The sequence below is a fragment of the Salvelinus namaycush genome, chromosome 28, assembly GCF_016432855.1.
Source record: "Salvelinus namaycush isolate Seneca chromosome 28, SaNama_1.0, whole genome shotgun sequence".
In the NCBI taxonomy this organism is placed as follows: domain Eukaryota; kingdom Metazoa; phylum Chordata; class Actinopteri; order Salmoniformes; family Salmonidae; genus Salvelinus; species Salvelinus namaycush.
The window spans coordinates 36,955,503-37,027,591 of record NC_052334.1 but is presented as its reverse complement, the minus strand read 5'-3'; the positions used below and the strand labels follow the sequence as shown (position 1 = coordinate 37,027,591).

Sequence of the window (72,089 nt, the reverse complement as noted above, 5' to 3'; positions counted from 1 at the left end):
TATCCAGAGCGTTGGTGACTGTAACTGTGCTGCTTTGCCGGTTTACTGACACTGGCCATATTCCAGGGGTGTTGAGCATTCATAAATTCATCAGTTATTCTGCGCTCTGGCACACTCAGACTAGAGTCGTTTGTTATTAAGACATGTAGCTAACTAGCTAGGTAAACAATGAACCATAATCCCAACTCATGACGCTACTACCCTCCATGAATCTAACCAACCAGGTTCAATGTTAGCTAGCTAACATTAGGCTATAACTAATCAAGCAAATGGGTCTGAGATACAAATAAAAAGATCAAACACGTAAGCTTAGCTAGAGAGCCAGCTAACTTTAGCGCGCTAGCTAACAGTACACTTTACCTTGAAATGAAAAGACTTTGTCAAAATTAGAAACGTGTAATATCTTAAAATGTAGCTAGCTAGACTATCTTACCCGTGGTCTGAAATCAGAGTAGATAGCCAGAGTGAATTATTCCAGCTAGTAAGTCTAGCAACAGTTGTTGCAGTGTAATTCTATTGAAATGGATACTTGCATAGTGGAGTCTTTTGTTAAGGCATGTCTGAGATATGAATAATAAGATCATACACGTAACGTTAGCTAGCAAACCAGCCAGCTAACGTTAACTACAGTAACAGTACACTTTAACTTCTGTCAAAATTAGAAAAGTGTAATATCTGAAAATGTAGCTAACTATACCTGTACTCAATTCCCAAAGTTTCCACACTGAAAAAAAGTTATGCAGACTTTAGTCGACAGCACGGTATATGCCATCCTGAAGGGTCGACATGACTGATATGCAAATAAAAGAATGATCATCAGAAAGCTATCTGTCGTGCTGCTTGAATCACATGCAAGCTTGCTGGGTTAATTGGTCACAGGCCTGCGAGGTCAATGGAGTTTGATTGGGACACGGTCTGGTCCTTCTGTTTTCCAGAGAGCTGAGTGCTCTCACTTGCTCCTCCTTATTTTGCATTCTTCTTTTTTCTCCCTCTCATTTTTTTCTCTCAAACCTTTCTCTCCTCTCTCCCCTTCTTTCTAACTCTCCCTCTCTCCTACCTCCCTCCCTTTCTTTCAATCTTGCCCCATCTCCCTCTCTTTCCCCTCCATCCTTCTTTCACCCTCCTCATCCCCCCTCTCTCCCTGTCCTCTCTTTGGCCTCTGCCTAGGGGCCCTCTGCTTGTTGAAAGGTAACAGAATCTGCTAGAATGACCTGCTGAAAAACGTGGAGTTGATTCACTGAAGTCCTATCAGGGAGAAGCAGAGGATAGGCCTGTGTTTCCTTCCCATGCTGAAGGTGTCCATTACTGACTCCAGTGCCTGTAAAATGGGCAGAGAGGCAGTGAGCCAGAGAGGCCTGTCTTATAAAGGAAGAGACGGAAGAGGGATGAGAATTGTTCAATATTCAAACATTTCCAGACAGGCAGAAGAGTTAGCAAAAACCAAGGCACCTGCTCCTCGTGCTCATCAGCCAAAACATATGGCTTTGTTGGAAAGAAACGGTGCCAAAATACTTGAATTTACAAGTTCAGATGCTGCGCTGTAACTTTTAACACTTCTCAGTGAAATCAAAGGATTAGCGTTCCTCATCTGAGTAACTCGGTTCCCCTCCGTTTCCCTTCCAAGGTGAAAGATGTGAGCCTGAATTCCGTCTCAGAACAGAAACGAGAATGGCAAAATACCTGCAGCAGGTTTCTCACCGGAAAGATCTTTCATCTAAGTGTTTTGGCACTGTGGTGGGGGAACCACATTGTTTGACCATAACTTAGGTATGCATAATCCTCTTTCATCTACACACTATCAAACAAAAGGAGCATCTGTCCAAGTCGAGGGGGAGAGTTGGAGACTTTGCCGACATAAAAGGATGATGGCGGAGCGGTGCATGTCTGTACTAACATTTGTCACCGTCCGTATTATCCATAGCTTCGAGTCAAAAAAAAAACAGCTTTCCTGAGAAGGGTTGCTGTGCACGGCACGCTGCCCTCCACTGTTGTTCTACTGTTGAAGCCAGGCAGGCGTGCTGTTCAGACGGCCCTCCTCCTCTCTCTCTCTTTCTATAGGGGCTTTCACACTTTTACTGGGCTCGCCAGCACTCATCCATCCCCCTGTAAAAGGAAGGAGTTTGGTGCTGGTACCCCTCTCTCTTTCTCCCTCGCTCTCTCTTTCTTTCTTTCTAGGTTTCTCTCTCTTTCACTCTATCTCACTCGGTGCAGCGGGTTTGAGTGCTTCCAGCTGCTGACATCGAATACTGCCTCCCACACACACACACTCTGAGAAACATGCATGCGTGCAAGTCGCACACACACACACACACACACACACACACACACACACACACACACACACACACACACACACACACACACACACACACACACACACAAACACCCACACACGGTTGGACATACATTAATGGAAGCAGCGAGACACGCACACACACAGTCACAGACACAGGCACAGTAGGATACGTGCATATACACACACACACTTCCCTCAGTGAAATGCCTGCCAGTTGTTCCTTTCTGCCTCTATGGGCCCCTCGCCCATCCCTCCTATACCCACCTCCACTCTCTTTTCCTCCAGACTGGAAGGATGTGGGTGATGATTTATAGAGCATGTCCAATTGGTTGTGTTTGTCAGAGCCTGGCATCCAGTTTTTCCCCCTCTCCCTCAGACGATGAGGGTCGCAGGCGCGTTTGGTAGGTAGCCGGCCAACGAAAACACCTCGCAGCATGCAGACCCCCGAAAATCGCCGGCTAAGCAAAACAGGGAGGAGGAATGCAGTCACTGTCAAAGAGCGGTTTATGCCATGGGCCAGGCTCTGTGTATTTCACTCTAATTAAAGTCTGGCTGCGTGTGGATATGGACCGGACCGGGCCTCGTGAAACACTAGAGCCTTCAGTCTTCAGTAGCAGCCAGCAGCATGGGCTGTCAGGTCTTTCATCATATTATGAAATCAAGAGGAAATGGCCAGAGCAGAGAGGACCTGTTGCTGGGTATAAGACTGAAGTAGCCTTGGGAAAAAATGGTAATGCGACGCAGGGGGGCAGTGGAGGGCAGTGGAGGGGAGTGGGGGTCCGGAGGGGTGTAACTATAGCTGCTAAACTTGCATTCAGGCCTTTTTGAGGACTCAGATAGGCTGTATGGCGGGGTACGGCGGCTACTTAGGGCTGGAGACAGAGAGGGCTTTAAGCCTCTTTGTCAAGCTCCTCAGATCTCAGTGGACTGCTGTGAAAGGAACAAGTCCTACAGCTGTCTAGCAACCAGAAACCCTGATACCCATGATACTGGGGATAGTGTTTGCTTTAGGTGTTTGTCTGTGTGTACAGTACACAAATACTGTTCCAGGTGGTGTTACATACACACGCTGTCTGCAAGCGTAGTGGATCTGTAAAAAAAAATATATATATATATACAGTATATTGTGATGGGAGCACTGACATGTTTTGCCAATAAGTCAAATCAAATCAAATTGTATATGTCACATACATGTGTTTAGCAGATGATAATGCGGGTGTAGTGAAATGCTTGTATTTCTAGCTCTAACAGTGCAGTAATATCTAACAGTAATATCTAACAATTTCACAACAATACACACAAATCTAAAGTAAAGGAATGCAATTAAAAATATATAAATATTGGGCGAGCAATGTCAGAGGGGCATAGACTTAGATACACTAGAATAGGATAGAATATAGTTTATACATATGAGATGAGTAATGCAAAATATGTAAACATTATTAAAGAGACTAGTGTTCCATTATTAAAGTGGACAGTGATTCCAAGTCTATGTATATAGGGCAGCAGCATCTAATGCGCTAGTGATGGCTATTTTACATAATTTAATTAAACAGTCTGATGGCCTGAGATAGAAGCTGTTTTTCAGTCTCTCGGTCCCAGCTTTGATGCACCTGTACTGACCTCGCCTTCTGGATGATAGCGGAGTGAACAGTCAGTGGCTCGGGTGGGTGTTGTCCTTGATGATCTTTTTGGCCTTCCTGTGATATCGGGTGCTGTATGTATCCTGGATGGCAGGTAGTTTGCACCACCCTCTGGAGAGCCCTGCAGTTGCGGGCGGTGCAGTACCAGGCAGTGATACAGCCCGACAGGACGCTCTCAATTGTGCATCTGTAAAAGTTTGTGAGGGTTTTAAGTGCCAAGCCAAACGAATTTTGCCTCCTGAGGATGAAGAGGCTCTGTTGCACCTTCTTCACCACACTGTATGTGTGAGTGGACCATATCAGTTTGTCAGTGATATGTACGCAGACAAACTTGAAGCTTTCCACCTTCTCCACTGCGGTCCCGTCAATGTGGATACGGGGGTGCTCGCTCTGCTGTTTTCTGAAGTCCACGATCAACCCCTATATTTTCTTGACGTTGGGTGAGAGGTTATTTTCCTGGCACCACACTCCCAGGCCCTCACCTCCTCCCTGGAGGCTGTCTCGTCATTGTTGGTAATCAGGCCTACTTCTGTTGTGTAGTCTGCAAACTGGATGATTGAGTTGGAGGCGTGCGAGGCCTCGCAGTCATGGGTGAACAGGGAGTACAGAAGGGGGCTGAGCATGCATCCTTGTGGGGCCCCAGTGTTGAGTATCAGCGAAGTGGAGGTGTTTTTTCCTACCTTCACCACCTGGAGATGGCCCGTCAGAAAGTCTAGGACCCAGTTGCACAGGGCGGGGTTCAGACCCAGGGCCTTAAGCTTAATGATGAGCTTGGAGGGTACTATGGTGTTGAATGCTGTGCTATAGTCAATGAACAGCATTCTTACGTAGGTATTCCTCTTGTCCAGATGGGATAAGGCAGTGTGCAGTCTGTGGATCTATTTGGGCAGTAAGCAAATTGAAGGTCTAGGGTGTCAGGTAAGGTAGAAGCGATATGATCCTTGACTAGTCTCTCAAAGCACTTCATGATGACAGAAGTGAGTGCTATGGGGCAATAGTCATTTATTTCAGTTCATATTTCCATATGTAGGGATATATATTGATAGAAAAGGATACACATAGACCACCACATTTGCCTACAAAACATCATCATTAATCACTCTGTGATTTCGCATAGAATGTGCACCAAAAATGTAACATTTGCACATTCCCTTCATCTGTCCCCATAGTGATACACCATCGTCTGTCTTTTAAGCCTCCGCATCACACGGGTACTCCAGACAGAGCTTCAGACACTCTAGACTCTGCCAAAGCACCATAGCTCTTTCTATGAAAGTCACACCTTAGCTGGAACGCTGCTGCGGCACAAGCCTGGAGACACAGAGGAGTTTTATGAACTCATCCCACACTGCCTCAAATGAGCCATGGTAAATTCCTCCATGCCAGTCAATCCCCGGGGAGGCAGTAAAAAAAACTACTATATTTCGGGACAGACACCGCTCAAACTGACAGCAACTGCTGCGACAGCAAAGTCAGAGAGCTGCCGAGAGAGAGAGAGAGAGGAAGAAAGACCATGTCCAAAAACCCATACTTGCGTCCTAGATAGTAGGTCGTATGTTAAAAAATTGTGACATTTAGAAAAAAAATCTATTATACTTTAAATGCCCAGATGTCATACTAATTTCGGCTTTGACAACAGCTGATCAATTAGATATGGGGATGCCCTACTGAAATCAACGAAAAAACACATTCGCGCATGATGCATTCTCGGTATGTGAAAAAAATGAAAGGGTTATAGTATGCCAGGATGTTATAGTCATCTAGTAGAATTCGCTGTACACTTCTCAGGAACTTCACAGCCTCAATGCATTGGAACAGGGGGACTGCAAGTCTTGATAGGTAGATCTCTTCAAGTAAACAACAAACCATCTTGGAAGATGGTGAATAGTGAAGCTTCTGTGATGGTATTCAAATGTAACTCGTTTTTGATCTCCTTAAAATGATCACCACTATTTCATCGTAATGTTACTTCTTTGAAAACAGATCTGCAGCCTGCTGCCTGCCGTGCCTTTTGCTAGCTATGTGCTTTAGGATGACTGGAAGTTAAAGCCGTTCGAACTGTAACGTTAGTCGCTCAACTTGCTTGCTGTTGAGCGAAAATGTCATATTTAACATTAGCCTAGTTAGCTAGATAGCTAGCTAGCTTCTTGTTGTGAATACAGGGCTTATGTTCAAACTGTTACAGGGTCTGATGACAATACCAGGTATTTAATTTAGTGTCAAATACAGCAGGAGAAATGCCGACAAAAAAAATGTTTTGAGTAAGTCTTGTGGCCATAGTTAGCGATCTTGCCACTGCTCTAAGCACTGCCGCTAGCTATAGCCTATGTTAGTAATGTGGTAGCCTACATTCCTATTTTCCACAGCGGTGCTGGTTCCAGCACTTCTCTTTCCTGATTTGTCCCGTTGGTTTATCTGTGTTAAACTGATTGTAATGTTCATGCTATGCAATATTAGTTTCTACCTGAACAGTTACAGCCTGATTGGGTCTAGCTAGTTTCATTGCACATAATCTGTTATGGTGAAAGTAATGGTAGTCTGCACTTGTTACTGTTTCACCTTGGCACTCCAATTTGATAAAGTATGTGGCAGTCTAGCTATCTACAGAAAGTTCACACAACTCTACTTTGCTCATGTTTTGGTCAACGTTGTACTTCATCCAATGTCTTTTCAGGATCTCCGTGAAGGAGTGTGAGCTGGAGGTGCAGCTGTCACCTGCATGGGTGAAAAATAAGTGGGAGAACCATAAGCAAAAATACAAGGTACACTACTGTATGTGAACTTGACATGTATTGCTTTTACATGTAATGTATGTTTGATGCTGAAAGCTGTCCTTTTCCATATTTTTCAGGAGTTGAAGGCTCCCCCCGGGGCTGCCACTCCATCACCCCAAAGGTCATCATCTCCTCCTCTCCCTCCCAAAAGGTCCAGGTGTGGAGGCAGGAGAAGTATGTGACTGTCAGGGAGGCATGCCTTATGGACATTTTAGAGGCCACGATTAAGAAGTAGTTTTAGGTATTTTGTATGTCATTTATCTATAGCTATTCATTTATTCATTTTCTACTGTTTTTGGTGAAGTCCTTTTTTTTAAACCGAAAGTGGATTTCTGTTCTCTCATTGAAAAGTTTGTACAATTTTTTTTATTTGATGCAGGTACATCTATGTAATGAGTACGATGGGAGACAGGGTTTCAAGTACAGGGCGCAGCAGGTGTTTATTAGTAAAGGACTACAGGAGGAGGCAGGTAGATGGGTCCAGGGGCAGGCAGAAGGTCATACACAGGGACTCCAAAAAGGTAACAGTACAGGCAGGGAAAATGCAAATAATGTAGTCCAGTAGATCAGGCAAGAGGTTGATGACAGGAAATCTGATAGGCAAAAGTACAGGCAGGGAATAGGCAAAAAGGCATCGCTAGTGAGGATTGCCAAAAACTACAATATACGGGAGGACTAAAACAGAAATGAACAGAGCTCCGAATAGAATGTGTATCAAAGCAAACAATACCTCACAACGATGGGGAAATAAATAGTGTGTGTAAATGACCTACAGGTGTGTGAACAGGTGATCAGTATTCAGGTGATTGGGATCTGGAGAGTAAGCTGCGTTCAGGGGATCTAGGTGTTTGACAGTGTGAGTTGGAAGCAGACATTACAATCTACTGTTGGTGTGTTTTACTTTAACCCATGTGTGGTGTTCGGGTCTGTGGGACCCATTTTCAATGTTTAAATAAAATAACAATTAATTATTTTTTCAACCTGAGACTCATTGGCCTTGGCTCATTTTCTGTGAAGAACATTTAAAAGAACACCTTTCATTGAGTGCACACTGTGCACCCCCTACACATATATATTACATATGTGGTGTTTGGGTCTCCTCCCTGGGCCTGCTGTTTCAACATAGCACCAAGAATCTCTTTGCCTGTCTCCCGCTTTTCTCGCACTCTTTACCCTTCGTAGTGTGTGAAACTATACAATGTCTTGCGGGAACCTGCACAATGTTATTATAATACATTATTTCGATACATTGTAAAAAATGCTGTATTTTACCACACTCTACCCCAGCCAGGTGCAAATTGGGGGAGGGATAAAACAAATAATTAGCTTTGCATGTGTGGCTCCTTACCACAGTCAATCAGTATGGCAAAAATAATCTCTGCTTAGAGGGCCTTTAAGTCATTTTTGCAGAGAGAGAAGCTAGTGTGGAAGGAGCGTCTTCCACTTTGGAAGATGAAGAATTTTCAGAATATGAGGATCATGACAATGAGTTGGAAGAAGAGGATGAGATTGACCCTCAGCCAGCCCCAGGACCAGCCCGTCAGCAGCCAGCTCATCAGCAGCCTGCAGGAGGAGAAATATGGATGTCAAAACATTGTGAAATTGCCCAAGGAATGAGCCACCCCTCATGGTTGCCAATGTGATAAGGATGCAACAAGGGCCGACGCAGATGGCGGTTACTCATGTGCAGGACATAAAGTCTTCTTTTGAACTGTTCATCACAGACACCATCCAGAAAATCATTCTGGACTGCACTAATTTGGAGGGAAGGCGTGTTTTTGGAGAGAGATGGAAGGAGATGGATCAAACTCATGCATACTTTGGGGTACTTATCCTGGCTGGTGTTTTCACACCAAATGGGGAATCCACAGAATTCCTGTGGGATGCAGAAACTGTCAGAGAACTTTTCCGTCCAACTATGTCTCTGGGAAACTTCCACATTATTTCCAGGATTATCCGCTTTGATAACCAAGACACCAGACCAACTTGGCGGCAGAGAGACAAGCAAGCTGCAATCAGGTCAGTGTGGGACAAGTGGTTGGACCGCCTTCCCCTGTTTTAATACCCTGGGCCCAACGTTACTGTTGACGAGCAGCTTATGCCATTTAGGGGCCGCTGCCCCTTCAGGCAGTAAATACTGTCTAAACCCACAAAATATGTAATCAAGATCTGGGCTGCCTTCATCATATGCGTGGAACTTGCAAGTGTATACGGGGAAGCCAGATGGAGGAACCCCTGAGAAGAACCAAGCGATGCGGGTTGACCTGGCCGTGACACAGGGACTCCGTGGCCACAAAATCACATGCAATGACTTTTTTACTTCTCACAAGCTGGGATAGGAGCTCCTCAAGAAGAAGCTGATGATGGTAGCAACAGTACGAAAAAAAGCCAGAGCTCCCACCTCAGCTGTTGAATACACGGAACATGCCTATCAATTTCCTCTAAGTTTGTGTTCACGGCCGACACGCCCCCAATGTCCTGAGTGCCAAAGAAAGGCAAAAATGTGGTACTCATGAGTACGCTGCATAGGGATGGGAGAATCTGTGACCAGGAACATCAAAAACCCGAAATCATAATGGATTACAATGCCACAAAACGAGTGGTGGACAATTTAGACAAGCTGGTAACAGGCTACAGCTGCAAAAGGAGGAACCCTACGCTGGCCACATGTGATATTCTTCAACATCTTGGACATCTCGGCGTACAACGCGTTTGTCATCTGGATGGCGTTGAACCCAGAATGGAAAAGAAGGAAGCTCCAGAGGAGACGGCTCTTTCTCGAGGAGCTGGGCAAGGCATTGGTAAGACCACACATCCAGAGGAGGCAACATATCCCAAGGACCCCAGCTTCTGCAGCCATCGTGAGGAGGATGCTGGTGCCCCATCCGCAGAACCAACAACTCCAATACCGTAAGTAAGTGTGAGTGATGCTGTTGCATGTGTGTGTGTGTCTGACTCTCCTATATCGGCCTGCTGTAACTATGTGAGTGAGTGAGTGACATGTTAGTAAAATTACTGAACTAAGTGTTTTCATCATCACTGTGATGCGTGTGGACCCAAGAAGGACACGAAGACACAGTACACATGCATCAAGTGCAATAAATACATTTGCAACACACACACACACAGTAAAAATATGTCCCTCATGTGGTGTGTAGACCGGTCTTAACTTGTGTTCAATGGGGCTCATTTATCATTTCCATAAAATACTGTATGTCAAATTTGTATCAATAGTGATGAAAACCTTGTTTCATTTATATTTCTTCAAGATAATCATGATTTATTCCACCCATGTCTTGGTTCTAATTGATTTTTGTTGACAAAAATCTAATTTTATCAACAACAAGAAAATGAATAGGGCTTTTATTGAAAAATGTGATCTAGCAGAGGTCAATGGCAAATATTAACCATGTATGCTGTTTATATTGCTTGGAATTGATATAAGTCAACATTAAGTGTGAAGTATTTTTATGTAAATTGTTATGACTTCATTGTTTTAAAAAAACAATAATGTTGTGGGTCCATCAGACCGGCGAACATTGGGTGAATAACAAAAACATGAACACCACATAAGGATTAAGGCAGTTATACAATTTTTAAAACATTACAATACTTTCACAACATACTGTGGACCCCTACTCCACCACTCCCACATATCTACAATGCAAAATCCATGTGTACGTGTGTGTATGTTATCATGTGTGTGTATGCATGTGTCTGTGCCTATGTTTGTGATGCTTCACAGTCCCTTCTGTTGTATTTGTATCTGTTTTTTAAATCAAATTTACTGCTTGCATCAGTTACTTGATATGGAATAGAGTTCCATGTAGTCATGGCTCTATGTACTGTGAAGAGACCTCTTGTGGCATCAAACAATCAATCAATCAAATGTATTTATAAAGCCATTCTTACATCAGCTGATGTCACAAAGTGCTGTACAGAAACCCAGCCTAAAACCCCAAACAGCAAGCAATGCAGGTGTAGAAGCACGGTGGCTGGGGAAAACTCCCTAGAAAGGCCAGAACCTAGGAAGAAACCTAGAGAGGAACCAGGCTATGAGGGGTGGCCAGTCTTCTTCTGGCTGTGCCGGGTGGAGATTATAACAGAACATGGCCAAGATGTTCAAATGTTCATAGATGACCAGCAGGGTCAAATAATAATAATCACAGTGGTTGTCGAGGGTGCAACAGGTCAGCACCTCAGGAGTAAATATAATTTGGCTTTTCATAGCCAAACATTCAGAGTATCTCTACCACTCCTGCTGTCTCTAGAAAGTTGAAAACAGCAGGCCTGGGACAGGTAGCACGTCCGGTGAACAGGTCAGGGTTCCATAGCCGCAGGCAGAACAGTTGAAACTGGCGCAGCAGCAGGGCCAGGTGGACTGGGGACAGCAAGGAGTCATCAGGCCAGGAAGTCGTGAGGCATGGTCCTAGGGCTCAGGTCCTTCGAGAGAGAGAAAGAAAGAAAGAAAGAAAGAGAGAGAAAAAGAGAAAAAGAGAATTAGAGAGAGCATACTTAAATTCACACAGGACACCGGATAAGACAAGATAAATACTCCAGATATAACAGACTGACCCTAGCCCCCCGACACATAAACTACTGCAGCATAAATATTGGAGGCTGAGACAGGAGGGGTCGGGAGACTGTGGCCTCGTCCGACGATACCCCCGGACAGGGCCAAACAGGCAGGATATAACTCCACCCACTTTGCCAAGCTCAGCCCCCACACCACTAGAGGGATACCTTCAACCACCAACCTACCATCCTGAGACAAGGCAGAGTATAGCTGTCACGACTTCCGCCGAAGTCGGCCCTTCTCCTTGTTCGGGTGGTGTTCGGCGGTCGACGTCACCGGCTTTCTAGTCACCACCGATCCATTTTTCAGTTTCGTTTTGTTTTGTCTGTATTACACACACCTGGTTTCAATTCCCCTATCATGTTCCCTATTTAACCCTCTGGCATTCATTTCTGTTCTGTCCGTGATTGTTTGATTCGTTAGTGGTTGTTGTTAGTGCTTGTGTGTTTGTTATATTCCCATTGAGGAATTTTTGCCTATATTTTGAGTAAACGCCGTTATTTTGCTCAACACCTGTGTCTTGCGCTTGACTCCGCTACATCTCTGCACACAACCCTGACAGAATCACGGACCTGTTCAAATGGAGTCAGCAGGTGCAGCCAGCCCTTCTCTCCCAGTAGAGGAGCAAGTCCAACAGCACGCGACCATGTTACACAGTCTAGGGACAGCCATGGATCGCGTGCTGCAAACAATGGACAGATGGGAGAGAGGAGGTCTCCCAGTCAATCATACCACATCACCTCCGCCCGCACCTCAACCTACACCGATGTCCACCCCTCCATCGTCAGGACCCAGTGGGATTCGGCTCTCGCTCCCAGGAGTGTATGACGGAACAGCAGCCGGGTGCCAGGGGTTCCTACTACAGCTGGAGCTCTACCTGGCGGCTGTTCATCCATCCCCTTCGGGACGCGAGAGGGTGGGCGCCCTCATCTCCTGCCTGACTGGTAAAGCCCTGGAGTGGGCCAACGCCATCTGGGGAAGGGAAGGCCTAACTCTGGATGACTATGAGGACTTCTCTCGCCGCTTCCGGGCAGTCTTTGATCATCCACCTGAAGGGAGAGCGGCGGGAGAGCGATTGTTCCATCTGAGACAGGGGATGAGGAGCGCTCAAGAATTCGCACTGGACTTCCGAACTCTGGCAGCTGGTGCGGGATGGAATGAGCGGGCCCTGATCGATCACTACAGGTGTAGTTTACGAGAGGACGTTCGTAGGGAGCTAGCCTGCAGGGACACCACTCTCAACCTGGACCAGCTGGTGGATTTATCTATCCGGCTGGATAACCTGTTGGCCTCCCGCGGACGTCTAGATCGGGGTCCGCCCGTTCCATTACCCAGCACCTTGGATCCAACACCTATGGAGTTAGGAGGGGCTGCTAGGAGGGAGACCGGAGGGGGGACCATTCCCTGCACCAACTGTGGCCGCAGAGGGCACACTGCTGGTCGGTGCTGGGGTGTTTCTCCTGGAAGTCGAGGTAGCAGGCAGGCACTGGTGGGTCATCCCAGGTGAGTAGGCACACAACTCACCCAGAGCCCTCTGTTGCACACATGTGGTTACCCATAGAATTTCCTGAGTTTTCCCCGCATCCCCAGCATAAGGCACTAGTAAAGTCAGGCGCAGCTGGGAACTTTATTGACCGCTCTTTGGCACATAGATTAGGGATCCCTATTGTTCCTGTTGATGTTCCCTTCCCTGTACATGCCTTAGATAGTCGTCCTTTGGGGTCGGGGCTGATTGGGGAGGTCACAGCGCCCATTGCTATGAGAACGCGGGGGGATCACGAGGAGAGAATTAGTCTCTTCTTGATCGACTCTCCTGCGTTTCCTGTTGTGTTGGGTCTTCCCTGGTTGGCCTCTCATGATCCGATTATTTCGTGGCAACAGAGGGCACTCAAGGGATGGTCCTGTTAGTGTTCAGGGAGGTGTGTATGTGTTTCCTTAGGTGCCACTACGGTGGAAAGTCCAAACCAGGTTTCCACCATGCACATTCCCCCAGAATATGCCGATTTGGCACTCGCCTTCTGTAAAAAGAAGGAGAATCAATTACCACACCATCGACCGGGGGATTGTGCGATAGATCTCTTGGTAGACGCTGCACTTCCCAGGAGTCACGTGTATCCTCTGTCACAGGAGGAGACGGTGGCTATGGAGACATATGTCACCGAATCTCTGGGACAGGGATACATTCGGCCTTCCATCTCACCTGTCTCCTCGAGTTTCTTTTTTGTGAAGAAGAAGGATGGAGGGTTGCGCCCGTGTATTGATTATCAAGGTTTAAATAAGATCACGGTAAAATACAGTTACCCGCTACCACTCATAGCCAGTATGACCGCGCTTCTTCACAAAATTGGACCTCAGGAGCGCTTACAACCTGGTGCGTATCAAGGGGGGAGATGAGTGGAAGACAGCATTTAGCACCACTTCTGGGCATTATGAGTACCTCGTCATGCCGTACGGGTTAATGAATGCTCCATCAGTCTTCCAATCCTTTGTAGATGAGATTTTCAGGGACCTGCACGGGCAGGGTGTAGTGGTGTATATAGATGACATTCTAATATACTCCGCTAAACGCGCCGAGCATGTGTCCCTAGTGCGCAGGGTGCTTGGTCGACTGTTGGAGCATGACCTGTACGTCAAGGCTGAGAAATGTCTGTTCTTCCAACAGTCCATCTCCTTCCTAGGGTACCGCTTTTCAGCGTCAGGGATAGAGATGGAGAATGACCGCATTTCAGCCGTGCGTAATTGGCCGACTCCAACCACGGTAAAGGAGGTGCAGCGGTTTTTAGGGTTTGCCAACTACCACCGGAGATTTATCCGGGGTTTTGGTCAGGTAGCGGCTCCCATTACCTCACTGCTGAAGGGGGGACCGGTGCGACTGCAGTGGACAGCTGGGGCGGACAGGGCTTTTGGTCACCTGAAGGCTCTGTTTACCTCGGCTCCCGTGCTGGCTCATCCTGATCCTTCCTTAGCATTCATAGTTGAGGTGGACGCGTCCGAGGCAGGGATAGGGGCTGTGCTGTCTCAGCGCTCGAGTACGCCACTAAAGCTCCGCCCCTGTGCATTCTTTTCGAAGAAGCTCAGCCCGGCGGAGCGAAACTATGATGTGGGGGACCGGGAGTTGCTGGCTGTTCTCATGGCTCTGAAAGCGTGGAGACATTGGCTTGAGAGGGCTAGACACCCTTTTCTCATTTGGACTGACCACCGCAATCTGGAGTACATCCGGGCGTTGAGGAGAATGAACCCTCGCCAGGCAAGGTGGGCCATGTTTTTCACCCGTTTTGATTTCACCCTTTCCTACAAACCAGGTTCCCAGAACGTTAAGGCAGACGCACTGTCCCAGCTGTATGATACAGAGGAGCGGTCCACAGATCCCACTCCCATAATTCCAGCCTCTCGCCTGGTGGCACCGGTGGTGTGGGAGGTGGACGCGAACATCGAACGGGCGTCACGTGCAGAGCCCACTCCACCTGACTGTCCAGCTGGGCGTCTGTACGTTCCGTTTGATGTCCGCGATCGTTTGATCTGTTGGGCTCACACGTCACCCTCCTCTTGTCATCCTGGTATCGGTCGGACGGTGCGCTGCCTTGCTGGGCCCACTTTAGCTAAGGACGTGAGGGTTTATGTTTCCTCCTGTTCGGTATGCGCACAGTGCAAGGCACCTAGACATCTGCCCAGAGGGAAATTACAACCCCTTCCCATTCCACAGCGACCGTGGTCACACCTATCGGTGGATTTCGTGACGGATCTTCCCCCGTCGCGGGGTAACACCACGATCCTGGTCGTTGTGGATCGGTTTTCTAAGTCCTGCCGTCTCCTTCCTTTGCCCGGTCTCCCTACGGCTCTACAAACTGCGGAGGCCCTGTTCACCCACGTATTCCGGCACTACGGGGTGCCTGAGGATATAGTTTCTGATCGGGGTCCCCAATTTACGTCTAGAGTCTGGAGGGCGTTTATGGAACGCCTGGGGATCTCGGTCAGCCTTACCTCAGGTTTCCACCCCGAGAGCAACGGGCAGGTGGAAAGAGTCAACCAGGATGTGGGTAGGTTTCTGAGGTCCTATTGCCAGGCCCGGCCGGGGGAGTGGGCGGTTTACATCCCCTGGGCGGAGATGGCCCAAAACTCCCTCCGCCACTCCTCTACCAACCTATCACCTTTTCAGTGTGTGCTGGGTTATCAGCCGGTCCTGGCACCATGGCATCAGAGCCAGATTGAGGCTCCTGCGGTGGATGAATGGTTTCGGCACTCAGAGGAGACATAGAACGCTGCCCATGTGCTGCTACAACGGGCCATCAGGAGGCAAAAGGCGAGTGCCGACCGCCACCGCAGTGAGGCACCGGGGGATCGGGTCTGGCTCTCGACCCGAAACCTGCCCTTCACCTGCCCTGCCGGAAGCTGAGTCCGCGGTTTGTGGGGCCATTTAAAGTCCTGAGGAGACTGAACGAGGTTTGTTATAGGTTACAACTCCCCCCTGATTATCACATTAACCCCTCGTTCCATGTGTCTCTCCTCAGGCCGGTGGTGGCTGGTCCGCTCCAGCAGTCTGAGGTGCGGGAGGTTCCTCCGCCCCCTCTTGACATCGAGGGGGTCCCGGCGTATATCGTAAGAGCCATCATGGACTCAAGGCTTCAGTACCTCGTGGAGTGGGAGGGGTACGGCCCGGAGGAGAGATGCTGGGTACCGGTGGAGGACATTCTAGATCCGTCAATGTTACAAGAGTTTCACCGTCTCCACCCGGATCGCCCTGCACCTCGCCCTCCGGGTCGTCCCCGAGGCCGGTGTCGTCGCGCTGCTGGAGCTGCGCGTCAAGGGGGGGGTACTGTCGCGACTTCCGCCGAAGTCGGCCCTTCTCCTTGTTCGGGTGGTGTTCGGCGGTCGACGTCACCGGCTTTCTAGTCACCACCGATCCATTTTTCAGTTTCGTTTTGTTTTGTCTGTATTACACACACCTGGTTTCAATTCCCCTATCATGTTCCCTATTTAACCCTCTGGCATTCATTTCTGTTCTGTCCGTGATTGTTTGTTTCGTTAGTGGTTGTTGTTAGTGCTTGTGTGTTTGTTATATTCCCATTGAGGAATTTTTGCCTATATTTTGAGTAAATGCCGTTATGCCCTATTTAACCCTCTGGCATTCATTTCTGTTCTGTCCGTGATTGTTTGTTTCATTAGTGGTTGTTGTTAGTGCTTGTGTGTTTGTTATATTCCCATTGAGGAATTTTTCCTATATTTTGAGTAAATGCCGTTATTTTGCTCAACACCTGTGTCCTGCGCTTGACTCCGCTACATCTCTGCACACAACCCTGACAATAGCCCACAAAGATCTCCGCCACGGCACAACCGAAGGGCGGGGGGGGCGCCACCCTGGACAGGAAGATCACGTCAGTGACTCAACCCACTCAAGTGACACACCCCTCCCAGGGACGGCATGGAAGAGCACCAGTAAGCCAGTGACTCAGCCCCTGTAATAGGGTTAGAGGCAGAGAATCCCAGTGGAGAGAGGGGAACTGGCCAGGCAGAGACAGCAAGGGTGGTTCGTTGCTCCACTACACTCAATCATAGGACCTACTGAAGAGATGAGTCTTCAGTAAAGACTTAGATTGAGACCGAGTCTGCGTCTCTCACATGGATAGGCAGACCATTCCTTAAAAATGGAGCTCTATAGGAGAAAGCCCTGCCTCCAGCTGTTTGCTTAGAAATTCTAGGGACAGTAAGGAGGCCTGCGTCTTGTGACCGTAGCGTACGTGTAGGTAAGTACGGCAGGACCAAATCGTAAAGATAGGTAGGAGCAAGCCCATGTAATGCTTTGTAGGTTAGCAGTAAAACCTTGAAATCAGCCCTAGCCTTAACAGGAAGCCAGTGTAGAGAGGCTAGCACTGGAGTAATATTATCAACTTTTTTGGTTCTAGTCAAGATTCTAGCAGCCGTGTTTAGCACTAAGTGAAGTTTATTTAGTGCTTTATCCGGGTAGCCGGAAAGTAGAGTATTGCAGTAGTCTAATCTAGAAGTGACAAAAGCATGGATACATTTTTCTGCATCATTTTTGGACAGAAAGTTTCAGATTTTTGCAATGTTACGTAGATGGAAAAAAGCTGTCCTTGAAACAGTCTTGATATGTTCGTCAAAAGAGAGATCAGGGTCCAGAGTAACGCCGAGGTCCTTCACTGTTTTATTTGAGATGACTGTACAACCTTCAAGATTAATTGTCAGATCCAACAGAAGATCTCTCTGTTTCTTGAGACCTAGAACAAGCATCTCTGTTTTGTCCGAGTTTAAAAGTAGAACATTGGCCGACATCCACTTCCTTATGTCTGAAACACAGGCTTCCAGCGAGGGCAATTTTGGGGCTTCACCATGTTTCATCGAAATGTACAGCTTTGTGTCATCCGCATAGCAGTGAAAGTTAACATTATGTTTCCGATTGACATCACCAAGAGGTAAAATATATAGTGAAAACAATAGTGGTCCTAAAACGGAGCCTTGTGGAACACGGAAATGTACAGTTGATTTGTCAGAGGACAAACCATCCACAGAGACAAACTGATATCTTTCCAACAGATAAGATCTAAACCAGGCCAGAACTTGTCCGTGTAGACCAATTTGGGTTTCCAATCTCTCCAAAAGAATGTGGTGATCGAAGGTATCAAAATGTCTTGTGGGGAATGCATGGGTGTCCGAGCTGTGAGCCAGTAGTTCAAACAGACAGCTTTGTGCATTCAACATGTCAACATAGTGATGAACTCAATCTCTCTTCCACTTTGAGCCAGGAGAGATTGACATGCATGTTATTAATGGTAGCTCTCTGTGTACATCCAAGGGCCAGCCGTGCTGCCCTGTTCTGAGCCAATTGCAATTTTCCTAAGTCCCTTTTTGTGGACCACATGACTGAACAGTAGTCCAGGTGACAAAACTAGAGCCTGTAGGACCTGCCTTGTTGATAGTGCTCTTATGAAGCTAGAGCAATGCTTTATTGTGGACAGACTTCTCCCCATCATAGCTACTGTTGTATCAATATGTTTTGACCATGACAGTTTACAATCCAGGGTTACTTCAAGCAGTTTAGTCACCTCAATTTGCTCTATTGATTAGTTTGCAGTGTACGATCTCAAATATGTGATTGGAACAGTAGCAACAGAACGTATGATGCAACAAGCATGTCTAAATAGTATTGTCTGATCAGCATCTAAATATTTTTTGGTACTGATGGGAAATGAAGGTCTTAAACTTTATTCCTCAATTTGACCTTTTATTGTAAAAGATAAATGCGAACTTCATCATCCAAGCATCACACAGAACACATCCACAGCCAAACTCATTCCATAAACCAGTCTAAATAACAGGTTGTGCTGACAAGAAAACTAAACATAAGTTAGTGACCTAACAGCTAGACAATGTACCACGTCTCTGGTGAGCACAAGGGAGAAATGTAATGTGGTTTAGGAAAGAGATGTGTGTCAGCTAAGCTAACAGCAGCTAAATTCTTTATGATGGCAGCCATGTTTGTTTATGTTTGACTTGGCGAAAACTCCCTAATCCCAGAATGCCATTCACTAAAAGATGCAAATGAACAAAGTCAAAGATGGCTTTGCTCATTGCCTGAAAAATATAAACTTAGTTTAGCCACTTTTCAGCATATTACAAATTGTCGATGTAATTGTTACAGTCTATACAAGACCCGGAGGACATGATTTGACAAGACGTTTACCGTTTTTGACAAATCACAAAGCAAATAAAAAATGTCACCTCACAGATCATCACACCAAATACAAGCCTACTGCCTAGCCTAACCATAGCGTGAAAGCAAAACAGGGATAAAAACATTTTAGGGGGGTTTGTGGGGGGGGTTCATTTCATTTGTGGCGGGGTTTCAAGTCCATGGGGGGTAGAAATGGGGCAAGATATCGTGGGGGGGGGTATGATGCAGGTAATATTACTATGATCGGGGATTTATCAATAAATGGGGGGCAAACACAAGAGAAGTTTATACGCTAAATAAAAACAAAACCCCTGGAAAGGGGGGTCTGAGCTTGCAACCCTGATGTACCAAAGTCATGCCGCATTCAAAACAACTGGGAACTCTCCAACTTCCGACCAGTGCGTTCAAGACAACTGGGAACTCGGGAAAAAATTAGCTCCGACTGGGAAAAATCACTTTGAAAGGTCATCCAACTTGGGAACTCTGGCCTCTTTCTAGAGCTCCGACTTTCCAACCTGACATCAAGATTTTACCTAGTTGACAGTTGTCTTGAAAGCACCATAAATGAGTCGAGTGAACTATCCCTTGTTATAACATCTTTGGTCTGACAGACGCTTACGTGACAACCAGAATGCATTGTATGATATCAACAAACATGGCGCCGCAAATAGCTTAGCATTAGCTCATCATAATCAGTCAAATATTAATTTACACACATCACATGTGTCCATTACAATCGGAATGCAAGATTTGTCACCAGTACTTGAAAACATGTGAATAAAACAGTAAATACATTATGATCCATACATACATATGGTGTGCTACAGCAGAAACGACAACACGATATACAGAAAATAAGCCATTTACTTTGATAGGAGCCATTTACTTTGATAGGAACACACATGTCCAAACTCCAATTTGTAAGGAAAACAACCATGAAGTCAATGCGGGCACCTGCCAGAAAATGTGCTGGGGGAAAACGTTGCAATGTCTTCATACTTGATCTGGGGAAACACTAGGGAAGTGATTGGGCTCTCGTTGAAGAGAGAAGTTTGTCCTCTCAGTAAAGCCACAAACATAAATTGTCCGCAACAGTGAAATGGTCTACATCTTATGCAAATTCACGAGGATTCAATTCAATTCAACCTCAATTCAAACTGTTGTTAGAAAATAAAACTTGTTAGAAAATAATTAGAAATGTACAAGTTGAAATATAGCTTATAGATAATTAGCAGGCAGCACGCCTTGGTTTGAGGGAAGCGCAGGTAACTGTGCTGTTCCGTGACAATCACATTTTGGAACAGTGAGAATGCATGAAAAAACTCATGCAGGGGCGATGGTTAGAGATATTTGGAACTCACGCGTGAAAAGGTTAAGCTTTGCAGTCATTTCAGTCGCTACAGTAGCTGATGTGCATACTGTTGAGGCATTAGCATAAGTAGACACACACAGTGGCATGTCATTAGTAAAGATTGAAAAATATAAGGGGCCGAGACAGCTGCCCTGGGGAATTACTGATTCTACCTGGATTATGTTGGAGAAGCTTCCATTAAAGAACACCTTCTGTGTCCAGTTAGACAGGTAACTCTTTATCCACAATATAGCAGGAGGTGTAAAGCCCTAACACATACTGTACGTTTTCCAGCAGCAGACTACAGTACGATCGATAATGTCAAAAGCCGCAAAGTCTACCAAAACAGCCCCACAATCTTCTTATCATAAATTTCTCTCAGCCAATCATCAGTCATTGTGCAAGTGCTGTGCTTGTTGAATGTCCTTCCCTATAAGCATGCTGACAGTCTGTTGTCAATTTGTTTACTGTAAAATAGCATTGTATCTGGTCAAACACCATTTTTTTCAAAAGTTTACTAAGGGTTGGTAACAGGCTGATTGTTCGTCTATTTGAGGCAGTAAAGGGGGCTTTACTATTCTTAGGTAGCAGAATGACTTTTGCTTCCCTCCAGGCATGGGGGCAGACACTTTGGGCTGGTGTAAACTAGCCCGTGTTGGGCTGGTGTAGACTAGCCTATGTTGGCCTGGTGTAGGCTAGCCTGTGATGGGCGGTGTGGGCTAGCCCATGTTGGGCTTGGTGTGGGCTGGTGTGGGCTAGCCTGTGTTGGGCTGGTGTAGGCTAGACCATGTGAGGCTTGTGTGGGCTTGTTGAGGGGGGGTGTAGGCTAGCCCCTGTTGGGCTGATGTGGGTTTGTTGTGGGATAGCCTGTGTTGGGCTGGTGTACCCTAGCCCGTGCTGGGTTAGACCATGTGGGGCTGATGTGGGATTGCTGAGGGCTAGCCTGTGCTGGGCTAGCCCGTGCACTGCAGACCTAGAATGTATATGTTGTTGAAGTGGAGCAGAGAGTCTCCTGGGAGATTGGTCTGTTGGCGTTTCATTTTTTAAGTTCCTTTCATATGGCCTAACTAATCAGAGAGATAGATGAAAGCTGAGGGCCAGAGGAAGGGTCACAGATACTCAGTGATGGCTGATGTCTTTCTGATGGATGGGTGCCCTTTGACCCCCCACTAGAGCAACATGGGTAGGGTAAACCAAGTGTAATGGAAGTCCAAATATTAGCTCTGAGGGGTGAGATGAGGCTTAAAGGGGCAATCCTTAGGTGAAACAGTCACACCACCTCTGTTTTGGTAAAAAGAAAGCTTGGGCGTGGGCCTGGAGAAAAGTCATAGACAGAACTATGGATGCAATGACTGACCAATTATAATTTTAAGCAAGTTTTGGGGAATTCCCAGAACATTAGATGAGATGCCCATTAAGTTCTAATTAGGGTTTTATCTCACATTAGTATGATAACACATTTGTCCAGTCGTGCTGATGATTATAGAATGTTTGAATTAAACATTTTCCTGATTTTGCAAGAACGTTTCTGAACACATTAAACTTCACAGAACCAATTTTGGTTTGCTGGGTATATAGTGGTTGTTTACATACCAACATTGGAGTTAAACAAGCTTATATTGTTTTAAGCATTTATAAGTTATATTCTTCAAGAATCAATGGGTATACACTACCGGTCAAAAGTTTTAGAACACCTACTCATTCAAGGGTTTTTATTTATTTTACTATTTTCTACATTGTAGAATTATAGTGAATACATTAAAACTATGAAATAACACATATGGAATCATGTAGTAACCAAAAAGGTGTTGAACAAATCAAAATATATTTTCAAATAGTCACCCTTTGCTCAACCAGCATTCTCTTTCCTTCTTAATGCGTTTGAGCCAGTCAGTTGTGTTGTGACAAGGTAGGGAGGTATACAGAAGATAGCCCTATTTGGTAAAATACCAAGTTCATATTATGGCAAGAACAGCTCAAATAAGCAAAGAGAAACGACAGTCCATCATTACTTTAAGACATGAAGGTCAGTCAATACGGAACATTTGAAGTGCAGTCGCAAAAACCATCAAACGCTATGATGAAACTGGTTCTCACGAGGAACGCCACAGGAATGGAAGACCCAGAGTTACCTCTGCTGCAATGGATAACTCCATTAGATTTACCAGCCTCAGAAATTGCAGCCCAAATAAATGCTTTACAGAGTTCAAGTAACAGACACATCTCAACATCAACTGTGTGAATCAGGCCTTCGTGGTCAAATTGCTGCAAAGAAACCACTACTACCAATAAGAAGAAGAGACTTCCTTGGGCCAAGAAACACGAGCAATAGACATTAGACCGGTGGAAATGTGTCCTTTGGTCTGGTCCAAATTTGAGATTTTTGGTTCAAACCGGCGTGTCTTTGTGAGATGCGGTGAGGGTTAACGGATGTTCTCTGCATGTGTACTTCCCACAGTAAAGCATGGAGGAGAAGGTGGTATGGTGTGGGGGGGCTTTGCTGGTGACACTGTCTGTGATTTATTTAGAATTCAAGGCACACTTAACCAGCATGACTACCACAGCATTCTGCAGCGATATGCCATCCTATCTGGTTTGGGCTTAGTGGGAGTGTAATTTGTTTTTCAACAGGACAATGACCCAACACACCTCCAGGCTGTGTAAGGGCTATTTTACCAAGAAGGAGAGTGATGGAGTGCTGCATCAGATGACCTGGCCTCCACAATCCCCCGATGTATTCACTATTATTCTACAATGTAGAAAATAGTAAAAATAAAGAAAAACCCTTGAATGAGTAGGTGTTCTAAAACTTTTGACCGGTAGTGTATATCATTTAATTTAAATCCAAAAATGTATGTAGCAACAGCAGATTGCCCCTTGAAGGTACTTACCTGGACGGCGAGGACTTGTGTTATCATAAATCACAATGGTATATACTCTTTATTCTAAATTTCAGTAGGCAAATTATTCATCATCGTGATATAATATGATATGTCATAATATTGTGTTATTTCATTGCCTTTTCCCTACAACTAAGGTAAAAGTAATTTATTTCCCTTTATTTTGCAATGAAAAGCTATACAAAAATAAGGGCCCGTTCAAGGATTAGAATTGGTACAGCACCCCCATTGTTCCTTGCCGATGAAGTAAAATAGAGCATGTGAACCCTGAACTTCAAAGTAGTCAACAAGGTTGTGATCTAATCATACATTTACAATTGGCAGTGGGTTACATAAGCTGAATTCCTGTGCTCAATGGATCCTTTAATGGCACACTGAACCAGACATCTTCTCACTCGCTGCCCTTCAGTCGGCTATAGCTATATTTACTCCTCTCACGTTCGGACAAGTTTCCACTTGAAACAACCTATTGTTTTGGCATGGATTAGGTGTTCATGTACTGTAGCAAGCAGCAGGAGTTGAGGACATGATGTTAAACACCATGGTCTAGTTACGGTCGATTGCCATAACGTTCTCTCGCATTGGTCAAGATGCTGAGGGGTTATTTGCTCAACCACAGTGTAGAATTGGAAGTTAAATAAACTCCCGGGAATGAGGGCGTGAAAATGGTGTGACACAAATGCGCTGTTGAGAAGACATTAGGCTGTTTATGGTTTATTAATTGTTTCGGAGGGAGAGGCAGTTCAAGCGTGACGCGCCCGTTAACTACCATATAAAACGTCCACATGTTTAGAACATCTGGGGAATTCAAGGTAAACAATGGGAGAGAAAAGACTTTCAGCATGTATTGTGTTTTCGGTCCAAGCCTATGAAAGCAGGAGTCATGTGCCTCCATGAGCCTGCATGTAGCTGGCCTTTTGCTCACCATGTCTGCTCTGCCAAAATGGTCACTGTATTCAATTATACCGCTCTAATTGTAAATGCTACATATCAATCAAACGTAATAATCATTTTCCATGTGACATATGGTCAGTGGAGTGCTATTCAGTGCAATATTTTGAGAATATAGCCTCAAATGTCAAAGTTTATGGCTTAGGTAAAGAAATTGTCATAATTATCATTCTTTAGTGCAAATAATAATAGACAGGTCATTCAGGTAATGTTTTCTCATAACCCTAGAATATAATGGATGGGAATCTCCATCCCTCACAATTTCTTCAATGTTTATCTAGGCATTCATGACATTTACGTAGAATGGACAATCAAATGTTGATTTGGTTATGTCTATAGGACTAGTGTTCATATTTACGCTAATATAATTATAGAAGTTGATGCAATATGAGGTGGTTGAGCATCATTATAATATGTCAAAAATACTGTAATTACATAAATCATTGTAGTCATGTCAGTTAAGATGACATATTATTTACAGTATGTGTCACCTTTGGTGACATATTATTTACTGTATTACGTGACTATGACGACATATTGGTTTTATGAAATGCACGTGACATACCAGTAGAGCAAATACTGAACACTATATTAAACGCGACCAATAAACTTTGATTTGATATGAACATGTACAAGCCAAAAGTGCCTGATATCATTGTTTAGGTGGTATACAATTCTCGGCATAGATCTAGGGCCAGAGCCAAGAAAACATCACATGTGTATACTAACCTACATTATAACACACAAGAATGCTGTGGCTACTCTGATGCATTCTGAATCCTATTTACATCTATTATTGGATTCAAGAAATAGGACTATGACTCAGTCGGAGAAACACTAGCATGATAAACAGGAAATGCTTCAGATCTGATATGATTTAGCTGTAAGTCAAATGTATTTACAGTACATGACGTAACCTTGGGTGCTTCCTCTGCCTGTACCTGTCACTCACATGGTCTCCGTCTGTCGTGGTTATACACCAAGGTGCAGCAGCACACCACCAAGACCTGACCCTGTTTGGAACACTGAAACCCACCCTCAGCTGTCAACTCATCTTCTTCCTATGGGGACATGGTAGCACTGTATTGTAATTTCTACTCACGTTTGGTTCACATACAATTTAGAACATTTCCACTTGAAAGGGAAGTGAAAGCCAAAGAAAAAGCAAGCCTTTACTATATGAGAGTTAGCAAAAAGTCACTAAACTATATATATATATATATATATATATAAGTTCAAGTTCTCATTTACAACTGCAACCTGGCCAAGATAAAGCAAAGCAGTGCGACACAAACAACAACACAGTTACACATGGAATAAACAAACGTACAGTCAATAACACAATAGAAAAAATATATAAATTTAAAATATATATATATATACAGTTGAAGTCGGAAGTTCACATACACCTTAGCCAAATACATTTAAACTCAGTTTTTCACAATTCCTGACATTTAATCCTAGTAAAAATGCCAGTTTCAGTTAGGATCACCACTTTATTTAAGAATGTGAAATGTCAGAATAATAGTAGAGAGAATGATTTATTTCAGCTTTTATTTCTATCATCACATTCCCAGCGGGTCAGAAGTTTACATACACTCAATTAGTATTTGGTAGCATTGCCTTTAAATTGCTTAACTTGGGTCAAACGTTTCAGGTAGCCTTCCACAAGCTTACCACAAAAAGTTGGGTGAATTTTGGCCCATTCCTCCTGACAGAGCTGGTGTAACTGAGTCGGGTTTGTAGGCCTCCTTGCTTGCACACGCATTTTCAGTTCTGCCCACAAATTTTCTATGGGATTGAGGTCAGGGCTGTGTGATGGCCACTCCAATACCTTGACCATGTTGTCCTTAAAACTTATTCGAGGTAGGGGGCAGTATTCGGAAGTTTGGATGAATGAGGTTCCCAAAGTAAACTGCCTGTTACTCAGGCCCAGAAGCTAGGATATGCATATAATTGTAGTAGTATTGGATAGCGAACACGCTAAAGTTTCTACAACTGTTAAAATTATGTCTGTGAGTATAACGGAACTGATATGGCAGGTGAAAACCCAAGGAGAATCCATCCAGAGTTTTTTTGGGGGGAGCTCACCACTGTTTATAATGGCTGTCTATGGGAATATAAAAATAATACCTCCCAGATTCCAGGGCTTCCACTAGATGTCAACAGTCTTTAGAAAGAGTTTCAGGCTTGTTTTTTGAAAAATGAGCTAGAATTTGTAGTTTTTGTAAGTGGCTCCCATTTTGGCTGTAGTGTTTTGACGCGCGTGGATGAGAGCGTGCACTTCGTTATTTATCTCCAGTAATGAACATTCTATTCTCCGTCTTAAATTGTATTGTTTATTTACATATTAGGATACCTGAGGATTAATTAGAAACGTTGTTTGACTTGTTTGGGCGAAGTTTATTGGTAACGTTTGGGATTCATTTGTATGCATTTTGAACGAGGGAAACAGGTGGATTACTGAGTCAAGCGCGCCAACTAAACTGACTTTTTTGGGATATAAAGGACTTTATCGAACAAAATGATAATTTGTGATGTAGCTGGGACCCTTTTGATTGCAAACAGAGGAAGATCTTCAAAGGTAAATTATTTATTTTATCGCTATTTCTGACTTTCGTGACGCCTCTGCTTGGTTGGAAAATGTATGTAATGCTTTTGTACGTGGGGCGCTGTCCTTAGATAATTGCATGGTGTGCTTTCGCCTAAAAGCCTTTTTGAAATCTGACAAAGCAGCTGAATTAACAAGAAGTTAAGCTTTTAAAGGACGTAAGACACATGTATTTTCATGAATGTTTAATATTACGAATTTTATATTTTGAATTTCGCGTTCTGCAATTTCACTGGATGTTGGCCAGGTGGGACGGTAGCGTCATTATGGCCAAACAGTTCCATTTTTCAGTCCAGAGAACATTTCTCCAAAAATAATTATATTTTTCCCCATGTGCAGTTGCAAACCGTAGTCTGGCTTTTTTATGGCGGGTTTGGAGCAGTAGCTTCTTCCTTGCTGAGAGGCCTTTCAGGTTATGTCGATATAGGACTCGTTTTACTGTGGATATAGATACTTTTGTACCAGTTTCCTCCAGCATCTTCACAAGGTCCTTTGCTGTTGTTGTGGGATTGATTTGCACTTTTCGCACCACAGTACGTTCATCTCTAGGAGACAGAATGCGTCTCCTTCCTGAGAGGTATGGCGGCTGCGTGGTCCCATGGTGTTTATACTTGCATACTATTGTTTGTACAGATGAACGTGGTACCCTCAGGCACTTGGAAATTGCTCCCAAGGATGAACCAGACTTGTGGAGGTCTACAATTTCTTTCTGAGGTCTTGGCTGATTTCTGTGTTTTGTGGGTACTATTTAATGAAGCTGCCTGTTGAGGACTTGTGAGGCGTCTGTTTCTCAAACTAGACACTGCTAGTTTTTTGTTGGCAGGGATCCATGTCCTTCAGCTCTCCTCTTGCTCAGTTGTGCACCGGGGCCTCCCACTCCTCTTCCTATTCTGGTTGAGACAGTTTGTGCTGTTCTGTGAAGGGAGTAGTACACAGCGTTGTACGAGATCTTCAGTTTCTTGGCAATTTCTCACATGGAATAGCCATTTCTCAGAACATGAATCGACTGACGAGTTTCAGAAGAGAGTTCTTTGTTTCTGGCCATTTTGAGCCTGTAATCCAATCTACAAATGCTGATGCTCCAAATACTCAGCTAGTCTAAAGAAGGCCAGTTATATTGCTTCTTTAATCAGAACAACAGTTATCAGCTGTGCAAACATAATTGCAAAAGGGTTTTCTAATGATCAATAAGCCTTTTAAAATGATAAACTTTGATTAGCTAACACAAGGTGCCAATGGAACACAGGAGTGATGGTTGCTGATAATGGGCCTCTGTACGCCTATGTAGATATTCCATAAAAAAATCTGCCGTTTCCAGCTACAATGGTCATTTACAACATTAACAATTTCTGATCAATTTCATGTTATTTTAATGGATAATTTATTAAAATGTTCTTTTAAAAACAAGGACATTTCTAAGTGACCCCAAACTTTTGAACGGTAGTGTATATCTATCTATCTATCTATCTATCTATCTATCTATCTATCTATCTATCTATCTATCTATCTATCTATCTATCTATCTATCTATCTATCTATTTAGAGAGAGAGAGAGAGAGAGAGAGAGAGCTAGAGAGAGAGAGCTAGAGAGAGAGAGAGAGAGCTAGAGAGAGAGAGAGAGAGCTAGAGAGAGAGAGAGAGCTGGAGAGAGAGAGCTGGAGAGAGAGAGAGAGAGCTAGAGAGAGAGAGAGCTAGAGAGAGAGAGAGAGAGAGAGAGAGAGAGAGAGAGAGAGAGAGAGAGAGAGAGAGAGAGAGAGCTGGAGAGAGAGAGCTGGAGAGAGAGAGAGAGCTAGAGAGAGAGAGAGCTAGAGAGAGAGAGAGAGAGAGAGAGAGAGAGAGAGAGAGAGAGAGAGAGAGAGAGAGAGAATTGAAGAGAAGAGGGTAGTCCATAAGCGCAGACGAAGGATATCAAGGATCTGGAAAGATTCTGTAAGGAGGAATGTCTAAGAACCCTCCCAATGTGTTCTACAATCTCATAAAACATTTTACAAAAAGGCTCAGTGTCGTTATCCTCGCAAGGTGAGGGTATTGGAGTACTGAAAACAAGGGTGCCAATAATTTTGACCCCTTTGTTTTTTATTTTATTTTTTATTACTTGTTAAACAAAATCTAAATTATATTAGTATAAAATAACATAATTTCCTAATTTTTGTATACAATATAGCTTAGTATTTGTTTTATACAGTCTTTTTTGCTTATCTTTACCAAGGGTGTCAATAATTTTGGACCCCACTGTATATGAATGAATATAAATTACAAATACCGTTGTACTATCCAAGTTTTATTATTAAATTGACATCCACGTGAAGCTTGAATTAAAATTTGAAGGACACCATAGTTTCTCAGAAATACATGGTGTGTTGATGTGGTCAAGTCATTATAATAGGGATATTCATGCTCACCATAGCTTTCTGGAAACTAAAATATCATGACAATATTTCCCTCAAAAGGCTTCTTTCCATTCAGAACTACCAAAGCATTTAATAATTTATTGAGACTTCATCTGTCTCAGCATTGATGTTTTTCTCATCCTTTGCTCTCCTTATTTATCTTTCCCCTCTCTCTCTACTTATATCCATACATCTTAAATACTTCCCATACAATGGGATCTTTCATTAAAAACACCTGTATAGACTGAGAAAACAAGCAGGTCTATGCTATCTGATGGTTCTACCATCCCAGTGTCCCTGCACATACTCTGTTCCAAGACAATCAAACTGAGTGCACTACATTTCCTGCCTATAGTTCCCATGGGTGGGAAGGTAACCAGCAATATCCAATATCAAACCTCTGTAGCCCATGTGAAGTCCACAGTCTATCGTCCTGTTTGAATACATAAACTGCGTCCTTTCTAACTCCCTTCCTTGAAGTAATCACTGATCTGACATGACTAGATAGGTGTAAGCAAGCTTTCCACTGCAATGCTTACACCAATTATTTAATGTCAGATCAGTGATTACTTCAAGGAAGGGATGACAGATTGCATTTTATAAGTCTTCCAACAGGGCCTATATATATAATGCTCGGAACTCTCCCTTGATGCGTACAGAAGGCTGGATGTCTCATGTTGGTTCACGTTGTGTTTCCATCATGAGCGAAAGCAATACTTGTGTGGTGCAATCACAGTGTAATATGATAGCTGACTAACACGTTAGCCATCGCTTGGTTGATAGGGCAGTCGCCACAGCGTCTGTGCTCAGGCACGTACACACAAGCACGCGTGCACCCACACACACACATTTGAGTGCACCACACACGCACACAGACCTCGCCCCCGGTGATATTGAGAAGCCATGTCGCGGGCTGTTCACATGTTTTGACGAGGAGGGTCCGTGTCACGACTGGTTCACGTGTTGTTTTGATCCCAACTGTCGGGGCCCAGTGAGCTAGCACAAGCACAGCTGGCCAGGGTGGCTGAGAGTGGGTACACAGGGAGTTGAAGGACATGGATCCCTGCCAACGCATTTTATACATAGCACACATAGTACAGCTGAGAATTAGGGATAGGGGGCCCTTGCTCCACCACCACAGCCCACCTCCTCCATCTGCCTGCCTAGTGGTGCCTAGGGCTGCCTGTCTCTGGCTTCGACTTCACATAGCCAGCTTTCTGACAGCCCTGTACCAAGCTACTCCCCTCCCTATCCCCCTGCTACCGCTTCACTCTGCTTTGCTTTGGTTTGCTCTTTTTCTTTAATGACAGGAACACAGTAGTGTGAAGGCTCACTGTATTTCTTAGGGATGTCAAAGTAATGGGAGATCACCAAGCTTTTACAATCGTTGAGGGGAAGACATATTTTCTCCCGGTGGGTAATTTAGTTCCAGTTCAGAAAGGAGAGGAAAGAACCAAGAAGAGGTCACAAGTCTCAATGCGGTAATAATTAGTAACTTCCTCTACGTGTTTGCATTTACAAAGATACAAAGCTCTCCCTCGCCCTCTATTTGGCAAATCTGACCATAACTATATCGTCCTGATTCCTGCTTGCAAGCAAAAGCTAAAGGAAGTGGTCAGATGACGCAGATGCTAAGCTACAGGACTGTTTTGCTAGCAGAGACTGGAATATGTTCTGGGATTCTTCCGATGGCATTGAGGAGTACACCAGATCAGTCACTGGCTTCATCAATAAGTGCATCGATGACGTCATCTCCACAGTGACCGTAAGTACATACCCCAACCAGAAGCAATGGATTACAGGCAACATCCGCACTGAGCTAAAGGGTAGAGCTGCCACTTTCAAGGAGCGGGACTCTAACCCGGACGCTTATAAGAAATCCCTCTATGCCCTCCGATGAACCATCAAACAGGCAAAGCGTTAACACAGGACTAAAATCGAATTGTACTACACCGGCTCCGACACTCGTCGGATGTAACAGGGCTTGCAAACTATTGCAGACAACAAAGGGAAGCACAGCTGGGACCTGCCCAGTGACACAAGCATACTCTATGCGTGCTTCGAGGCAAGCAACACTGAAGCATAAATGAGCGCAACAGCTGTTCCGGACGACTGTGTGATCACGCTCTCTGTAGCCGATTTGAGTAAGACCTTTAAACAGGTCAACATTCACAAGGCCGCAGGGCCAGACGGATTACCAGGACGTGTACTCTGAGCATTCGCTGACCAACGGGCAAGTATCTTCACTGACATTTTCAACCTGTCCCTGACCGAGTCTGTAATACATGTTTCAAGCAGACCACCATAGTCCCTGTGCCCAAGAACACAAAGGCAACCTGCCCAAATTACTACAGACCCGTAGCACTCAAGTCCGTAGTCATTAAGTATTTTGAAAGGTTGGTCATGGCTCACATCAACACCATTATCCAAGAAACCCTAGACCCACTCCAATCTGCATAACACCCCAACAGATCCACAGATGATGCAATCACTATTGCACTCTACACTGCCCTTTCCCAACTGGGCAAAAAAGAACACCTACGTGAGAATGCTATTCATTGACTACAGCTCAGCATTTAACACCATAGTGCCCTCAAAGCTCATCACTAAGCTAAGGACCCTGGGACTAAACACCTCCCTCTGCAACTGGATCCTGGACTTCCTGACGGGCCACTCCCAGGTGGTAAGGGTAGGTAACAACACATCTTCTATGCTGATCCTCAACACTGGGGCCCCTCAGGGGTGTATGCTTAGTCCCCTCCTGTAATCCCTGTTCACCCATGACTGTATGGCCAAGCACGACTCCAATACCATCATGAAGTTTTCCGATGACACAATTGTCGGCCTGTTCACCGACAATGATGAGACAGCCTATAGCAGGCCTGGGCAATTCCAGTTCTCGGGGCCTGATTGGTGTGTTAGCTGGGGCTGGGGCAAAATCTGACACCAATCAGGTCCCTGAGGACTGGAGTTGCACAGGCCTGGTATATAGGGAGGAGGTCAGAGGCCTGGCAGTGTGGTGCCAGGATAACAACCTCTCCCCTCGATGTGATCAAACAAAGGAGATGATTGGGGACTACAGGAAAAGGAGGGCCGGGCATGCCTCCATTCTCATGGACGGGGCTGTAGTGGAGCAGGTTGAGAGCTTCAAGTTCCTTGGTATCCACATCACCAACGAACTGTCATGGTCCAAACACACCAAGCCAGTCGTGACGACGGCACGACAACGCCTAATCCCCCTCATATGAGACTGAAAAGATTTGGCATGGGTCCACATATCCTCAAAAAGTTCCACAGTTGCACTACCCCCAAGCCATAAGACTCCTGAACAGCTATTCAAATGGCTACCCCCCCCATTTTTACACTGCTGCCACTCTCTGTTTATTATCGATGCATAGTCACTTCACCCCTACCTACATGTACTACCTCGACTAACCTGTGCCCCAACACATTGACTCTGTACTGGTACATCGAGTCCTTTAATTATTCGTTTTTTAAATTTGTATTTGATTTGATTTTTTGATTTGATTTAATTTTTTATTTATTGTTTATTTAGTAAATACTTTCTTAACGCTTATTTTTTAAATGCTTACTCAACGTAAGTAAGCATTTAACTGTAAGGTCTACTACACCTGTTGTATTCGGCGCATGTGACAAATAACATTTGATTTGATTTGATTTAGCTTCCCCTCGCTTGTTTTTTTTTTGCCATTTATCTCTCTCTATCTGGGCTCGTAACATGTTTTGGTAGTTAACAACAACTTTGAAATTGGGAATCCGTCTCAACTCGCCCCTCATTCTACTCTCCTCCCCAGGTTATAAATCATACATCCTGTTTCTTCCCAGCCAAAACAAGCAACAGGAATGGATAAGCAACGGCCAAAACGAATATGGCACCGCGTTAGTTTCATCGCACTCTTTAATCGGAACAGTTGGCAATGTAAAAGTCAACGTCAGCCCTTGTCAGGTATCACTAATCAGCCGTGAGGTGATAACGTTCAGCGAGAGTCCTCCGGTCCTCCTTTCATCCTTCCCAAAAGCCGCTATAAATAAAAGCAGGTTACCAAGTATGGGCTGACTGACGACTGACTCATGCACATTCTCTGTGCTGCGACTGGCCTAGCTTCCCTTATAGCTGTCATGAAAAGCCCCTTTATATCATCCTAGCGTGCCGCCAGAGCTACAGGAGTTACCGCTAAAGACACCCCCAGTCAGCCGCCAGTGATATCTATGATGGCCCTAGATCCTATATGGGGAAAAGGGTGGTGGGTGGTTTTCTCCTTTATCTCTCTTCGCGCTAAGTGCCACGCGGCCTTAATACGGCTAATTAAACGTTTTAATCAAGGAATGCGTCGGTATTAATACCGATCATTGGCTGGGGAGAGAGTGTTAGCCCTCTCCTGATTATTCCTGCTCCGCCAGAGCTGTCACTCTCCACTCTCCAACCGCAGTCATCCCATCAGCCACTGCTGCTGCTGTATGCCGCTGGGTGGGAAGACCAGTAAAAAGCAAGCTAAAGCATCCTCAGACTTATAATTAATCTCTTGTCGACTTCTATTGACACATCCACTCTCTGATTAAATAATTACCTAAGCGCCATAAGCCGCTCTGATTGAGTCATAAGCCTGAATGGGCTGTTACATGCAATGGTCACCTCCTTGGGTATGATAAGCTCATCGTTTGCATGCCAGGCAGGACAGAGCTGCTCTCTCTCTCTCTCCATCTGTCTTCTCTGGTTTCGGGGTCTGCAGTTTTGGGTTGCAGTGTTGTTGTTTATACCTCCTCTACAAGATCTTACTTGACTCAGACACGCACACGGACACACACAGACACACACACACACACCCTCCCCAACCAAACACATTCCGGAACCTGTCACCGGAGTCACACCCCATCTGAACCTCCTCTGCCCTCCTGACCCCTTGACAGGTACATGGTGGAACTCTGAGAGAGAGAGGAGAGATCTGGGATGGGCCCTCTCCAAAGGTACCTGTCTACTCCTTCTGATTCCTCTTGGCTCCTGGGGACGTCTCAGCCTCCAGCATGCCTCTCCCAGGAAGCCATAACTCTCCTTTTCAGGAAGTGAGCTGTGCATGGAGTGCTCTCCGCATCTGTCTGGGAGAGAAACGGGGGAACAAGAGGTCAGACAAGCCTGGGACCACTTCTACCATGCATGATGGATGACGGCTAGCATGTGCTTGAATATTTACATTTGTCTAAAGGTGATGCAAATAGGGAAAAACTAAGTTGAGACAGAGAGTGCTATGTTTGTCTGACAACAAAGGTTCCCTCACAAACAGTTAGGCATTGTGCCAATCTTGAACATAAAAAAAAACATGATTGGTACACCTTAGTTAATCATTTGCATGGAGGCATTGATTTAATCAAGGACCACCATTTTGTAATTGTAAGTGTATTCATACTATGACTACAAACACCAGGATGCTTTATCCGTCACTGTACTATTAAAACGTTCTGCTTTTTAACCAGATCAACCTGTTTTTCTACACATCTCTTCCTGATGGATCACACAGTATATGGATCCTATATCCCCTCTCTAGTATCTGTTGGAGCCTTGGAGGAGCCCTGAAACAACACGTCATATAGGAATATTAACAATATGCTTTCACAAAGCTGTGTTAAAAGCTTTGGGGGCGATCCCTGTAAACTCTCCCAACAATTATAGGCATTTAATTAAGAGGTTGTTTCTAATTTCAATGAGATGAAATTAGCACGTGTGACGCAATTGTTAAATCATGGCCAGTGGCGCCGGCCAAGAGATAGAGATGAATTGGAGTGGGTTGGACAGTCACTTGATAATTTTGACAATGGGGTTGGGGGTATCATCCATCACTGAAGCGGCGTACATTAAAGTTTTGACAGGTAGAGGTCATTGCAATGGGGCAGAAGCCAGAGGAGATGGATGCCTTTAATTCGGGTAATGAAGAGTTAACCATCTTAGCAGAGCGAGGAGAAGCAGTAAATGGGCAAGCCAATTCCTCTCTGTCTAAATGGGGAGCCATTGGAACACAATACAGTGATTGACAACGAGCCCCTTCGACATAATTCCCAGCAGACAGTTCACTTAAATTCCATCCCTTGTTAATCTCAGATATAATGAATTGCAAAACTAAGGTTAAACGTGCCAGTGTGAATTCATTATTGCTAATAGATTAGTCCATAAGATGATTTACTGTAACTCTTTTTCATTAACGGTGAATGGTGCCTTGACTTAACGGAGGTCCTCTTGGCCTGTCCATTCCCGACCATCAATCTCTTGGCTGTGGTCAATGTCCTCCTTTATGTGACCTCTCTTCGCTTTACTATGGAGATGAAGAGTGAAAATATGTTGGAGCTTTTGACCCCACTAGAAAAATTATGATTCTGTTTTGAGTGCGCCGAATAAGAATCCACTTTATCGTTTCCTCTGAAAATGATAATCATCAAGGCCTGTCATTCATGTTAACCCTGTCTTATTGTTCTGGGCTTAATGGTTAGCACCTAGCCAAGATAACGCTTAATGCTTTTCTGTTGACCAAAAAAGACCACATCGTCTTTAAAACACCAGCGGGATGATTTCTGCATACCGTGTTGATATATATACTTACATTTAATGTATGTCATCTATAAGTCTACGCTAGGTAAAGCTCCGCCTTATCTCAGCTCACTGGTCACGATAACAACACCCACCAGTAGCACGCGCTCCAGCAGGTATATCTCACTGGTCATTCCCAAAGCCAACACCTACTTTGGCCGCCTTTCCTTCCAGTTCTCTGCTGCCAGTGACTGGAACGAATTGCAAAAATCGCTGAAGCTGGAGACTTACATTTCCCTCACTAACTTTAGACATCAGCTATCTGAGCAGCTAACCGATCGCTGCAGCTGTACATAGTCCATCTGTAAATAGCCCACCCAATCTACCTACCTCATCCCCATATTGTTTTTATTGACTTTTCTGCTCTTTTGCACACCAGTACTCTACTTGCACATCATCATCTGCTCATCTATCACTCCAATGTTAATCTTCTAAATTGTAATTACTTCGCTACTATGGCCTATTTATTACCTTACCTCCTCACGCCATTTGCACACACTGTATATAGACTTTATTTTTTTCTATTGTGTTATTGACTGTACGTTTGTGTAACTCTGTGTTGTTGTTTGTGTCGCACTGCTTTGCTTTATCTTGGCCAGGTCGCAGTTGTAAATGAGAACTTGTTCTCAATTAGCTAACCTGGTTAAATAAAGGGGAAATAAAAAATGTAATTAAAATGTATGTACATACCTCTACCTTAGTAGATTCATTAAGGAAAGGATAGGCCCCAATAACTTTTTATTCATATTTCAGTAAAAGTTCCCAAAATATAGCTCTGAAGGCTCTGCTGTATAACATTACTAGTACTTTGTGGGTGAGGCAACTCTCCCTCCGCTTGGAGAGGAATGCTTAGAGGAATGCAATGCATACAGTGTGTCAGCCTATTAGAAGTATACAGCCCTGAGCACTGTGGCTTACACCCAATTTGCTTGACTGAAAATTCTATATAGATATTACATTAACGTGTCACAGTTTTCACCATGTGTGTATGTCTATGTGTGTGTGTGTGTGTGTGTGTCTACCAGTGTGCATACAGCCTGAATGTGTTTGTGTGCTTATATGTGACCTCTGTACAGGCTGTAAGGCTGCCAGCGAGAGGAGACAGCAGCACATTGGATGTGATCTGATGACTGACAGTTTGGTTACATGGTCTAATGACAGGTTTTAAAGCTAGGGCTACCCCTAATTGGGGTGATGTGTCCATCCCCATGTCCCCCCAAGCTGTGACTAGTGAGATTATGCATGATTAAGGTATTGGCGGTCCATTGGCTTTAAGATCTCCCAGCATTTAGTCTCAAAGGTAAAATTAGGCCTTACCCAATGATTGACAGAGAGGGATCATCCAGGTCATATCCTGTAGATATCTCTATATAGGACATTGTGAGAAGCTGTTAAAAGCTCTAAATGTAGCTACCTCTCCTGCTGTGAGGTGGTTGGTGGTTGATTCCCAAGCATAGTGTTGAACGTTATAGATCGCCAATGAGACCATGTGTTGAGTCTAAGAGCCAATGAAATATTTATGCAATCAGCGTGTTATATAAAACAGTTCAGGAACGATTCCTGTGGATATTTTTCAAATTCATCTGCTCCAACATATTTGGGAGAAAAGGAGGAGCTGTTGTATAAAGCACATTTTATTTTGGGCTAACAATTTAGCGTACCACACAAAGTGCACTATTAGTGATTAACGAGCCGTGGTGTGATCATAACAACATACAGGACAACATACAGGAACTCAAGTCCTTTTGTTCACCTGACCTAGAATTCCTTACAATCAAATGCCGACCGCATTATCTACCAAGAGAATTCTCTTCGATTATAATCACAGTCGTGTATATCCCCCCCAAGCAGACACCTCGATGGCCCTGAAAGAACTTCATTCAACTCTATGTAAACTGGAAACCACATATCCCGAGGCTGCATTTATTGTAGCTGGGGATTTTAACAAGGATAATCTGAAAACAAGGCTCCCTAAATTTATCAGCATATCGAATGCGCAACCCGGCCGGCAAAATCCTGGATCATTGTTACTCTAACGTCCGCAACGCATACAAAGCCCTCCCTCCCCCTCCTTTCGGCAAATCTGACCACAACTCCATTTTGTTGCTCCCAGCATATAGACAGAAACTAAAACAGGAAATGCCCGTGCTCAGGTCTGTTCGGTCGGACACCAATCTGATTCCACGCTTCAAGATTGCTTCGATCATGTGGACTGGGATATGTTCCGGAAAGCGTTGAACAACAACATTGAAGTATACGCTGATTCGGTGAGCGAGTTTATTAGCAAGTGCATCGGTGATGTTTTACCCATTGCGAATATTAAAACCTTCCCCAACCAGAAAACGTGGATTGATGGCAGCATTTACGCAAAACTGAAAGCACGAACAACTGCTTTTAAATCAGGGCAAGGCGACCGGAAAACATGACCGAATAAAAACAGTGTAGCTATTCCCTCCGCAAGGCAATCAAACAAGCTAAGCGTCAGTATAGAGACAAAGTAGAGTGGCAAATCAACGGCTCAGACGCGAGAGGTATGTGGCAGGGTCTACAGTCAATCATGGACTACAAAACGAAAACCTGCCCCGTCGCGGACCCCGATGTCTTGCTCCCAGACAAACTAAACAACTTCTTTGCTTGCTTTGAGGACAATATAGTGCCACCGACACGGCCCGCTACCAAAACCTGCGGGCTCTCCTTCACCGCAACCAACGTGAGTAAAACATTTAAACAAGTTAACCCTTGCAAGGCTGCCGGCCCAGACGGCATCCCTAGCCGTGTCCTCAGATCATGCACAGACCAACTGGCTGATGTGTTTACGGACATATTCAATCAATCCCTATCCCAGTCTGCTGTTCCCACATGCTTCAAGAGGGCCACCATTGTTCCTGTTACCAAGAAAGCTAAGGTAACTGAGCTAAACGACTACCGCCCCGTAGCACTCACTTCCGTCATCATGAAGTGCTTTGAGAGACTAGTCAAGGATCATATCACCTCCACCCTACCTGACACCATAGACACACTCCAATTTGCTTACCGCCCCAATAGGTCCACAGACGACACAATCGCAGTCACACTGCACACTGCCCTAACCCATCTGGACAAGAGGAATACCTACAGTGGGGAGAAGAAGTATTTGATAACCTGCAAAATCAGCAGTGTTTCCTACTTACAAAGCATGTAGAGGTCTGTAATTTTTATCATAGGTACACTTCAACTGTGAGAGACGGAATCTAAAACAAAAATCCAGAAAATCACATTGTATGATTAAGTAATTATTTTGCATTTTATTGCATGACATAAGTATTTGATACATCAGAAAAGCAGAACTTAATATTTGGTACAGAAACCTTTGTTTGCAATTACAGAGATCATATGTTTCCTGTAGTTCTTGACCAGGTTTGCACACACTGCAGCAGGGATTTTGGCCCACTCCTCCATACAGACCTTCTCCAGATCCTTCAGGTTTCGGGGTTGTCGCTGGGCAATACGGACTTTCAGCTCACTCCAAAGATTTTCTATTGGGTTCAGGTCACTGGCTAGGCCACTCCAGGACCTTGAGATGCTTCTTACGGAGCCACTCCTTAGTTGCCCTGGCTGTGTGTTTCTGGTCGTTGTCATGCTGGAAGACCCAGCCACGACCCATCTTCAATGCTCTTACTGAGGGAAGGAGGTTGTTGGCCAAGATCTCGCGATACATGGCCCCATCCATCCTCTCCTCACTACGGTGCAGTCGTCCTGTCCCCTTTGCAGAAAAGCATCCCCAAAGAATTATGTTTCCACCTCCATGCTTCACGGTTGGGATGGTGTTCTTGGGGTTGTACTCATCCTTCTTCTTCCTCCAAAACACGGCGAGTGGACTTTAGACCAAAAAGCTCTATTTTTGTCTCATCAGACCACATGACCTTCTCCCATTCCTCCTCTGGATCATCCAGATGGTCGTTGGCAAACTTCAGACGGGCCTGGACATGCGCTGGCTTGAGCAGGGGGACCTTGCGTGCGCTGCAGGATTTTAATCCATGACGGCGTAGTGTGTTACTAATGGTTTTCTTTGAGACTGTGGTCCCCGCTCTCTTCAGGTCATTGACCAGGTCCTGCCGTGTAGTTCTGGGCTGATCCCTCACCTTCCTCATGATCATTGATGCCCCACGAGGTGAGATCTTGCATGGAGCCCCAGACCGAGGGTGATTGACCGTCATCTTGAACTTCTTCCATTTTCTAATAACTGCGCCAACAGTTGTTGCCTTCTCACCAAGCTGCTTGCCTATTGTCCTGTAGCCCATCCCAGCCTTCTGCAGGTCTACAATTTTATCCCTGATGTCCTTACACAGCTCTCTGGTCTTGGCCATTGTGGAGAGGTTGGAGTCTGTTTGATTGAGTGTGTGGACAGGTGTCTTTTATACAGGTAACGAGTTCAAACAGGTGCAGTTAATACAGGTAATGAGTGGAGAACAGGAGGGCTTCTTAAAACTTCTTATGGCTGCAAGCCCGGTGTCGGTACACTTATGACAACAGCCAGCTCAAGTGCAGGGCGCGAAATTCAAAAGATATTTTTTAGAAATATTTAACTTTCACACATTAACAAGTCCAATACAGCAAATGAAAGATAAACATCTTGTGAATCCAGCCAACATGTCAGATTTTTAAAATGTTTTACAGCGAAAACACCACGTATATTTATGTTAGCTCACCACCAAATACAAAAAAGGACAGACATTTTTCACAGCACAGGTAGCATGCACAAAACCAACCAAACTAACCAAGAAACAACTTCATCAGATGACAGTCTTATAACATGTTATACAATAAATCTGTTTTGTTCGAAAAATGTGCATATTTGAGGTATATATCAGTTTTACATTGCAGCTACCATCACAGCTACCGTCACAAATAGCACCGAAGCAGCCAGAGTAATTACAGACACCAACGTGAAATACCTAAATACTCATCATAAAACATTTCTGAAAAATACATGATGTACAGCAAATGAAAGACAAGCATCTTGTGAATCCAGCCAATATTTCCGATTTCTTAAGTGTTTTACAGCGAAAACACAATATAGCATTATATTAGCTTACCACAATAGCCAGAAACACAAGCCATTTACCAGCAGCAAAAGTTAGCGATCGTAACAAACCAGCAAAAGATATATAATTTTTGACTAACCTTGATAAGCTTCATCAGATGACAGTCTTATAACATCAGGTTATACATACACTTATGTTTTGTTCGAAAATGTGCATATTTAGAGCTGAAATCAATGGTTATACATTGTGCTAACGTAGCATCTTTTTCCCACAACGTCCGGATATTTTTCTGACACTCACATATTCTGACCAAATAACTATTCATAAACATTACTAAAAAATACATGTTGTATAGGAAATGATAGATACACTAGTTCTTAATGCAATCGCCGTGTTAGAATTCTAAAAATAACTTCATTACGACATGCAGTTTACGTTATGGCGAGAGCGTGCCCAAAATCTGGGCGCAAACTACTAGTTCACATGTTCGACAGATATATGAAATAGCATCATAAAATGGGTCCTACTTTTGATGATCTTCCATCAGAATGTTTTACAAGGGGTCCTTGTCGGGAACAATCGTTGTTTGGTTTTAGAATGTCCTCTTCTCCAGTCAATTAGCACGGAAAGCTAGCAAAGTGGCGCGAAGCTCTCCTTCGTGAACAAACGCAGACAAAGCAACACGCCTAACGTCCCGAAAAAATTTCAATAATCTAATAAAACTATATTGAAAAAACATACTTTACGATGATATTGTCACATGTATCAAATAAAATCAAAGCCGGAGATATTAGTCGTCTATAACGACAGCTTTACAGAAGGCAATACCAGGTCCCTTCTCGCGCGTTCCAGAAAACAGGAAATTGGGGTCACGTCATGCCAAGAGCTTTTATTCGACCTCAGATCATGTTATACACTCCATTTCTTCTCTCACTGCCTGTTGACATCTAGTGGAAGGCGTATGAAGTGCATGTATACTAATAAATATCAAGCACATTTATAGGCAGGCCCTAGAACAGAGCATCGATTTCAGATTTTCCACTTCCTGTCAGGAAGTTTGCTGCAAAATGAGTTCTGTTTTACTCACAGATATAATTCAAACGGTTTTAGAAACTAGAGAGTGTTTTCTATCCAATAGTAATAATAATATGCATATTGTACGAGCAAGAATTGAGTACGAGGCTGTTTGAAATGGGCACCTTTTATCCAGGCTACTCAATACTGCCCCTGCAGCCCAAACAGGTTAAAGAAAAACTAACAGGTCTGTGAGAGCCGGAATTCTTACTGATTGGTAGGTGATCAAATACTTATGTCATACAATAAAATGCAAATTAATTACTTAAAAATCATACAATGTGATTTTCTGGATTTTTGTTTTAGATTCCGTCTCTCACAGTTGAAGTGTACCTATGATTAAAAAAAAAACTGGGTCTCGACCCCGCCCTGTGCAACTGGGTACTGGACTTTCTGACGGGACGCCCCCAGGTGGTGAGGGTAGGAAACAACATCTCCTCCCCGCTGATCCTCAACACTGGGGCCCCACAAGGGTGCGTTCTCAGCCCTCTCCTGTACTCCCTGTTCACCCATGACTGCGTGGCCATGCACGCCTCCAACTCAATCATCAAGTTTGCGGACGACACTACAGTGGTAGGCCTGGTTACCAACAACGACAAGACTGCCTACAGGGAGGAGGTGAGGGTACTCGGAGTATGGTGTCAGGAAAACAACCTCTCACTCAACATCAACAAAACAAAGGAGATGATCGTGGACTTCAGGAAACAGCAGAGGGAGCACCCCCCTATCCACATCGACGGGACAGTCGTGTAGTAGGTGGAAAGTTTTAAGTTCCTCGGCGTACTCATTCCAGACAAACTGTGGGTCCACCCACACAGACAGCGTGATGAAGAAGGCTCAACAGCGCCTCTTCAACCTCAGGAGGCTGAAGAAATTTTGCTTGTCACCAAAAACATTCACAAACTTTTACAGATGCACAATCGACAGTATCCTGTCGGGCTGTATCACCGCCTGGTACGGCAACTGCTCCGCCCACAACCGTAAGGCTCTCCAGAGGGTAGTGAGGTCTGCACAACGCATCACCGGGGGCAAACTACCTGCCCTCCAGGACACCTACATCACCCGATGTCACAGGAAGGCCAAAAAGATCATCAAGGACAACAACCACCCGAGCCACAGCCTGTTCACCCCGCTATCATCCAGAAGATGAGGTCAGTACAGGTGCATCAAAGCTGGGACCGAGAGACTGAAAAACAGCTTCTATCTCAAGGCCATCAGACTGTTAAACAGCCATCACTAACATTGAGTGGCTACTGCCAACATACTGACTCAAATCTCTAGCCACTTTAATAATTAAAAATTGGATGTAATAAACAATGCCACTTTATATAATGTTTACATACCCTACATTACTCATCTCATTACTCATCTCATATGTACTGTACTCTATACCATCTACTGCATCTTATCTATGCTGTTCAGCCATCGCTCATCCATATATTTGTATGTGCATATTCTTATTCATTCCTTTGTTGTTGTGAAATTGTTAGATTACTTGTTAGATATTACTGCATGGTCGGAACTAGAAGCACAAGCATTTCGCTACACTCGCATTAACATCTGCTAACCATGTGTATGTGACCAATAAAATGTGATTTGATTTGATTTATTGATAAGCTTTGTTAACGAGTGGTCAATTATGAGTGGTTCCTCTTCAGGTTCAACAGGAGGGCTAGATGTTCTGTGCATTTTATCCCTGAAAGTATCTTCAAGACTAAATAAAAAAATGTATTTGCATCAGTGTTAAATAGACATATTTTGCCACAACAATTGTATTAAACTTCAGGGGATAGGAATTCCTAAGTGTGGGGATTTGTGGACTTGTTTGGGCCTCAGCATTATCAACTGGGACTCATAACATGACTTCACTGGAAAGAATCATATGTTTAACCCTGGAAAAGAATCAACTCAAAATGTGAATATTTATTGAACACAGATGTTTATTGCTACGTTTCATGAGGAAAGCCCCGAGCACCAACTACGAGCCTCTTGGGTCATTACACCATTAAACAGTGCTGTGGTCACATTGAACACATTAGCTGGGGAAACACATTCACATTTAAACAATTTCCGTTGTCAGGAGTTTAAATGATCAAAAGTGGATGAAGCTAATCCCTTTTTTCCCTTGTTAGAATATTTAGTTTCCACAAAACCCTCTCGTGAGTTTTCATTTGTAAAGAGAAAGAGAGAGAGCTAGCTGAGAAGCTAAAGGTGCAGGAAGCGGTATCTTGTTAAACTGAATTGTCATGTCTGCTTGACAGACACTTATAATGAGATTAGCATGCAGATATCTGGAATAAGAGAAGTTGGTAATCCGCTCACACTTTTATTACAAATCTCCATCTCTTGGCTTTCTCAAAAACTGCGCATCCCTTCTTCATTAGCTTCATCAAACTTCGTAACACGTGTCTTATAATCTCCAGCACTTCTAACGACACAAAAAACCCTTCTTGAAAAGTCCCAGAAGTGGGAATTGGGTTTAGGAAAGAGGGATTTTCTGATTTCAGGTAGAATTGAACAGTTATTGCCTTTGAACAGCGATGATGTCATCACGTCAGCTAACTACCTAGCAATTGAAACTACATTACGCTACATGTCGTCCGTGTTATTATAAAACTGTTCACCAATGACATACTCCAAATTCAACCTCTACACATCTTTCCTGCCTACCTGACCTCATCCTCTCAATAAAAGGACCCAGAATGAGGTCTTGCAACTGGAGACATTTCTTTAGTCTGAAACACACATTATCAAACTGAATATAGATTTTTGTTTTAGATCGTTTTTAAGTGCTCTGGCATGGAGACAGATTATCCTTTCCCTTCCTTAACTCTCATCCAATGACCTTTACTGTTCAGATAGAGATAGCTGTCATAACATATTGTGTGGAACTGTGGATGGATTTGCAAAAGAGGACATTTATGAAAATCCGCCTTGAAGCCTGCCTGAGAAATCCTTAAGAGACATGAAGGAAAGGGCAGTGTATCGTCCTATGGAGAGGACACGTTGAGTGAGGACCTCTGATATGGAAAGGTGGAAAATACCAGTCTATATGTGCATATATAAAACTTAGTCGAATGGAACTGACCCTATAACCGTTGAAACCATTCTCTTTAAAAATAGTAGCATATTGCGCATATATCTTGTGGAAATTTTTACATACCATGCAGGAAAAACAGGCCATATTATTTGACATCAAATGATATCCAGCATTAAAAGCAAAACCGCTAGGAGAGCCTTATACAAAAAAAATTGTCTGGAAGGAGACCATCTACTGTGAAAAATATAGATTAATGCACCCTATTCTGTTTACATTTACATCTTCAGAGTGTAAAACAAATATCAACTTTTGACTGATATTCTGAGAATCCAGTTATTGGTTTTCATTTAAATAGGACCCTTCTAGTGATGTCACTCATTTGAATTGAGCTGCTGGTGGGTTGTTTGTCAGCAGGGGTCGGAGCCATCGATTCTCTTTCCCTCTCAGGACATTGATGAAACTCCTCTTTGGAGCTCCCTTGGGAATTCATCCTGTGCTGATAACTTTGAGCAATCTTATCTGGTCAATACTCAAGCAAGAGTGAACGCTCAGATTGTCCTTTCAGGTGTTTGTCTCAATTTTAGGTCTATTTTGTTGTTCTCAAAGTTACAGCCTGCACCCTGAATAGTTACGTATGTTAATGTGTTTTTTGATTGTTTATCCTTATTCCAATCCCATGTCATCATTTTGTGGTCATTTTCATTCTTGTTAAAGACACCCGCTTTAGATGCGGCTCTCTCAGTATTAAGATGTTTAATAGAAAAAGGATGATATATTTCCAGTTTTGTCAATTATTAATGTGTGGGGATATAACTACAATGCATGTTGTTGCAGTATGTTCAATCATGTGGTGTAACATTACTCATTAAAGAATCCAATAAATAAGTAAATTGTTTCATAAACTGATTATAAGCAACATCTCTCTTGTTTTGATGCTGGAGTTGAGCATTTGATCCAAATCCCATGCAGCAGTTTCTATACTTTATGTTTTACATTTTATTATTTGTTTGGTTTCTACAACAACTCTTATAGCACCATGCAATAACAACACTCGCCCATAAAATCTGCATTCAGAAAGTACGTTTTTTTATTGGTCATTGTGGGCACATATAAAACGTGATCAAACGGTTCACTGACCAAATTTGGGGTTATTTAGAACTGCTAACGTCAGTACATGGGTGAAATGAATTACATTGTGGGTGGAACAGAAGGTGTATTTTTTTTTATTTAACCAGGCAAGTCAGTCATTCTTATTTACAATGACAGCTTAGGAACAGCGGGTTATCTGCCTTGCTCAGGGGCAGAATGACAGATTTTTACCTTGTCAGCTCAGGGATTTGATCTAGCAACCTTTCGGTTCCTGGCCCAACACTCTAACCACTAGGCTACCTGCCACCCCAGGTAGAACTTATGCTAGGCCTTTGATACAGGCAGTCAGATAGCCCATTGCATCTTGGGGGCCAACAGTAGTCATGTGACCCCAATATTGTGTCATTGCTTGTGTAGCCTACAAAACTAAATCAACAGATATACAGTAACATGACATGAATACTTACAAGAAATTATACATAATATTTCAAGAACCTGCAGCATCTGCATATTATCAAAAAGGTGAAATAATAATGATGTACACCATATTCATTCATTCATTATTTTAAAAAATACAAAAATATATATTACTACCAAATGTTGAGTCTAATTTGGGGTTATTTAGAACCGCTAATGACAGGAGGTGGAGGACCTAACATAGTGTTGCGTGAGCTTAGCCCGAAGGCCGTCGATTCTGAGAGACTGCTTTGAACTGTCACAATTGGGCTTGTGGTGCAAAGATCCTAAACCAGTAAAACATCAGAGTACAGGATATGTCTGAGAGTCACTAACCACATTGGAGGCCCCTCTGCTCTCTTCTCCTCTCCACACAGACTGGCCTGTAATGAACCCAATCTTATCTAACTGAAGAGGACATGCATGGGCTGGTCAGGCTCACGGCTTGACTAGAAACAGTCCTGCACTTCTTAGAAATCATGATTTGGAGCCGCCTGGTAAAAATGTTATAAACAAACCACAAATGACACACTGTCAGTATTGGTCAGTTAAATCTTATGCCACAATCTTCTTAAAGGGAATTAAAACAAACTTCCCTAACTGAAAATCAACTAAAATACATTACATTTGTAAAATACCGTAACAAAGAATTGTTTTATGCATACTCTCCACACAAGTAAAACTTCTGAAAGTGAAAAAACTTTTCCTAAACTTTCCTTAAGAGAGAGAAGGGAGTCTGACCTGCAGCCATACAATCCATCAGCATTTGTCCCAGTCTCTAGACTAAACACACTCTCATTACACACAGCCTTACACAGCGCTAGGGGCCCTGAAGGGATTCTCAATAATGTTTATTAGCCCAAGACAGTGTACACAAATCGTCGGCTGTACAATACAGTAAACACAATTTGTTATGTTGATTTATAATTAAAGGACCTCAGCAAGCACAGCTTACGGGATGACAACAGGTGACGTGACAATGTGCTTAGGAACTTAAGCTATGACTGCTCTGCAATGATCTCACCACGTCCCACACCCTCTCTGGATTCCCCTAGCCTGATTAGAGTTGAGCTGGTGTAACGTCAAGGAAGGCTGTATGCTGAAAAAGGAACCTAAATATGTTTTCTTAGTGAATTCCAACAGTGGCTTACTGTGGCTCACTGTACGATGCAGGCCTACTACTCTAGAGCAATTCCCTCAAGTGTATGGGTGTGTTTTATCATTGTGGTTTTACATTTAACAGTGTAGGTTACCTCTAAATTATAAATCAAGAAATGCATGGGGCACTCCTGAGTGACTGGCCTCTGAGCTGAGGGAGTTTTTTTACAAGGGCAAGTGCACACATGATTCAGCCCGAGGTTGGCCCTTGATTGTGTTTGTGTGCTTTGTGCAACAAACATTCCAGGGAGTGCTTAGCGTCAGCAGTTTACATTCATGAAAAGATACTCCAGTCTCAAGTATCTGCTAAGCATCAAGACTTTGAGACAGGGGCGACATCAAGGAGGTCAACAAAGAATCTGACACCCTGGAGATACATTTGCATTGACTCGAGAATGTTAGACAACAACATGGCAAAATAGGTCTCTGTCCTTGGGCCCAACACATAAAGTGGTAAAACATCGGGTTACTTGCGTAACCCCGGTTCTATGATAATATAAGTGAGATGTCTCACAATGGGATTCGCTCAGCGGATCACTGACGGCTCGAAGAGCCAAGCACTTCACGTTTGTTGGAGACAGACAGGTCAAGTGGCAAATGAGGTGAGTTCCAGTCCTTATAAGGTGCCACTCACCCACGCATTGGTCATTCTCAAGCAAGCCTCTCTTCATTGAGATCTTGGGAGCAAGGAAATGCAGTGAGACATCTCACTCATATTATCATAGAATCAAGGTTATGCAAGTAACACTAAGTTCTATTTCAAATACTCGTTTCGATGTCTCACAATGGGATATGGCCAACTCCCGTATCACAGATATGCTCTCCGAAGCCAGAAGTCGTCCCAACAGCATCACCCCTCTTACAATGTGGAAAATACGCTCCAACGAAGATGCAGTGACATACAGTCGGTAAAACCTCATAAATGTATGAATGTTGTTAAATGTTGGTCGCTGTTATGCCATGTTCTCATTCTATCCAAGTAGGTGCGCAAAACGCAAAAGTTACCCGGGTTAGCTAAGCCTTCCGGCAAGATCTAGCACTCTGTAGTGTTGTTAGCTACACAAGGGAAGGGCTCTAGCTATATTACCGTGTTGCAAGTAGTAATGCTTGTGTGGTTAGCCTGTTTTTCAGCAAGCTAGCCAAGTTAAATAAAAGTTTAAAAAGGATTGATAGGTGACAGTGCGGTCGGACCATCAAATAATTGGCATATACATTACAAAGGGAAGGATATTGGAAATGTAATCAAAGCCTATTGGACTACTTATTTTTAACCAGGACATTTAACTGACTTTTTCCAACATAAATACAATGCATTCGGTTCAAATTGACTTATTCTTATTCTAAAATTGATCTACGCACAATACCCCATAATGACAAAGCAAAATCAGGTTTATAGAAATGTTTGCTAACTGAAATATCACATTTACATAAGTATTCAGACCCTTTACTCAGTATTTTGTTGCAGCACCTTTGGCAGCGATTACAGCCTCAAGTCTTCTTCGGTATAACGCTAAAAGCTTGGCACACCTGTATTTGGGGAGTTTCTCCCATTCTTCTCTGCAGATCCTCTCAAGCTCTGTCAGGTTGGATGGGGAGCGTCGCTGCACAGCTATTTTCAGGTCTTTCCAGAGATGTTTGATCGGGTTCAAGTCCAGGCTCTGGCTGGGCCACTCAAGGACATTCAGAGACTTGTCCCGAAGCCACTCCTGCGTTGTCTTGGCTGTGTGCTTAGGGTCGTCGTCCTTTTGGAAGGTGAACCTTCGTCCCAGTCTGAGGTCCTGAGCAGGTTTTCATCAAGGATCGCTCTGTACTTTGCTCTGTTCATCGTTCCCTCGATCCTGACTAGTCTCCCAGTCCCTGTTGATGAAAAACATCCCCACAGCATGATGCTGCCACCACTATGCTTCACCGTAGGGATGGTGCAAGGTTTCTTCCAGATGTGTCGCTTGGCATTCAGGCCAAATCTTGGTTTCATCAGACCAGAGTATCTTGTTTCTCATGGTCTGATAGTCCTTTAGGTGCCTTTTGTCAAACTCCAAGCGGGCTGTCATGTGCCTTTTACTGAGGAGTGTCTTCTGTCTGGCCACTCTACCATAAAGGCCTGATTGGTGGAGTGATGCAGAGATGGTTGTCCTTCTGGAAGGTTCTCCCATCTCCACAGAGGAAGTCTGAGGCTCTGTCAGGCGTGTGCCTTTACAAATCATGCCCAATTAATTGAATTTACCGCAGGTGGACTCCAATCAAGTTGTAGAAACATCTCAAGGATGATCAATGCACCTGAGCTCAATTTCAAGTCTCATAGAAAAGTGTCTGAATACTTACGTAAATAAGGTATTTCTGTATTTATTTATTAATAATTATTTAAAATTAACAGCTCCACAGCAAGACTCATGTGACGGCCAAATGACAGAGGAGGAACTTCTTGATGCAATTAAAGCCTTTAAGTTTGGGAAAACTCCAGGGCTGGATGGGATACCAGCTGAGGTATGTCAAACCTTTTTTTATGTACTCAGAGGACCGTTATTAGCCTGTTTTAACCACTCCTCTAAAAATGGTAGATTATCAGATACTCAACAAGAAGGTCTGATTTCACTATTACTGAAACAGGACCCAAGTGGTAAATATAAAGATCCAGTCCATTTAAAAAATCGGGGGGCACTTCAGTGTCGTGACGCAAGAATTCTAGCAAAATACATAGCGCATAGAATTAAAAAGGTATTGTTGGATATAATTCATCATAATCAGGCAGGTCTTTTACATGGATGATACATTGGAGATAATATAAGAGAAGTACTGGAAACAATAGAACACTATGAAAAATCTGGGAAACCAGGCCTGGTATTCATAGATCACTTTGAAAAGGCATTTGATAAAGTATGACTGGAATTTATATATAAATGCCTGGAATATTTCAATTTTGGAGAATCTCTTATACAATGGGTTAAAGTTACAGTATGTGTAGTAACCCTAGGTTTAAAATAGTTAATAATGGCTACTACTCAGAAACGATTCAACTGTCAAGAGGAGTTAAACAAGGTTGTCCACTATCGGCATATCTATTTATTATGGCCATCAAAATGCTATTAAAATCAGATCCAACAGTAATATCAAGGGGCTAGAAATCCAGGGTTTGAAAACAAAGGTGTTATTGTACAATGATGATTCATGTTTTCTTTTAAATACCCAATTTGGATCCCTCCACAGCCTCATAGAGGATCTAGATACTTTTTCTAACCTCTTTGGATTACAACCAAATTATGATACATGTACTATATTACATATTGGATCACTAAAAAATACATCTTTTACATTTCCGTGTAGTGTACCAATAAAATGGTCTGACGGTGAAGTGGACATACTAGGTATTCACATCCCAAAAAAAAAAAAAATTCTCACTACAACATATTTTAATAGAAATGTAGCAAAAGTAGCTAAGATTTTGCTACCATGGAAAGGAAAATACCTGTCTATTTGTGGAAAAATCACATTAACTCTTTAGTCATATCCCAGTTTACCTATTTGTTTATGACCCTGCCTACACCTAACGACTTGAGTTTTTTTAATTATATGAGCAAAAATATATACATTTATTTGGAATGGCAAACCAGACATAATTAAACATGCCTATTTAAATAATGAATATGAATTCGGAGGGCAGAAATGATTAAATATTAAAGCATTAGACCTCTCACTAAAGGCTTCAGTCATACAAAAGCTATGCTTAAAACCAAACTGGTTCTCTAAGAGATTAGTAAGAATGGCTCACCCCGTGTTCAAGAATGGCCTTTTTCCCTTTATTCAGATTACAATCTCTCACTTTCGGGTATTTGAAAATGAAATAAGCAACAACAAAAAATGTGCGACAGAATAAATATTACAACAAATATTATCGTTAAAATCAAATATACTAATTGATTAAAAAAAACATTGTTTTAAGATTATTCTTTTTTTTGCTGTATAGTCTTTGTACATTATATTTTAAAAATGACCTGGTGGAGTTATGTTACACATGCAGCTAACAGAAATATATGGAAATGTCTGCTCTATCCAAAATTACAACCAACTAATTACAGCATTACCGCAAAAATGGAAGAGCTAAGTGGAAGGGGAATAAAGTAAGGAACTTGTCTGCCGGCCTTGTATTAAATACCAACATTGGTTAAGAAAATTCTGATCAATAAAAAAGAATACCAGTTTCATTTAAGGACCAAGAAATTGAAAACTGTGCCATCAGTGGCAGTCAGTGCCGTTTAAAATGAGGGAGGACAAACATTTTTTTCATGAGCATGACCTTATTACTATTACAGCATGACTCTCATTCATATTCCATTCACCTGGTTAAATGTAAAAGCGATAGGTTTAGGCTACTACATGAATCTCAAATTTTTCCTATACCCAACATTGAGGTTGCTACAACCCAGTTTATGAATGAAAGTTTACAACGTAGGTGCACATATGATGAGAGACAAATTTGAGCAGGGTGTTTCAGTAGGCTAAACTAGCTAAGTAAGTGAAACTGAAAGTGAAAAAAATGATGAAATCTCTCCATTTTGCTCTTGCTTCAAATTAAGAAATTAATTTGTTCAAAACTATTGTCTTTCTCTCTCTTTGAGTCACCTACTCACCACATTTGATATACTGCAGTGCTAGCTACAGTAGCTGTTGCTTATGCTTTCAGTACTAGATTAATTATCTGATCCTTTGATTGGGTGGACAACATGTCAGTTCAGCATGATGCAAGAGCTCTGATAGGCTGGAGGATGTCCTCCGGAAGTTGTCAAAATTACGGGTGAGAACGCGGGTGAGAACCATGAGCCTCCTAGGTTTTGTATTGATGTCAATGTACCCGAAGGAGGAAGGAAGCTAGCTGTCCTCCGGCTACACCATGGTGCTACCCTACAGAGTGCCGGTAATCTCCTTTTGTGCACTCTGGACATGATTTGGCAGTACCCAACTTGCTAACTACCATCACGTCCTAATGGCCTGGTATTCAGGGCTATATTGTCCCTCTAACCAAATTTCATATCAAATACTTATCATCAAAACAGTAGGCCAATCAACGAACCTCACTGTGATGAACAATTTAAAGAAAGACGTTCAACAACAGTTTGAAACAGTGTAAAACATAGTTGTTGTGTATGTTGTTTCAAAGACTAACACAACAAAATGGATAGCCTTTCCAAGGTGATGATTAATTACAATCACTCGTATGCATATTAGAGCTTATGCATATGCATAGGCTTATGAGCCCAAGCCCGACATAAAATAAATATACAGCTGAAGTCGGAAGTTCACATACACCATAGCCAAATACATTTAAACTCAGTTTTTCACAATTCCTGACATTTAATCCGAGTAAAAATTCCCTGTCTTAGGTCAGTTAGGATCACCACTTTATTTAAAAAATGTGAAATGTCAGAATGATAGTAGAGAGAATGATTTTTTTCAGCTTCTATTTCTTTCATCACATTCCCAGTGGGTCAGAAGTTTACATACACTCAATTAGTATTTGGTAGCATTGCCTTTAAATTGTTTAACTTGGGTCAAACGTTTTGAGTAGCCTTCCACAAGCTCCCCACAATAAGTTGGGTGAATTTTGGCACATTCCTCCTGACAGAGCTGGTGTGACTGAGTCAGGTTTGTAGGCCTCCTTGCTCGCACATGCTTTTTCAGTTCTGCCCACAAATTTTCTATGGGATTGAAGTCAGGGCTTTGTGATGGCCACTCCAACTCCTTGACTTTGTTGTCCTTAAGCCATTTTGCCACAACTTTGGAAGTATGCTTGGGGTCATTGTCCATTGGAAGACCCATTTGCGACCAAGCTTAAACTTCCTGACTGATGTCTTGAGATGTTGCTTCAATATATCCACATCATTTTCCTTGCTATTGATGCCATCTATTTTGTGAAGTGCACCAGTCCCTCCTGCAGCACCCCCACAACATGATGCTGCCACCCCCGTGCTTCACGGTTGGGATGGTGTTCTTCAGCTTGCAAGCATCCCCCTTTTTCCTCCAAACATAATGATGGTCATTATGGCCAAACAGTTCTATTTTTGTTTCATCAGACCAGAGGATATTTCTCCAAAAGGTACGATCTTTGTCCCCACAGAACGCGTCTCCTTCCTGAGCGGTATGGCGGCTGCGTGGTCCCATGGTGTTTATACTTGCATACTATTGTTTGTTTAGATGAACGCGGTACCTTCAGGTATTTGGAAATTGCTCCCAAGGATGAACCAGACTTGTGGAGGTATACAATATTTTTTCTGAGGTCTTAGCTTATTTCTTTTGATTGTCCTATGACATCAAGCAAAGAGGCACCGAGTTTGAAGGTAGGCCTTGAAATATATCCACAGGTACACCTCCAATTGACTCAAACAATGTCAATTAGCCAATCAGAAGCTTCTAAAGCCATGATATCATTTTCTGGAATTTTCCAAGCTGTTTAAAGGCACAGTCAACTTAGTGTATGTAAACTTCTGACCCACTGGAATTGTGATACAGTGAATTCTAAGTGAAATAATCTGTCTGTAAACAATTGTTGGAAAAATGACTTGTCATAAACAAAGTAGATGTCCTAACCGACTTGCCAAATCTATAGTTTGTTAACAAGACATTTGTGGAGTGGCTGAAAACGAGTTTTAATGACTCCAACCTAAGTGTATGTAAACTTCCGACTTCAACTGTTATATATTATGATTGTGCCGTTATGCAATACATAACCTACTGCATATTACCCATGGCAGAAAAAACATAAAACAAAACTGATTTGGTACATACTTGATCTAGTGACTAGCCTATACTCCAAAGCTAAACAAATTAGAATAATTGCCTTTGAATGTAGACTGCATTATTATGCATACTGCATGGACTGGTTACCTTATGCTACGCTCCAAAATGTCTATCCATCAGTCTGGGAGAGAATGTATATCCTTAGGCGATACTGTTGGTTCATTGATTGTGCTTTCAGTTAGCCTAAAATAAGTGCATTTGTATTTGATTTTGAAGAGTCTAGTAATAGGGAATTTTTTATATTTTCATTATTAATTGAGTGACACATTACCTTCAGCTATACAGAATATCTCACCACCATGCATTTCCATCTCCCCTCTCTCTCTCCTTTATTCCTTTCTTGAGCTCGCAGATGTTGGAACAGTGCTGTGAGGACTTGCTTCCATTCAGCTACAAGAGCATTAGTGAGGTCAGGTACTGATGTTGGGCGTTTAGGCCTGGCTCACAGTCGGCGTTCCAATTCATCCCAAATGTGTTCGATGGGGTTGAGGTCAGGGCTCCGACAAACCCTTTCTGTATGGACCTTGCTTTGTGCACGGTGGCATTGTCATGCTGAAACAGGAAAGAGCCTTCCCCAAACTTTTGCCACAAAGTTGGAAGCACAGAATCGTCTAGAATGTCATTGTATGCTGTAGCGTTAACATGTCCTTTCACCGGAACTAAGGGGCCTAGCCTGAACCATGAAAAACAGCCCCAGACCATTATACCTCCTCCACCAAACTTTACAGTTGTCACTATGCATTCGGGCAGGTAGCTTTCTTCTGGCAACCTCCAAACCCAGATTCGTCCATCAGACTGCCAGATGGTGAAGCGTGATTCATCACTCCAGAGAACGTGTTTCCACTGCTCCAGTGGAATCTATGGAGAATCTATGGAGATTGCATTGCTGTGTGCTCGATTTTATACACATTTCAGCAACGGGTGTGGCTGAAATAGCTGAATCCGGGGTGTCCGCATACTCCTGCATATATAGCGTATGTTTCATTGCGAAAACATGTTAGTATTGATGTTTCCAAACTGATTTCACTTGGTTTCCCAAATTAAGCACTGGGTAGCTGCAGGAACAAGGTTTGAGAGCCCATAGCATATAGAGTTTGGGCGGAATATCACCTGTCGGGCAGCGAGAGCATGCTCCTGAAATGAAATAAGTGTTCTTCAATGTATATTTATTTCTCAGCTTCTCATATTAAGCACATGCTCTGCTATAAAACCGAAGTAGCCTACAAAAAGGACTGGCAGGAAAGCGTGGGGCCTCCATTCGCTCTTCGAGTACATACAGATGACGTATTATTTTCCCATGCCCCTGTTCCTGCTTATTTGATAACGGGCCATTCTAAATCCAAACTAATTTGACATATTAGTAAAGACAAGATTATATTGAGAATAGTCTGATGGGTGAAAATATGATCACTTGATGAGAGAACAGCTGTGCAGCCTGAGGCAAGGAACAGAGCGCAAGGTTTTTGTTGCTACTTTCTCAAATCATCAGTGGCCTATAGTCGGACCATGCAGCCCATATATGTTTTGATTTCTAAGACATTCTAAGGTTTGTATCATTTACAACTTAAGTTGCCAAGTAACTCTAAATCTAGTATATACAGTAGGACCTGTTTCAAATTATCACTTTTACCTCAACAGACTTTGCTTGCTTGCTGTTTGGGCTTTTAGGATGGGTTTCTGTACAGCACTTTGTGACATCAGCTGATGTAAGAAGGGCTTTATAAATACATTTGATTGACTTCATAGGAGCACTTGCTCTGTAACGGGAAAAAATATCCTCTATTTTATTCAGCTAAGTTCAATTATATTCTTCTTACTATAACATCAGATAAAACAATGGCACAGGACTAAGCATAACTTGTCAGCTAAATGAACAAGCCAACAGATTATGGAATGGAGCATAGCCAGATAACATAGGTCTACAGTAGGCCAACTCATATTCTGTTCTTCTGAAATCCATTTTCTTCATATCATGTTTCTTTAGACCTGACTAAAATAAATAATGGATTTATTGTGATGGTGTATATTAAATTGATTCATTAGACTTTTTTAACTGTAGATGTTCCAATGAGCTTGTTTTTGTGGAGGCCTGGAGATGCTAAACGTGTTTATGTTCGTTAACGGTCAATTACCATGAGACCGGCAGTCTTTTGCATGACAATAACCGGCTGACAAAATGTCATGAACACCACAGCCCTAGGCTCACCTCATTTGCCACCTGTTTGTCTCCAACAGACGTTGTGTGATTGGTTCTTCCACCAGTCAGTGATCCACTGAACAAATCTCACTGTGAGACATCGAAACTAGTATATCAAAAAGATCCAAAACTTCACTGAAATCCTTCTCATAGTGAGCGGTTTCTCTGTTATCTGGAGTGAGACTGAGGAAAACATTATGTACTGGTTTGTAAGTAATTCAACCAACCACAGTGACAGACAGTGGAATTTATGTTTGGCAGCTGGTATGGCCTGTTTTAGTATCACCTTGACACAACTAGACAGGACAAAGTAATGTGAAAGTAAGGCATTTTGTTTAGTAGTTGTGTATACAGCGCCAATTAATACAATTAATTGTCACTTAAAGCAACAAACACAATGAAAAAGGTCTGAATTCCTGTGTGAACCCGAGGCAGTAGGGTAACTTACTACAGTAATTAACATTGTCCTTAAAGGTGTGTATCAGCAGTTTTCATAGACATGAATATCCTCAGAGGACTATCTCCCTGAGACTCATGCATACCATCAGATTACCATTAAGTGACTCCATTGTATTGTCCTGAAAAACAAACAATTCACACCACACACAGCAATAAATACTCTACCCTTTGAGAATGAGTCTGTCAAGTGCGACGTTAATTTGCATCTGTATATGCCACCAAAACAACTCTCTTCCACCCACCTCCACCACGTCCATTGTGAACCCATCAGATAGAGGCTGACAGAAGCACATACCTGTCTGGACGCTATGCAGAGGAGATGGATCCTGTGCATTGTGAGCATCAGATAGCCCCTTGTCAGGGTTAGTATTGATCCAATGCTCCACTGCTCCATTGTGAGAGCAGCAGCTGCTTCTGGGGCCTTTTAGATAAGCTTGTGGGAAAATGAAATTATCTTGAAAAAAAAAAAAGCTTTCAGTGTTCCTACACGAAAACGTCCACTTTACTCAACACTCCATTGCTTTGGAATAACAACGCAGTAGTTGTCTCCCTCCTGAACACGAAAGCGACAAATAAATATTAGCATTCAACTTCAGGTGCTGGAAATCATGTAGTGAGAAACAGCTTTATAGATTTTTTATTCTAACTATCAGAAGTAGAAATACTTTGTTACTGTACTTAAGTACTTTTTTAGGGTATCTGTGCTTTACTTTACTATTTCTATTTCTATCGACTTTTACTTGACTATATTTAAAAAAAAATAAAAAAAAGTATACTTTTACTGCGGTACATTTCTCATGATAACTTCATTACCCACAACAAAGTTATGTTGGAAAAAAGATGCAAGCAACGTTGGCTAGTCTGCGCGCTGATGGGTGAACTTGTTTTGATAGGCAGCAGGCGACGACGTGCAAGCAGAGTTGAGCCAATCCTCATATGTTTGGGCAAATCCAAGGGTCCTAAAGTGTAAACCATACCCACCTGCAAAACAGTCATCCACTCAATTGCACAATCATGTCCGACATCGCTCTACCATCACCTACTGATGAGGACAAACACCCTTGGCTGTATCTAAAATAAATGTTTGATTTTCTCGGAATGAAGAAATGTTTACAAAAAATTCAGGAAATACTAGCGTTCAAGAACTCGCCATAGAATCTAAAAAAACACATCTAGGTAAGCCTACTGTTAGCTTCCTAGCTAGCTAGAATAACGTTAGTATGCTAGCTAATGATACTTATATTAGCATGCTAGCTAACATTAGCTAACCTAGCTAACTAGCCCACATTTGCTAATGCAACAAGCAGTGTTAGTTGATGCTAGCTAATCCTATACCTAAATAGTTGATTAAGAAATATGGAGAACTGACAGCAAACACACTGAAGAGAAAATATTCCCCTGAGACACCCTCCACCATCAAGCAGTGCACATTACTGAAGACAGTAAAAAAAATCCATTGACAAAGCTGTGGTCCAAGGACTCCAACAATTCGCTGTTGTAGAACAAGAAGCATTCAGAGAGTTTGTGCAGGATCTGCAACCTAACTCAAAGATAATATTAAGGCCCACACTGCGCTCCAGGATTGATGAAGCATCCAAGGAAATTAATAAGAAGGTGACTGAGGCCATGAGAGGAGTTGACCACCTTGCCACCACCACCGACTGCTGGTCTGCAAGAAGACGGAGCTTCATTGGTGTTACAGCACATTGGATAGACCCTGACAGTCTCAACAGACGCTCTGCAGCCCTGGCCTGTAAACGGTTGGGAGGCTCGCACACCTAAGATTGTAACCAACAACAGACAATGGCTCTAACTTCTTGAAAGCTTTCCAAGTTTTTGAAGAAGATGATAACAACGAGGCAGTCAAAGTAGTGGGTGGTGGTGGTGAAGCAGCTCAGCCAGGACAGGACGATGGTGGAGAGGAATAACAGGAGATTGAAGAAGTGGAGTTTGTTGATGTGGCAACGATCCTGAATGAAGATGATGCTTTTGAGTACCAGCTGCCGAAGCACTAGCGTTGTGCTTGCCACCTATTCAACTTAGTATTTACAGTCGATGCCCTGAAAGCAACATCCAGTGGGGCTTACAAAAAAGTGTCCTGTTCAACATTTGGCAAGTGCTGTGCACTTTTGAACAAATGCAGGAGATCCAAAATTGCAGCCGAAACCATTTAAGATACTTGTGACCTCCAGCTGCTGCGCCCGAATGCTACAAGGTGGAACTCCTGGTTCATGGCTGTAGAAAGACTCCTGAGGATCGTCAAAGACAAAGGAGAGGTGGCCGTCAGAGTTTCAATCCAGCTGAACTCGCCTTCCTCACATAGTATGCTGCCACGATGAGCCCAGTTGCAAAGGCCAACAACATCCTGCTGGCTGAAACAAATGTCCAGATGGGGTGGCTACTTCCAACTACCAACCTGCAGATCACAAAACTTGACCGAATCAAGTTGTCCCTGAAGTACTGTAAGCCTCTGGTGGATGCGCTCCAACTGGGACTGAAGAAGCACTTTAGCCACGTTTCAAGACCTTGAGCTGATCACAGCTGCAATCCTTCTCCTCAAATTCACAACGGATGACACCACCATCAGAATGGGTAAGATAAATGTGGTTAATTAACAATATTTTATTATTCATAAACAACTTTGTATGGTGTACATTTTGACACTTCCATAGATTTGAGAACCACCCATTTAAACCACAATCCTGACTTTGTGGTTCAGTCCAATTTTTATTTTGCCTTTATTTAACTAGGCAAGTCAGTTAAGAACAAATTCTTATTTTCAATGACGGCCTAGGAACAGTGGGTTAACTGCCTTGTTCAGGGGCAGAACGACAGATTTTTTTAACCTTGTCATTTCGGTGATTTGATCTTGCAAACTTTCGGGTATTAGTCCAACGCTCTAACCACTAGACTACCTGCCACCCCAATGAGTAGCCTACTTAGCCCTGTTGCTCGATTTATATAGATGGGGGGGGGGGGGTGGATTAATGTAGACTCACAAAAAACATAACTGCATGATTGATATTGTCATCTCCCTTGTATTTCAGGAATGGACTACATCAAGAGCCACATGGAAGAACCCTTGCTGCAGCTAGGTGATGGCAGCAGTTCATCAGATGAGGAGGACTTCTTCTCTGCCATGAAGAGGTCTCAAGCACAAGAAAGCTCCAAACAGCTGGACCTGGCCTGTTCAACTGATCAAATGGAGTTGCTCGAGTCCTTCCCGGCAGTCTGTAAGCTGTCTCTGTGGCTGAACACACCCATACCTGCCTCAGCTGCCTGTGAAAGGCTGTTCAGTATTGCAGGACTTGTTTTCCGCCCAAGGAGAGCAAGGCTGTATTCCAGAAACTTTGAAAACCAGCTTTTACTGAAGATGATTTGCAAATTCTTCAACTTCAATTAAAGACAGCTTAATGCTAGCAAGCCCAAGGACAAGGATGCCTTATGCGTTTTGTTAATTTATGTTTAAAATTCACAAGTTATAGCTGTCCTTGTTACAAAGGTATGACCTGACAGACTGCTTTCTAATACAGTTCCATCAGTGGTGAGCTCATCATCTACATTTTTAAAAAACATTTCTATAGGATGTTTTTTCTAAAGCAAAGTGACTGATTGTAATTGCTTACGTTTACTGGCTATATTCCTTCATTGAGGCATAATTTGATTTTGTCTGTAAGAGATGTATTTTCAAGTGTTGCCTATTTGAGAATCCACATTCTTTTTTTTATCTGAGCACTTCTTGCATCCGTAAGACTGTTACCTTTCAGAAAAACTCAAGCTCAAACAAAACAAAAGGTCTGGCTGTTTTGCTTTATAGATTTACGGCTCTTGCTTTTCCTTTTGATACTTAAGTGCATTTAATTTCAGGAACTTTAAGACATTTACTCAAGTCGTATTCTAATGGGTGACTTACACTTTTACTTGAGTCATTTTCTAGTAAGGTGTCTTCACTTTTACTCAAGTATGGCTTTTGGGTATTTTTTCCACCACTGCTAACAATTACACACACCCTTTTATTTCTATTCCAATTTAAATCATCAATGAAAAGTAATAATTCTTATGGGTAAAAAAACACTAGCTGCATAGTTTATGATGTATACCTGTCCTTTCCTTATAGGTTCACTGATCATTATGGTATTTGTCACTGTTACTGGGTAAGTCACCACCTCCGGGTCTACCTGCCTATGGTATCTCACTGAGCCATGAATGGCGCTGAGACCCTCCCAGGGATGAGTCATAGCCCCTGCCTGGGCTGACACCAGCACCTCATTCACAGCCATTAATGAGACATGCTAATGAGAAGGCCGGCCGCCCTACATGCTAGCCATTATGCAGTGCTGTGATTCATGCTCTGTTCTGTAGGAAACCATCATCAGGCTTGGTGCATTGTGGGTCCAGAGATGAACTCCATGATGAAGTCTTTCTATAGTATCAGGGTGATTATATTTGATCTATGTCTCTCATTTTTCGGCCTTGTGGTGAAGGAAATCAGAGAGGAACTGCTTATGGTGTGCATGTGAATGGATTCAATATTGGCTTCATGCAATGTAAAATACATGTGGTCTACTTGAATTAATATTGAACATGTTATATTGAAAACCTTGTTTTACTATGGGTTTTCACCAGGGGTACAACTTTCACTGGGGACGGGGGATCATGTCCCCTCCACATTTTGAAATTGCTCTTTTGTCCGCCCCCCCCCCCCGTTTTATCATTGCAAAATGATACAAAAAGTGGTAACAGTGGGCTTTAGGACCATGCGGATGCCTCAGAGCGGTCAGGTAGGCTGTTTGGAGTGTTCAGCTGGCTGGATTTAGGACTGCTCAGACACCATAGAGTGGGCTGACAGGCTGTGTGAAGGCAAAGCTTCTGGAAGGCTGGCTGAAGCAGCAAGGGAGAGTTGAGCATAGTTCAGTGTGTATGTGTTGCGCTCTTTCACCGAGATGTAAAAGCAAGCAGAGCAGAAACTGGATGCTATTTAGTTGACTGATGTAGCTGGAAAGGTAACTGCTGTTAACTTAACAGAAAAAAACAAAACTAGTGTTTATTCGCAGTGCTGAACTAGTATTGTAACTGACATGTAACGTTACCTAATGTTTCATCCACTCTCGACTGAGGTGAATGAATAAGCTTTGCTAGCTAGCAGCTACCACAGCCAGGTCAGCTCTAGCCTCTAGTTATCTGTCAGATAGCGATATGAGGTGGCTATTATTACTATTTAACAGCTGTTGTTTGTATGGAAATGTTTTGTAGCCTTTGTTTGGTCCAGTTCCAGAAGTAAATTAACTTGGCTAGTTTTCGCCAGTTGATGTACCGTTAGAGAGAGCTGGTCAAAAATTGGCTAATGTTAGCTATTATTTTTGCCTCAATCACACTAGACCTGAATCAACGATGAAACCATCTGCCAAACAATTGAATATTGATATTCTGACTAGTTTTCAGTGCAATGTGAGTTTTATTAGTCAGTATGGCAATGTAACATTATTGATCTGTCAGTTTCCATAACTAATTCCCTACTTTTCACACTGACACAAGTAATAAACAGCTCTATTATTACAGGCTTCACTGTCATGGTGCATAGTAGAGGTCTGGGCCAGACCGATTTCTTCATCCCGCCCACACCAGCTGGTTTTCTGTCCGATTCCCACCCGCTACCGCAAGAACTGGTCCTAAACCCAACCACAGTCCCACAATGTTATTCTAGGCGTATGTGACGCAGCTCACTTGCCAGCCATGGTCCCAGCAATTCTGCGCCATATATGCAATATAAAATGCGCAAAAATAAATAGGTTAAATTACCAGAAATTCTCACATGGCCCTTATATTGTATTACTGGGCTAGATCAGCCAATATGCTAGATGTAGTTAGAAGAGAACAGAGTTGGAGAGACTTGCACTTTCTCTTGAGCTATTTTTATACAGTAGGCTTTTAGGAGTGGGAAGATTTTCAGATGGAGAAATATGGGTGATCAAAGATAACTGCCCCTTGCTTCTCCGCCCATGCATAGGCTATACAGTACCCTACTCTATTTAATTGAGACCACATGAGCACCTGATCTCGCTGGTATGGCTACTGAACTGGAAGCAGCAAGAATGACAACAGCGACACTTCCTACGTTTTGCATAGGCCTATAGGATATAGCAGACCTTTTAGGAGGATGATTTGCAGGCAGAGACAAATAAATGAGTAATCGATACTTATTGAAAATGAAAAGGCGCAACGTTCGCTCACCACAGTAGCGTAACCTATGTGCGCGATGTGCCTTTTCCTTTTCAATGATGATAAAATGTTCTGATTGTACTTCGACTCACGTTGGTTGAGCGCCCCCCTCTTCTTTCCATGATCAAAATGTATTTACAGATACTGTAGTATACTATAGTCTAATCATATTTAAGTTAATTTAATATTCAAGTTAACTGCCACGTGATTCTCCGCCCAGATATGTGCTTTTAAAACAATAGGTAGGCTAACGAATACAAAGCAGAAAGAGGGCCGTTTCCAAATAATCTGGAACGCATTTTGTTGTGTTACAGCCTGATTTTAAAAACAATATCACACAATACCCCATCATGACAAGGTGAAAACATGTTTTTAGAAATGTTTGCAAATGTATTGAAAATGAAATACAGAAATATATCCTTCACACCCCTGAGTCAATACATGTTAGAATCACCTTGGCAGCAGTCTTTGGAATGTACAATATTTACAATAATATTTTCAAAAATGTTCAAGCTCTGTCAAATTGGTTTTGATCATTGCTAGACAACCATTTTCAAGTCTTGCCATAGTGGAGTAACTACAATGTTGTTTATCCATCCTCAGTTTTCTCCTATCACAGCCATTAAACTCTGTAACGGTTTTAAAAAGTTACCAATGGCCTCATGGTGAAATCATCTGAGAGGTTTCCTTCCTCTCCAGCAACTGAGTTAGGAAGGACGCCTGCTGTTGTGACTGGGTGTATTGATACAGTAATGTGTAATTAATAACTTCACCACGCTCAAAGGAATATTCAATGTCTGCTTTTTTTTTTAACCATCTACCAATAGGTGCCCTTCTTTGCGAGGCAATGGAAAACCTCCCTGGTCTTTGTGGTTGAATCTGTGGTTGAAATTCACTGCAACGGAGTGACCTTACAGACAAAATGTGGAAAAACAGGGTGGTCATGATAAAGCATCTCTCTATCTCTATCCCTCTCTCTCTCTCTCTCTCAGTGGTGACACTTTATAAGTTCCAGCTAAGGGAAAGGTGCGGGTGGGGGAGGGTTTCAAAAGGGTAAGTGATTGCCCTCTAGGGGGCGAGGGGAAAAAAACAGGCCCCAACCTCCAATAGCACTGCTGGCTGCCACCCAGAGCCCGACAACGGGGGTGCAGTCTGATCTGAATACTAGCAGGGAGGGAGACCGACGCTGTACTGCTGCCTCCTGACACAGCAAACTCAACAAGGAGAGAGAACTATTAGCAGCACATCGTTACAACACTGTATATAAACATAATGACATTTTAAATGTCTTTATTATTTTGGAACTTCTGTGAGTGTAATCTTTACCGTAAATTTGTATTGTTTATTTCACTTTTGTTTATTATCTACTTCACTTGCTTTGGCAATGTTAACATATTTCCCATGCCAATAAAGCCCTTAAATTGAAATTGAATTGAGAGGGAGACCAGACTTTGCATGGTGTCGGAGCAGGGTGTTTAGTGCATGCATGCACCTAGACGGGCGTCAGATCACGTCAACATTATGCTAAAGAGCAATAGCATCAACAGGACGCTCTTTATAACAATATATTAGATACAGTTGGTTGATTGAAATATTATCTTACTTTTTTTGAGTGGGTATAAATTGATTAATATTAGACTACTAAACAGTGTTTAAAAAAGTATTATTATTATTATAAAATCAACAAAAAGTACATTGCTCATCATAGTGTGAATTATTAGAGCAATTTATCCTAAAAAAAGGTGAACTAATGAGATTTCAGTAAATTAATTTATTAAACAGCTGCATGCGATTAACAAGGCCTGAAAACGTGTGATTATATTGTTGCCATTTAGCATATAACTTTGAATTACTCTAAAGGCTACTGAGGTCCACACGCCACTGATGATACAATGTATCCAGTCCGCGCGCTGCAACAGTGTCCAAGCGCCACCTTCAGTGTATCCAATTTCGGATCAAAAAAGAAACAACAACTGTAAACTGATACATTTTCTAGGCGCGTGAGTCGGATACATTATTACTGGGCTACTGTGCGTATCTCCAACTCTTTCCATGCTGACAATCTGACTGCATTTCTTTCAGCACGACTAAAATCATAAATGGAGAGAGTTTTATAATTTGCGCTACTCATTGCTTGTTCATGTTCCGGGCACTGTGAGCTAAGTGTATGTTTAATATGCATGTCTCGCGCAGCATGGGTCCAGACACCGTACAACACTACCTACCTCCACATCCCACCTCCAATGGGAGCTAGGAAGGGCGGTCTAGGGACTGTATGGAGTCTGTTGGGCGGAGTGGAGGGGACGTGATTGGACACTTATCAATGACGTAATGGACATGAAAAAGCTAATAACTAGTTAAGAAGGCAGTTTGTAAATCTGGAAAAGAGAACAGAGTTTGAGACATAAAGGACGTGGACACGTTGGTGAAGCGAATACAAAGACTTGGTCTGGGGGAAGATAACTTTCAAAAGAGACCATGGTGCTGCACACCGACAACAGCGAGACGGAGGGTAGCATGTCAAGGGAGGCTACAGATTCAGAGGAGAGCGAATTTATGGCTTGCAGCCCCGTGCCGATAAACCCAGACTGGTGCAAGACAGCAACCGGTCATATAAAGAGACCTATGAATGCATTTATGGTTTGGTCTAAAATTGAAAGAAGAAAGATCATGGAGCAGTCTCCGGACATGCATAACGCAGAGATTTCCAAAAGGCTGGGAAAGCGATGGAAGATGCTAAAGGACAGTGAAAAGATTCCCTTCATCAGGGAAGCAGAGAGACTCAGGTTAAAACACATGGCTGATTATCCCGATTACAAGTATAGACCCAAGAAAAAGCCAAAGCTCGACAGTTCAAAACCATCAGCACCATTTCCAGAGAAATCTAGCAGCAAAATGGCAAAGACTCCCGGTAAGAAATGCTCAAAAATAAAGGCTAAGACCCAATCTAAATCGTCTCACAGCTACGGAGATGACCGTGTGTTCCCAAAAGTTACAAAGACGGTTAAAACTGAACTCACAGATGATGATGACGCTGATGAATACGAGGAGGCCTATGGTATGCGGATTAAACAGGAGGACGAGGAGCAGATGAGGCTGTATAATGTAGCAAAAGTTCCCGCGAGCCCAACGTTGAGCTCCTCGGCTGAGTCCGAGGGGACCAGCATGTATGAAGAAGTACGGAATGCGGCACCGAACAGACTGTTTTACAATTTCAAAAATATTACTAAGCAGAGCACAATGTACCCTGCTTCCGTCTCACCAGCATCTTCTAGGTCAGTTTCCACATCTTCCAGCTCCAGTGAGGACGCGGACGACTTGCTTTTTGACTTCAGTTTAAATTTCGCCCCCAGCGCTCACGGGCAGGAGCTGGGAAACACGAATTCAGGAAATCTTTCCCTCTCTCTTGTGGATAAAGATTTGGACTCTTTCAGCGAGGGCAGTCTGGGCTCTCACTTTGAATTTCCAGACTATTGCACACCAGAGCTCAGTGAAATGATAGCTGGGGACTGGTTGGAGGCGAACTTTTCTGACTTGGTGTTCACATACTAAATTTAAAGTATCCGAGTAGTAACAGAGAATGATAAATGAAATGATGTCCTGTTCAAGTTGTTCCTATAGCCCTGCCTCCTCTGTGGTTTCTAGGGGTCCGGGGGAGGAGACGAGGTGAGGTTTGAGGAATTAGATGCTTATGAAGCTGGTAGCCTACTGTAGCAAAAAAAAAGTCTGCAGACGTTTTTCTGGCAGCATGACAGGGTTTTATGGATTTTTCTGTAGGTCTACAATTACCATTAAACTAAAACGGACCACAAAGGGAAACATCTGTGAACTTCTATGCATCTTATCCTCTTAAAACTGCAGGGAGCTGAACACGTAGGACTGTGGACTGACCTAAAGAAAATCTGTGAACTGACAATGTTCAGGATGTTACTTTACAACGGTTTTATGTCATTTCTATATGCCGCAAACGTTTCGTTTTTTTTGTAACTGATTCCGTTTACCTCCTGATTTGAAATTAAGCAGCCTAAACCTCTTCAGAATACAGGTGTGGAGGAAACATTTTGATACATAACAGACCTCATCTTTTTAAAAGAAAAGTAAGATATTTTCAGGCATATTTTTGTACAGTTAAAAGGGAACGTTCTTACTGTGCTTTCAGTGAGTTTCAGGCACTTCTTCCCTTTATCATTTGTTTTCGCATGCAAGGGAGTCCTGGTTTTAAGGATTAAGTTAAATTAAAACTTGCATCAAAATGCCTTGTGGATTTTAAGGTTTTGTACAGTTGTAGAGCAGATTTGTTCAGTATTTGTAGACGATACAATGGCATCATGGGGACAACATACCTCAGTGCTGGGACTAGTTTCAAGATTGTATATGTACTGTAATATAGTAAAGTTAGGAGTTTATGTATATCATACTCGTGATATGTGGATGGGTCCCAAATCGCAGGTGTGAAACTGGATTTTGGTATTTTTTATGGCACATACTGTTTTTCCCCCTCATTGTTTGTGCAATATATACTCTTAAAATACAGACCATCTGCATTTTTGTAGCAAGTGATGGAAAAACAGCCTTGTGCACTGTCAACATCATTATCTGTCATGATGCAGAAGTCTGCCTTGACAGAAAATAAATAAATCAGCTGGAACTGATACAAAATGACTTAATATGGCCATGTGGTGTGATACATTTAAAAGACAAAACAAAGATACAAATTTGAATTTTATTTGACCCACTAGTTTGCATATTGGGCATATCCAAAACATATCTCAACCAAACTGTAAAACCCCAAACTTCTGGAAGGAAAAAAAAGTAGAAGTACTGCAAGTGGCATACTTTTATGTGGGTGGTCTGGCAAAAGTCAAACAAGCAAGCAAAAAAGAACATTCCATAGTCCTGTTTCATGAAATGAAACGTTTTATTTGAAACTGAAGACTGCCTTCTTTTCTTAAACATTAACCATAAACCTGTATTTATGTTTCTTGCACTTCAGAAAGATATTGTTTATTTTTATGTGGGTCTTACATATGAAGTCTGTTTGAATACAATGTTTGGAGCATGACCTAATTATATGCCAGGAAAATGTTAAAAGGTTCATGGCAGTAGTTATTTCACGTTCCAAGTGTGAATCTCTCTTTGACTCATCTTTTAATAAACAAGTACATACCACCATCAACTGTCCTTTCAGTTTGTGAATAATACATTATGTAACACGTGCTACTTTGTTGATCATGAAATGGTCATGACAGAAAATGTTAGATGCGTATTTTTGTCAGAACAGACTGCTTTATTGCTATAGAACACATAAATTATATTGCATGGGAACAACAACAATATTGCTTAGTATATACATATTGCATAGGAATAGTAATGATGAGTACATAACAACATTGCATATTGGCTAAACTCAACTGAAATGGATTCAAACTGTAAAATCGCATTGAATAAAATGAACAGGTATTCATACAAACTACAGTCTTGAAATATGTTGCAATCTACATTGAGTAGGAACACCTTCCCAATATTGATGTTCACCCCCTTTTGCCGTCAGAACAGCCTCAATTCGTCGGGGCATGGACTCTACAAGGTGTTGAAAGCATTCCACAGGGATGCTGGCCCATGTTGACTCCAATGCTTCCCACAGTTGTGACAAGTTGGCTGGATGTCCTTTGGGTGGTCAATTCTTGATACACACGGGAAACAGTTCAGCGTGAATAACCCAGCAGCGTTGCAGTTCTTGACACACTCAAACCGGTGCGCCTGACACCTACTACCATACTCCGCTCAAAGGCTGTTACATCTTTTGTCTTGCCCATTCACCCATTCACAATACATGTCTCAATTGTCTCGAGCCTTAAAAATCCTTCTTTAATCTGTCTCCTCCCCTTCATCTACACTGATTGAAGTGGATTTAACATGTGAAATCAATGAGTGATCATAGCTGGATTCACCTAGTTAGTCTGTCATGAAAAGAGAAGGTGTTCCTAATCTTTTGAACACTCAGTATATATGTTCTTCCTAACCTAGTTCTCCTGTTACTTGCATACTGTGCCTATAAGGACACCATAGCTTTAAGAAATTGAAAATCAGTCTCCAGCAAACTGAGCAATGCGATTGTGGAGATTGCACCTCCTCTTAGAAACGGTGTTCGTAACCAGAGACGGCCCTCTCAGCATGTGTGCCTGTCTAGTGCCTACTGGCCTGTTTGCTCCCTCTCAATGTCTGATTCAGAGTTCCACATCCGAGCTAAAAGACAACATCTCATCCTAGAATAGAAGTGATTACATTCCAAGAGGTAAGCGAATAGAACGCGTACCACTGCGTGCATCCATTCAACAGCGGTTTATCACTGCTGTTTACCGGGCAAACTGAAATATGTTCTAAAGCATTGACATGTACGTTATAAAAATGTCATGTTATCTTCACTCTTTCATTTTTTAAGCAAATATTGAAGCAAGAGGGAAAGCGTCCTATCAGTTATTGATAGACCTATGTCAAATCTGATATGGATTTATGTGTGTAATAACAACAGCATAAGCGTCCCTCTTGACTCCTCATCCTTAGGGAGAAAAGTAAGACTTTCAGAAATACACGTGACTTGAAGGTTGAGCAGTATGATCAATAGCATACATGTAGAAATTCTGTTGGCAGCAACAGAGGCTGAGAATAAAGTTCTCATTCAACTTAAAACCCACATGAAATATACTCTGTTGGATTACTTCAGTATAAACAAAAATGTACTGTTAAATACATGACATGATTGCTCTGTTGGTTGATGAATAGGGATCATGCATATACAGTGCCTTCAGAAAGTATTCCCTTGACTTATTCCACATTTTGTTGTGTTGCAGCCTGAATTCAAAATGGATTAAATATATGTGCCCTTACCCATCTACACACAATACCCCATAATCACAAAGTGAAAACATGATTTTAGAAATGTTTTGCAAACTTAATGCAAATGATATACAGAAATGTCTCATTTACTTAACCTTTCACAACCCTGAGTCAATACATGTTAGAATCAACTTTGGCAGCGATTACAGCTGTAAGTCTGGGTAAGTCTCTAAGAGCTTTGCACACCTGGATTGTACAACAGTTGCACATTATTCTTTTTTAAATTCTTCAAGCTCTGCTAAATTGGTTGTTGATCATTGCTAGACTGCCATTTTCATGTCTTGCTATAGGTTTTCAAGCCAATTTAGGTCAAAACTATAACTTTGTTACTCAGGAACATTCCGTGCTGTCTTGGTAAGCAACTCTAGTGTATATTTGGCCTTGTGTTTTTGGTTACTTCCCTGCTGAAAGGTGAATTTGTCTCCCAGTGTCTTTTGGAATGCATACTGAACCAGGTTTTCTTCTAGGATTTTGCCTATGCTTACCTCTATTCCATTTATTTTTATCCTAAAAAAGACTTCCTAGTCCTTGTCGATGACAAGCATACCCATAACATAATGCAGCCACCACCGTGCGTGAAACTATGAATAGTGGTACTCAGTGATGTGTTGTGTTGGATTTGCCCCAAACATAGCACTTTGTATTCAGGACATAAAGTACATTTTTTTGCAGTTTTACTTTAGTGCCTTATTGCGAACAGAATGCATGTTTTGGAATATTTTTTATTCTGTACAGGCTTCCTTGCTTTTCTCTGTCATTTAGTTCACTATTGTAGAGTAACTACAATGTTGTTGAACCATCCTCAGTTTTTTCCTATCACGGCCATTAAATTCTGTAACTGTTTTAAAGTCACCATTGGCCTCATGGTGAAATCCCTGAGCGGTTTCCTTCTTCTCCGGCAATTGAGTTAGGAAGGACGCCTTTGTAATGACTGGGTGTATTTATAAACCATCCAAAGTGTAATTTATAATTTCACCATGCTCAAAGGGATATTCAATGTCTGCTATTTGTATTTTTATCCATCTACTAATAGGTGCCCTGCTTTGCGAGGCATTGGAAAACCTCTTGCGTCTTTGTAGTTGAATTTGTGTTTGAAATTCATTGATCGACAGGGACCTTAAAGATAATTGTATGTGTGGGGCATAGAGATGAGTTAGTCGGTCAAAAATGATGCTAAAAACTATTATTGCTCACGGAGTCCATGCAACATACTATGTGACTTCTTAAGCAAATTTCTACTCCTGAACTTCTTTAGGCTTGCCATAACAAAAGGGTTAAATATTTGACTCATTACATTTCAGCTTAAAATGTTTTACTTATTTGTACACATTTCTAAAAACATAATTACACTTTGACATTGTGTGTAGGCCAGAGACACAAAATCTAAATTTAATAAATGTTTAATTTGGGCTGTAACACAACAAAATGTGGAAAAACTCAAGGGGTGTGAATACTTTCTGAACGCACTGTAATAGCAGGATTGTTGCTTTACTGCTTAGGTTACTTCAAACGAAGCCAAGGGAAATAAGGCCTTCTCTCTCAAAACAGGGTATGCAATGTACACTCAGCCCAGTGAGTTATGTGGCCATGGCTTGCTATATAAAGCGGGCAGACAGGCATCGAGACATTCAATTACTGTTCGATTGAACGTTAGAATTGGTAAAACAAGTGACCTAAGCGACTTTGAGCATGGTATGATCATTGGTGCAAGGCGCTCTGGTTCCAGTATCTCAGAAATAGCCGGTTTCCTGTGCTTTTCACGTACGACAATGTCTAGGGTTTACCGAGAATGGTGCAACAAACAAAAAACATCCAGTCAGCGGCAGTCCTGTGTGCGCAAACAGCTCGATAATGAGAGATCGAAGGAGAATGGCAAGAATCTTGCAAGCTAACAGGCGTCAGGCGGACCACAA

General features: G+C 42.8%; 1 pseudogene; it reads left to right on the top strand.

Moving 5' to 3' along the window:
* The first annotated feature begins 65,697 nt into the window (after nucleotides 1-65,697).
* LOC120023591 lies at nucleotides 65,698-67,947 on the top strand (annotated as a pseudogene).
* Nucleotides 67,948-72,089: the final 4,142 nt, after the last annotated feature.